A 72,089-nucleotide genomic window follows, 5' to 3' on the forward strand; every position below is an offset into this window, starting at 1 on the left:
TGTGAAGTTGAAATAATTTTGATATAGACTTAAAATAATTAAAGAGATATGCACAATACTTAGAAAATTGAAAATTGTTTGTTACGAGAGAAAGATAAAGCGCGCAAAAAAATAGAAATTTGTTGGATAAAGAGAGTAGTAACTAATAATTGTTTGTTACATATTAAATTTATTGGAAAGATAAAGTGTGTACAAAAAATATGAAATTGTTAGTGGATTAAAATGAGGATATAATAAGAGAAAAAAAAAGTGTAAAAATACACTTCGCTATTTTTGTGTTAAAATTATAAAATGACACTTAAAAAGGAACATGGAGTATTTTATTCAATTCTTCAAAATACCTCGGTCTCTAGATCTGCAACGTTGAAGACGTCAAAAGTGATCTTCATTCACCTAAAGGGTGAATTTCTAGCCTATAGATTATTTGGCGCAAAAAATAAAATAAAAATTAAAACATGTTTTTAGACGTTAGAGGAAAAAATTAACATTGTATTGAAGTGGTTAATGAATTTTATTTAAATACAAAATATTTAATAGAACATGAATTTGAATTCTTTTTTCTTTTTGAGGGGATGGATTTGAATTCTTGATAGAATAATATTGGATCAGACTTTATTTATTTCTGGATTGAACTCCAGATAATTCAAGACAATAAAGCTTTGATACAAAGATAAAATACCAGCGGTTGAAAACATGGAAAGCATTCTGCAGTAAAAACTAGTAGGTGAAAAAAAGATAAATAATCATGAGCACACAAAATAAACGGCTCGAGATATACGGGTACGGCCATTACTTGCTACTGCGTCTATGCTGTGCAGTATGGATACACTCTGTTTGTAGGGTCGCAAGGCCTTCCTTGTTTATTTACGAGCTGTTTGGAGCCAAGACATGTAGTTTGACCATTCAATCCCATTACTCCACAATCAGGCGATTGTTTATTAGCATCATTTGTTTTTGCTATGTTGTAGTTAAAAGCATTTGCAAGCATTCTACTCGGTCTTGTAGCACGCTGATCCATTAAGAAATCGGCTTCATCGTCCACGGCAATTAGGCAGTGAAGCCCAATGCATCCATTAGCTCCTTGATCAGTAATGTTCTGTGGTGCTGCTGAGATATGTTGATGTGGTTGAAAGAGTGAAGCTACTAGGAGTGTTGTTAACACCACAGAAGAAATTATGGATATTTTCATAGCGAAGCTCTTTATGACACTTGTGTTGTTGGAGCTAATACCTAAATCCGGCTATTTAACAATATAAATAGGACTTTATGGATATTTTTGTTGTATTTAGTATAAAGGAAAAGGATAATATATATGACGATAATACAAGGATATCAAAATATGCGGATGAGAATCGTTTGTGTATTTATAATTTGTGAAATTTATTTTTTTAACCAAACTTGTAAAGTTATTGTGAATGAAGAAAATGTGATTGGTAGATAACAACCTTTAAGAGTGGTTCTATCAATACTATCCTTTTCTCTAAAAAAAAATCAATATTATTGTTTGAACAATTTCTCTAATACTCACTTTATTATTTATTTAAATTAATATGGGTTTACATTTTAAACCAACATAAAGTGGTGAGGAACTTCGGTGCAGTGATCGTGTTGCGGTGAACCGATTCGGAGGAGGAGGAACTCTGGTGCGATGGAAGTTGTCATTCGATGGTGGATCGTACGACTTGCAAAACAGACATTTGTTGTAACCCGACCAATAATATTGTATTTTTAAGCGGACAACATCGAGAAAAAATAAATATTATATATAACAACACAATATCCAAGCCGGGAAAATAAGCTAGTTTATATTTATACTATATTTTTGACCCGTGATCCACTCGGGTTTATTGTAAAGAGATTGACATACGAATAATAAAATGCAATATATAATAGGTAAAGGTGAAAAAATAAGACGTGATAATCCATAGTAGACAAAATAAAACAATTCATAAAATGTATGAAATCTGAAAATATTATAAAAGAAAATTCGATAATCCTAAAAATAATTCGGGTATATATAACTAAGTTTACATGGAAATTAGGGTAGCCGAAAAAAAAGTATAAAATAGAAGGCATCAAACGTGATCCTTGATATGCTCGTAGTTTCTAGAACAAAGGTTTAGCATCAAATAAGTGTAGAAAATATTTTCTTCAAAAAAAAAGGCAAGAGGATAGAAATGAAATTGGTGCGATGCATTTTTTAGATGGAATTTGTTAGGTTAAATAATTGCAAACCTAATAAAGCAAATGAGCGGGAAAAAATTAGGTTAAATTGCTGCAGACGTAACAAAATTAATAAATAAGGATTGTTGCAGACCTAACAAAATTAATAAATAAGGATATTCTCATAGTTTCTAGAACAAAAGTGCAACATCAAATAAGTGTAGAAAATATTTCCTTCAAAAAAAATGCAAGATGATAGGAATGAAATTGGTGCGATGTATTTTTTTTAGATGGAATTTATTAGGTTAAATAATTGCAAACATAATAAAGCAAATGAGCGGGAAAAAATTAGGTTAAATTGTTGCAAATTATCAAAACTAGATTTTTTATCCGTGCTCCGCTCGGGTTTATTGTAAAGGGATTGACATACGAATAATAAAATGCAATATATAATAGGTAACGGTGAAAAATAACACGTGATAATCCATAGTAGACAAAATAAAACACTTCATAAAATGTATGAAATATGAAAATATTATAAAAGAAAAATCGGTAATCCTATCAATAATTCGGGTATATATATATAACGAAGTTTACATAGAAATTAGGATAGCCGAAAAAAAAAGTATAAAATAGAAGGCATCAAACGTCATTATTGATATGCTCATAGTTTCTAGAACAAACGTGCAACATAAAAAAAGGCAAAAAGATATGAATGAAATTGATGCGATGCATTTTTTTAGATGAAATTTGTTAAGTTAAATAATTGCAAACCTAATAAAGCAAAACGGGAAAAATTAAGTTAAATTGCTGCAGACGTAACAAAATTAATAAATAAGAATATAAGAATATAACAGTCCTTCAATTTTTTTATTTTTTTTTTATATGTAACACAACAATACACAGCATACAAACACGTGAACTTTGGGGCCCATCGGTAGCATGAGTGGTTTGATTCGTTTGAGAAATAAGACAAGTTGGAAAAAGTCACTCTAGTTTGCCGACACCACAAAAGCCGACTAGATTACATTCTGAAAGTTCCGTGAGCTTAGCTAGAGCTATTAACACGGGCTATCCCTCGTCGGGCGAGCTCATGATGGACTTGGGCTAAAAAAGCTCAGAAGATAAATGGATTTAAAATTATTTGTTCAAGTCTAACCCTTTGTAGGTTGCAGGGCTTTCAGGTCAGTCCAGTTTACGTAAAGTTTTTAATTAAAAAATTACACTAAAAAATTTCAATCGACAACTCAATATAGACAATCCTATTAAGCTATATTTGGCAACTAGTTTTATTTAGTAAACATTTTTCGTAGCAATAACATGACCTGAACCAATTCTTTACAAATCCATCATCATAATAATTAATAACATTTTTTAGCTTCCCACTATTTTGTCCACATTCAACAATTTTATCTATAAATCTTACAAACCACAGTTTACTGATTACTTATTTTATTCACCGACACTACTACACATATGTGTTTTAGTAACATTTATCTTGCAACACTTGTTTAATAGTTACTAATATAGAGATTTTTCTAACATTTTTTAGTAAGTGTTACATTAGTGTCACTCTTTTTCAATGGTGTTTATATCAAAACACATTCATATTCTACTGAAACAAAAAAAAAAAAAAAAAAACATTTCAACTCTTTTAGCGCGCGCGCGCACTCTCTCTCTCTCTCTCTTGTCTTCGAGCTAACCAGAAACGTAGTTCGAATATGGCCGCAAAGCTAAATGTGCGATTACAATCACAGGTGAATTCACAATTCTTCAATTCCGAATTCAATTTCATCTTCGATTTTGAAATTGATTTTCAACTTCGATTTCGTATTTCATTCATCTTCGATTTTATTTGATTTCGTCTTTGATTCTGTATACGAATTCATCTTTCTGTATTCAATTTCATCTTCAATTTCGTATTTGATTTCAACTTCGATTATGTATTTGTTTTCGCATCTCCTTGCTTATTTTTCTTTCACTTTGGTTTTATACGTTGAAAAGATGGTTGAGATGAAGTGTGAGTTTTGTATTGTGTTGGTTTTTGTTATGATTTTGCTTTTGTTGTGCTTCATGGTAGAATGTTTGTTTTGTGTTTGATAAAATGCTGCAACCAAACTTTATGACACAATGCCTGTTTTCTGTTTGATAAAATGCTTCAATCAACCTTTATGGTACAGTGCTTAATGTTTGTCTGATAAAATGCTTGAACCAAATTTTATTTACTTCTCTAATCTCAGAAATGTGATTCTCCTGCATCTATGCTCTTAAAAATGTTTTTCGATTCTGCAAAATGAACAGAATTGTTTCTTCGGAATGCGATTATGTGTAAATTTTAGATTCGATCTTAACTAAAATGTTGGAAACTTAGGATTGAAGAAATGGATATTAGTTCCTCGATGATACAGAAGCCGGTCAGTTTCCCGTCACGCACAACCAAACTATTGCTGCTTTAGCTCCGACAGTGGGTGGCTATCAGAGCTATTAGAAACCTGTAATAGTGCAAAAGCAGACTTAAAGGTATCCTTTCTGTTTGCCCTGATGGTATGATGTCCATGTTAGTTTATGCCCGTGGCTAGTTTCCTTGGACATGATTTTGCATAGTTTTCACATTTATGATTATCTAGTTCTATAACGCTGCAATTTGGCATGAGAAATTTAGATTGAACAAACAGGGCGTAGTATGAGAAATTTGGCATGAGGTGCTATATGTCGTGAATACACTTCCTCACTAATTTCACAAACTCTCTATTTTTCTATTTTTTATTTTTATACCTGAAAATATTTTGAAAAATAGAACTGCTAGGGCGTAGTATGTATCAATCATCATGCAACCTCATAGCTGCATATATTAAAGATCCTTAGTGTGTGTCTGCCAAAAAATATCACAGTTCATGAAAACTTGGATCCAATGTTTTGATTTCCATCATCATTAGAATTGAGGAAACTTGTGGTGTTACTCTTGGAATGGTAGATGCTGAGATATCTATGTTCAGAATTTTCAATTCACTTCATATATTGGATCCAAATTTCTTCTCAGCAATAGACATATTTTTAGTTAAATAATCCTTTTAAAAATGTCAAACTAGAGGTATGAAATGTGAAAACACACACAGCCATAAGGAGAGGGACACAGCAGTAGACATATTTGTAGTTCACCGATGTTTGAGCTATGTTGAATACATTGATTAAGAGTATATTTAGAACTAATTAAGGAAGAAGTTATATGAGCGATTGAGCCTTATTCTTACAACCCTGTAGGTTTAGTTTCCCTTAGAAAGTTATTTATTTTGGTAGGTTAGCTGAATGGAGGAGTTAATACTACATTTAACCGTGTACAAATATTTTGTGGTTTATTTTAGGTTTAGTTTTTAATAAGATATTAAGCAGCGGACGGAATAATTTCCTCATGAGTATATCTTCCCCACAGAGCAAAGCATAGCACATCAAGAGAAAAAAAGGCAGGGACAAGGTAAAATTTGCTAGGTCAATAACAAAATGGTTTAAAGGGGACCTTAATGGAGCACAAGAATCTGCAATTGGCTGCCGTTGTTAAGCTTTCATTTGGTTATTTCTACTTTGACAATGATTTCTTCACGTTTCCTTGTCTTTTTTGTGGATTTAGTTTTCTCGTTCCTTTCTGACTCCCTGTGTTCGTAACTGGGGTTTTTTGTTGTGAAATTTTCTCAGCTCTTGTTACAGCGGATATGATATACTGTGATTTTAAAGCTGCAGCTAACCTTAATATTACGAACATGCAGACCCTTGGATTTTACGGTTCATTTTCTTGCCTTGAATGTACTTGTTCTGGAAAATAGGTGTCCTTTGGCATTCTAATGTGTCATTGTTTAGAATTATTAAACTAAATATTAGGAGAGCTTCAACAATATTTATGATTCTGTCCATCTTTCTTGGATAATCAAGAGATACACTTCTGTTTTGCAGAGGGCTAAAGTTTGGATATCTACAACGTTTGGAGATACACTACTAGTCCAGATATATCAAAGTCGTTCTTTACTGGTGATGAGATAAGGAAGGGATGTCTGCAATCTTGCTGGCAGAACATTATGAAGATGATTGCGGATAAGCAACGACACAAGACAAAGGAGATTAAAGAGAAGGCTTGCATTTCTCATGTGCAGCTTGATGACCTTAAAGAGAAGGGGGGAAATTGTTTTGGATGAAAACTTAATTGTAGTCATTTTTGTATGTAATTCAAATTTTGTTGTATAGTTCAAATTGTGTTGCATAGTTTATTTTCGTCATGCAAGAATAAGAACAGAGAAGAGGGGAACTTTTATAGAGTATGTAATTCAAACTAGTTATTAAAACTTGTATCTAATATTGGTTAATTCAAATATGAATGAAGTCTAAGCAAAGACAAATTTGGTAAATTAAAAAAAATTAGTTTAGACAATTTTGCGACACTTTTTACAACTCCTCAAAAATTATAAATGTAACACTTTTTTATTGTTACAAGTGATACAAAAAGTGTTACAATAAGGTACCATTTGCGACACTTTTTGATTGTTACAGATAGTACTATAAAATGTAACTAAAACACTTTAGTAATACGGGCTTTACCTAACAATTGTTCAAGTGTTGCTAAATTTAATTACTAACATTTTTCTTGATTTAGTTACAATTTTCAAGTGTTACTAATTGCCATTATTGTAGTAGTGCGATCAATAGAATCTCACATAAGCAATTATTAAACTCATACTTGATTTGTTAAATGTCTAATTTTATTGTAACAAAGTATAAATTAGTACCACAGTCTAACATCGTAACAGTTTTAAAGTAATATATTCTTCATAACAATTAACACATTGAATATAAGGAATATACTAATTAAGTATTTTTATGGTGAACCGTGAACGCGATACTGTGAATTTGTGATCCTGATTGTGAGAAGTGAAACTATGAACAGATAGAATAGAATGTCACTTATCATGTATTTGGGCTTAGGCAGCACTGACCTTTTTTTTCTTTCTTTTCTGGACATAATGATGGTGGGCTGTAGGAAATTATAACGATAAAAAAAAAATTATAAAATAAACGGGCTACCCGTGGCCGGTTAGGCTACGACGGGCTCGGGTTTAAAAGGCCCGGTTTTAAACAGGTCCAAATTTTTATGTTCAAGCCCTACATTTTTTCGAGCTTTTACAGCTCGGCCCGTTTTAACAACTCTAAAACTAACAAAAGAAAATATTAGAAGGAGTTATAGAAAAATTGTTATTGAAAAATGGTGAAAAGTGATTAATTTAACTTTTTAAAAGTTAAAAAAGTGTTGAATTCAAGACAAACTTACTACTTATGATTTCCTTAACAAGTACCCTTAACCCTTATTCTATTACAAATCTAAAACAAGTATGTACATTTACATTCCTTTTATAAATTCTTCCCATATTATTTATCTTTCTTTTTATTAATGTGTGAATTACTTAATCCTTTCTACTTTTTTCTCAATTACTACTTTTTCTGGATTGTTACCTTGCATGATGTATTACCGATTCTCCCAATTACTTCTGAGTTTATGGTGTGCATACATGGCAATCAAGAGAGACTAAGAGAGAATGATAGGACTTGGCCGCATGAGCAAATGGACCATCAAAAAGCCCTTTTAGCTAAAAGGGTTCACAACAAAATCATCCATTGGGCCACAACCTTACTATCTTATTTCTCTTGTTTTCTACCTTAGTTTACTTTGTGTTTTTGAATAGGACAAAGATGTAATCTTTCTTATGTTGCTATCCACTATATATTGTAGGCTCTTGCCACAACCCTAGACATGAATGAAGAAAAGACTTTTATTCATTTGCCTTTTTAAATCTTTCGGTGAATGTTTTCTGCAATTTCCTTGTTTATTCTTGTAGCCTGTTCTTAGTTAGTAGTAGCTTTCTATCAATTGGTGCTTTCATTCTCACTCCCTATGCCTCCCAAACCAATAGTTCCCACAACCAAGGACCTTGAAGATGCTCTTCAAGGCACCCATGAACACATCACTGCCGCTGTCCAAAACCTCTGCAATGACACCGACGAGCGTTTCCTCACCGTCAACAAAAACATGGAAACCTAACCACACCTTCTCCACTCCAAACTCGATGAACAACAACAACATCAAGACCGTCGTGCCACTGCCCATGACACCCGTTTCGATGACCTTTCCGCTCAGATCGCCGACATGATGCAGTAGCTACTCCACCGTCAAACGGCCACCCCTCCACCAACACCATCCTCCACAATCTCTGCATCAGGTATATCATCCTCCACTACTCTTTCATCCTCCAATAGCACCACCGCTACCACAAATCTATTTTTCTCCACACCCAAACACACTCTGGGTATTCAACCCATTTCCAACATCTCTTCCATTACCACCTCCACTACACCACTAACAATCACAGGCACCATCATGATTCCCAACACTATACTAAATGTTACCACCATACCCACACCCACTCCTCAATCCACTCAACTTTTTACCCCTTTCAATTCCAACACTGCCACAAATTCCACTCATCACTATGCAACTACAACCACCAGTATCCCCCTTTTCAACCAACATTTTCGTCATATGACCCTCCCACCTCCACCCCCTTACCCCCTACCACCATTTATACAAAACAACCATCACAACCACAATCAACAATCCCCTTTCTTTAACTCCAGCTTGATTCCCACCCCCACCCAACAATATTTCCCCTACCCTCCTTAACCTACTGTTTGAACTCCTAAACTTGAACTACTAAGTTTCGATGGTTCCAACCCTATTGATTGGCATTTTCAAGCCGACCAATTCTTCCAATATTACCAAATTCCCAACGACCAAAGGTTGCACATGGTCAGTTTTTACATGAAGGTTGAAGCCCTTAGTTGGTTCAAATGGATGTACAACAATCACCAACTGTCCGATTTGTTCTCTTTCACACATCACCTTGAGCTCCGATTTGGACCCTCCACATATGAAAACCATCAAGCGGAGTTGTTCAAACTTCGCCAAATGGGCACAGTTGCGGAGTACCAAACAAACTTTGAACGATTGTGTAATCGAGTCCTTGGACTCACACCAGAAGCAATACTAAACTGCTATATTTCAGGCCTAACAGCTAACATACAAGATGAGCTTGCTGTCCACAAACCACGAATCATTTCTGAAGCTATTGGCCTCTCCAAATTATTGGAAGCCAAAATCAAAGACTCTAAACCAAAATTCCACAAAAATTTCAACCCCTCTACTTCTACCCTAAACCGCACCATAAACAGCTTACAACTCACTTCTAATCCCAAACCAACACCTACTTCAAACCACACTGAGCCACCATCCTCCAACCCTCTACCTATCAAACGCATGACTCCAGCCCAAATGCAAGAACGAAGGGCCCATGGCCTTTGGTTCAATTGCGACGAAAAGTTTATTCCGGGTCACCGTTGTGCTACACCAAAATTCCTACTCCTCCTTGAGGAAGAAACAGTCGAAGTTCTTGAGGACGAAGAAACACCAGATCCCCAATCAACCACAGAAGTCGAGGCAACCTACTTTCACCTCTCTGTCCAAGCTTTAACGGGCAGAAAATCCCCCAAAACACTACGCTTCCAAGGTCGCATCGCATTGGTGAACTTACTATGATGATACAAGTTGACTCAGTCAACACTCATAATATCCTCCAGCCGCGTATTGCAACACATTTAAAACTACCCACGACCCCTTGCCCTCCATTCTCAGTCATGGTGGGAAATGGCGCTCACATTCAGTGCAACAAACGTTGCCCCGCCGTCCCTCTAACAATCCAAGGCGCCGATGTTGTGCTTGGAATTGAATGGCTTGACACCTTGGGCCCCATTCAGGCAAATTTCGCCACACCATCCATTACTTTCACCCACCATAACGAAACCCTCACTATATATGGTGACACTACCTCCTACCCTAAAACAGCTACTTACCATCAGATATGCCACATGCTCACCACAAATTCCATAGCCTCATTACATTTACTCTCTATCGAACCTTCAAACCCCTCTCTACACGACACTACCAAAACCCAGACAACCTCTAACTCTTCGACACCACCAGAAATCCAAGATATCCTACTAGCCTACCCCAATGTTTTCCAAACACCTCACGGCCTACCACCCTCCCGCCCCCATGACCATCATATTCCCCTCCTTCCCAACACACCACCTATCAATGTGAAACCTTATCGTTATCCTCATTCCCAAAAAGAAGCTAAGACCAATTTAATCCAAGAAATGTTATACGAGGGTATCATTGTCCCCAGCACCAGCCCATATTCCTCTCCCGTTCTGTTGGTTCGCAAGAAAGATGGTTCATGGCGATTTTGCGTGGATTATCGCGCTCTTAATGCGATCACCATTAAAGATAGATTTCCTATTCCTACTATTGATGAGCTACTTGATGAACTAGGGTCTGCAAAAATATTCACAAAGATTGATTTACGCTCAAGTTACCATCAAATTCGAGTGGCAAAGGAAGATACTCGCAAAACAACTTTTCGTTCTTTTGATGGCCATTACAAATTTCTCGTAATGTCTTTTGGGCTTTCAAATGCACCCTCTACTTTTCAATCAGCAATGAATGACACTCTAAGGTCGTATCTCTGTCGTTTTGTTTTAGTTTTCTTTGATGACATTCTCATTTATAGTCAAAATATTGCTGATCACATGATTCATTTACGCATTATTTTTTATTTACTCGATTCTAATCAATTTGTTGCTAAGCTTTCAAAGTGTGTGTTCACTGTTGACATGGTGAATTATCTGGGCCATATCATATATGAAAAAGGAGTTGCACCAAATCCTAATAAAGTGCAGGCCATTTTAGACTGGCCAGAGCCACGGTCTCTAACAGCGCTACGAGGATTTTTCCGTCTAACTGGTTTTTACAGACGTTTTGTGCGGCATTACGCCACACTAGCTGCGTCTCTCACAGATTCGTTGCGTTCAAATAAATTATAGTGGAATAAAGAGTCCTCACAGTCCTTTACAGAATTAAAACAGAAAATTACACAGTTGCCGGTCCTTGTGCTACCAAACTTTTCAAAAACATTCATGGTAGAAACTGATGCGTCTTCAGTCGCTGTTGGAGCAGTCATCTCTCAATCTGGTCAACCCTTGGCTTTTTTCAGCAAGAATATGTGTCCCCGCATGCAATCAGCCTCCGTCTATGTGCGGGAAATGTTCGATGTCACTGAAGCTGTCAAGAAATGGCGTCAGTACCTTATTGGCCGGCATTTTCACATTTCTACAGATCAAAAGAGCTTAAAAACTCTATTGACACAAAACATTCAAACGCCAGAAAAACAAAAATGGGCTTCAAAATTGCAAGGGTTCAATTTCGAAATATTCTACAAACCAGGAAAGTCTAATCAAGTAGCCGATGCTCTCAGCAGAAAGTTTACCTTTGAAGCCTTACTTGTAACACCCTATTTTATTTATTTATTTATTTTATTGAGTTTAGTTATGTTATATGTTGGTATTTATTAGTATAATATATATGTTATCTGGTGTAGAAATATATTTGTTATTTTGTGTAGAGGTATATTTGTTATTTGGTGTAGAGATATATTTGTTATTTTGTGTAGAAATATTTTATATATATATATATATATATATATTAAAATAGAATATTGAGGTGTGAGGGACAGATTTGGAATAAGGGAGAATATGTTAGGTTTATAAAAGAGAGGTTAGGAATAGAGAAACATAATACGTAAAACAAGTTTTTGGGAGAAAAGGGAGAAACCAAGAGAAGAGAAGAGTCAGAGAAGAGAAAGCGATAGAACCTTGCGATCATCTAACCTAAGGTAAAGGTGGGACTAACTTTCTCTAATTCTAAGTTGTATAATTCTGAAAAAGGGTTTAACCTTGTAGTTGTTATTACTTTTGATGTTATAGAAATTAGGGTTAGATTTCATTCATAATCTTTTGTATAATCTCATTTTCTACTTCTACCCATAAGTCTATTTGTATAAAGTGATTATTATGGATTTAGTTGGTGAAATTTGTGCTTATGTTTTGATGCAATGTTTGAGTATGTGAATTTGATGTTAATTAAGTTGTTGATGATGAATTTACATGCTCAAGTTATGTATATATGTATACTTGTATTTTTGCTCAAAATTGGTGAAGTATAATGTTGTTGTTGATGAATTCACTTCTGATTGTTGTTGTTTTTGTTATGAGATGTTGTCTTTTGATGATTTTCTAAAATAATGTTTTGGGTCAAGTTTTATATGGTTTTGAGTCTCTTTTGATGTATAAAAATGTTTAGACAAACTTTGGGATCAAATTTGGGCATAGGGAAGTTAAAATTGGGATTTTGGGGTAAAAAATGAGTTTTTCCCGAGTTGCTCTCTGACAGCATGTCCTGTTTCATGTTTTTGCGTCTTTTTCATACGTTTCTGTTTTGAATTAGCCTTTGGTATAAACATGAAAGTTGTAGATAATTGTGTTAGATTTCCAGTGGAGTCGGTTTGACTTGAAAATAATTTTTGGTTTTTGATTTATGATGAAAATACTCCAAGGAGGTCTTAGTGAAATTTTATGAAAATTCCGCATAACTATTTCTAAGTCAACCCAAAACTTATGGATTGTCTCCAAACTTCAAAGTTTGTGTACTATGAGTTAAATTAAGGTGTTTAAGAGTATTTAACCAATGTTGTGATGAATCTAACTAGGTTTGACGTGAATATCTTTGATTGATGAATTATTATATGAATGTATATGTTGATGAATATGATGTTATATGATGTTGTTCATGTTTGATGAAGTATTATATGAAGGTATATGTTGATGAATTATGATATTATGATGCGAAGTCGTTGTTGTTGTCGTTGCTGTTGTTGTTGTCGATGTCGTTAAGTTGTAAGTTGCGGTCTAAGTTGTTAAATTTGTTGGTTGCTGAGTCCATGCATAATTATTAAAGTTGAGGGCTTGATGCTCTGGAATGTATAATCATTCATATAAAGTTGGGGGCTTGATGCCCTGATTGGTACCACATGCATAGTGCATTGTTAAGTTGATGTTGTTGTCGTTGCATTGTCAAGTTGATGTTGTTGTCGTTGATGTCGAGTTGTCGGTGTTGTCGTCGTGTCGTCAAGTTGTCGAAATAATTAATGAGTTGTTATTGAGAAATTATGTGAACCATTGTTGATGATGATTTGCTGTTGCATTGTGTTGATAAATTCTCTAACTTAAATTATTGTTTATTAGTTTTACTAATGATGAATAGATGTTGTTATGTGTTGTTAAATTCTTTTAAAGAATTATATGCTTATTATTATTGAATCTGAAATCTCACCCCTTCTATTTGAATGTTGTCTCTAAGTGGGTAACGTGCAGATAACCATGATTAGTTGTTGATGTGCGTTGACTCTCTCACGCGCCGTCTTAGGGTCGCTCTGATACGTAACGGGATGGGGATCAATACATTGTTTTCCATTTGTTACGTATATTTATGAATTATGTTGATGAACCATTTGAAATGAGATTTTTAAGAAGTTGTTTATGTTTATGCCGTAGTGCCATTTTGTTGAATAATGAAATGTTTTTCCGTTGCGATGTAATTTGAATTATTGATGAAAGATGTTTAAATAAATAGTAATTCTACTCTATTTATCTTTTAAAGTAGTGTGACATCCTATTTAAGTTGATTACTCTGATTATTATGTAAAAAATTTCAAGTTGGGAAAACGGGGTGTTACATTACTTCTGACGGCTTTGTCCTCCTCTGTTCCAGATTTGTGCATCCAACTTCAGCAGTATTATGAAAAGGAAGAGGAAGGGAAACAACTCATGCAAAAATTTGAAAAGACAGACTCAGAGATAGCTGGGATGAAAGTTATGAATGGCTTATTATACTATCAAGGAAAAATATACATCCCAAATATTCCAAACCTTCGTACAACACTGCTCAAGGAATTCCATTCCACCCCCATTGGAGGCCACTCTGGTGAAACCAACTTTAGCTTGGATCTCATCATCTTTCTACTGGCCAAGACTATCCACAGATCTGAAAACCTTCATCAAGCATTGCTCCACATGTCAACACAACAAATACATTCCTACAAAAAAAAAAAACAAGGGTTGTTACAACCTCTTACCATACCAAAGAAAGTTTGGAACGATTTAACCATGGACTTTATAACTCACCTTCCAAACTCCTTCGGCCACACTACCATCTGCGTCATCTGCGACCATCTAACCAAATTTGTTCACTTCCTGGCCTTACCTACAAAATACACCGCACCAGACCTTGCCCAACGTTTTTCTGTGGAGATATGTAAAATTCACGGCATTCCAAGCTCAATCATATCAAACAGGGATCCTATATTTGTCAGCACCTTCTGGAATGAATTGTTTCGTTTACAAGGAACAACACTTCGTTTCAGTACCGCTTACCATCCAGAGACAGATGGTCAATCTGAGGTTGTCAATTGTTGCTTGGAAGCCTATTTACACTATTTCACCAGTGATCATCCAAAGCTCTGGTACAAGTATCTACACTTAACTGAGTTCTAGCACAATACTGCTTTCCATTCCTCCATTCAGATGACACCCTTTCAAGCTTTATTCGGTCGTACACCACTTGGGATCCCAGACTACATACCCGGATCTACTCACATCCCTACCTTGGATAACACTCTGCAAAACAGACAACAAATACTACAATCAATGTTTCAGAATCTAAAAAGGATAAGACAGAGTATGAGGGATCATGCAAATAGGAAACGCAAACACTGTACCTTTAGGGAAGGAAGCTGGGTTCTCCTAAGGTTACGACTTTACCGCCAGCACACAGTGCAACGTCGTTCTTCTCAGAAGCTCTCAAAACGGTATTTTGGACCGTTCAAAGTCCTCCGTCGCAACGGAGAGGCCGCGTATCACCTGGATCTACCGGTATCCTCCACGATTCATCCTGTTTTTCACGTCTCTCTTCTCCGTGCTTACCATGGTACTGAACCCCTCAAACATTTTGTTCCACTAGATCTATCCAACACAGATAAGGATCTGTTACCCACACTCACCGGCGCGCCTCTCTGAAAAATCTCAGCACTGGTTTTTTCAAACCCTCGACCGACAAAGAACGCCTCTCTTTCTCCTTCTCAAACACAACTTTCTGATTCTCTCAAGTACAAGAAGGGTCAGGAGAAGCTATTTATACCAAATTTATTAACACACACTCTCTGGACCCCACACCCTCATCACCTTCGTCCGTTCTCCCACTCAAGCGACAATCTGATTTCACTCTGGGGACCCCCACAATCCCTATCTCCTTGCAATCTCCAGTAACTAATCCGAATGAGACACATGAGCACCCTCACTTATCCAATGACCCGTTTTCAATGGAGGATCCGAACCTTGAGGACAAGGTTCTTTTTGACCCGCAGAGTATTGATAAGCACTTGGGCCGCATGAGCAAACAGACCATCAAAAAGCCCTTTTGGCTAAAAGAGTTCACAACAAAATGATCCATTGGGCCGCAACCCTACTATCTTATTTCTCTTGTTTTCTACCTTAGTTTACTTTGTGTTTTTGAAGAGGACAAATATGTAATCTTTCTTATGTTGCTATCCACTATATATTGTAGGCTCTTGCCACAACCCTAGACATGAATGAAGAAAAGACTTTTATTCCTTTGCCTTTTTAAATCTTTCGGTGAATGTTTTCTGTAATTTCCTTCTTTATTCTTGTAGCTTGTTCTATCAGAGAATATATTGAGTTTACCAAGAATCATAATTCTTGATTTTAAAATTAAAAGAAATATTAAATGACATTAATACCCATCATATTATAGTGTCTTTAGAAACAAGATGAAGGGGTTTTCTGTCCAATTCGAAAAGGTGTAGTGATGAAAGTCAGTCATTTGTTATTTTTAGAGTCTTTCTATGATATTTTTGAGTTCACAAGCAAGATTAAGCAGCAAGAAAAGTAAGAAAAAACTGAAGAAGCTGAAAAAAGGCATCGTGTCACGATTACTGAAAAACGTGACACGATTTTGAGCTTTCATGAAATATGCATTCGGCATTGGTGAAAACGTGTCACGATGGCAAAAACGTGACACAATTATGGAAACCCTAATTTGGGTGGTTTCTTACACAAGGAAGAAACGTGTCACGATTTACTTAAATCGTGCCACGATTTTAGGAGCAATTCTTGCCTATTTAAGCTGAAGACTATTCTGAAAACAAGGGTTACGAATTGGAGAGAGCAAATTGCGATTTTGAGACCTAAAGACGGCTAGGAGGGCGAATTCTTCAACCTTCTATCAGTTCATGTATGTTTTGATTCCATTATTGATTATGCTATTTGTAAACTCGATTATGAGTAGCTAAATCTTTTAGAGATTAGGTCTGAGATGATTCTTTGTAACCCTAATTGAACCATGTTGCTGTGAAACTCTATTTATTGTGAATGACAATCTAGTTTTTATTCAATTCAATTGTTATTAATGCTTTTTATATCCTGATCAAATATAAACATGATTTAGTGAGAATGAATGACTACTGACCATAGCTTTCTACTTAGACACATTTGAATTGTTCTAATAAACATGGTTAGTCTAGGAATGGATAATCGTTTGTTAGTGATATTAGGTTAACGTGCTTAAACCTTCAAAGAGGGTCCTAAGTCAAGGGATTGATTAGGACTATTTTGTTAACTATCGTGGAACTAGAAAATCATTGATAAGAATAGGTGCAGTATACCAATTAGGGGAATATAGATGATTCGAAAGACCTGGTCTCATCTCTTTTCATATTTTCTAACTAAATCTATATTTTCAAACCGAATCTTTATTTTATGTTATTTAATTGTATGCAATCAAATCAAATCTAAACAAAATAATTTATACATCCTAAATATTTACTTTATTGCTAAATTTAGATTAACACAGTCCTCGTGGATACAAACTTATTTTATTACTTCGATGCATTTTTAATACACTTGCTAAAAGTCTATCATGTAGTATTCTAAAATACACCTTCTAATTTTCAAGTGGGAGTATCCTACCATTTCCTATATATATATATATATATATATATATATTAAATAAGTGTGATAAATAAATGTGTGACTCATAGTAATAGAATGGAGTGGATCATTTCTTATCAAATGTTATGTGATCCTAAATGCCTCCCAAAAGTAACCAAAAAAAAAATGCCTCCCAAAGAGATCGTTTGAACATTTCAAAGTAGTCGATTTCATGACTAGTCTCCTCTAGTGTTGTTTCGTAGGAATTTCCGTTCCTAGCTCTCAATCAATCAATAAATGCAAGTTCTGGGATCCCAAACCTCAACAAGTAAAACAAAATCTACTCTTCACTCTCTTATCAGAGAACTATGGCAAACTCCAGAAACAAAAAATTTCACACTAAAATCATCCTGCTATCTCTCATTTTGCTATTGTTCCCTCTAGTTGCTACCTCATACGACCCTATTTACAATTTAGCCATCAATTGTGGCTCCTCATCAGACACTACCTTCGACAAACGAATATGGGTTGGTGATAATAATGATAACACAAAACTCTTTTCCTTCAATGAACCAAAAACCACAAACACATCTCTTACAATACCACCTAACACCCTCTCAAATATCCAAATTCCATTCACAACCGCACGTGTCTCTCTCTCAAATTTCACATACTCTTTTCCTAGCATCACTACTTCCCCTGTTTTTCTTCGCCTTCATTTTTACCCGACTTCGTACCGAAACTTTGAACCTTCTAATTCCCTTTCAAATGCACTTTTCTCTGTTAAAGTAAACAACAACGTTACCCTTCTTAAAAACTTCAACCCTTCTCTTTGGTTCTATCATGATGACGAAAAAATCACCAAAGAATATTGCATTCAAACCAAACCAAATGAGAAGTTAAACATAACTTTCATTCCCAGCAACATAAACCAGTCAAATCCTTATTATGCTTTCATTAACGGAATAGAAGTTGTGTCAATGCCTTCTTTTCTCTATTACACAAACCTCAGTGACCCAAAATATCATTTGATATCACTTGACTTAGACAACAGGGACTACCAAGTTCTTAACGACAAAGCGTTAGAGACGGTTTATAGAGTCAATGTGGGTGGCAATCAAGTTCCACCAAACCAAGATACTGGTATGTTTCGTAACTGGGACAATGATTTTCCTCGTTACTTGGAGAAACAATATCCACAAAGCATATCAAGTGATTTTAAACATCATCTTAACTATGAAAACAACACCATTCAAAATTACACTGCACCAGAAGCTGTGTACTTAACTGCAAGAAGTCGTGGATTGGATGAGACAGAGGATTTCAATGTAACTTGGAATTTCGAAGTTGATGTTGGTTTTACTTATATGGTAAGGTTGCATTTTTGTGAGTTTGATCAGCATATCAAAAATATAGGTGATAGAGTCTTTCAAATATTCATAGCTAATACTTTGGCGGAGATAAACGCTGATGTGATTTCTTGGAGTACTACTCCTATGGTTCCTGTTCATAAAGATTATGCTGTGTCTATGCACTCTCAAGAAGGAAGCTCTCAAATTGAAAGACTTAATCTTTCAATCAAGCTACAACGAGCACCAGGACGTATCTTCACAAGATACGGTGATGTCACATTGAATGGCATCGAGATTTTGAAAATAAATGATAAAAATGATAATCTCTTTGGATCAAATCCAAAACTTAATATATCTTCCAAGGAAAATGTTTTACCAACTAAACAACAGAAGAAATCAACAACAGTTATCCTTGTTGTTGTAGTTTCATGTCTCTTGCTAGCATTTGTTGTTGTGGGAATCATAGTTTATGCTAGAAGGAGAAGAAGACTTGAATCTCATATTGAAATGGAAGAAAGTTCATGGAGGACAAGAAAAGAAGGTTCGTCAACTTTACCATCCCATTTGTGCCGCTATTTTACAATAGCGGAGATAAGAGCCGCTACAAACAACTTCGAAGATATTTTTATCATTGGAGTTGGAGGGTTTGGTAACGTGTTCAAAGGTTACATCGATGAAGGTACACCTGTAGCAATAAAACGTTTGAAACCGGGTTCTCAACAAGGTGTAAACGAGTTCATGAATGAAATCGAGTTGCTCTCTCAACTTCGTCACATTCACTTGGTTTCTCTCATTGGATATTGCAACGAAGGTGCAGAGATGATTCTCGTTTACGACTTCATGGAACGTGGCACTCTTCGTGAATATCTCTATGGTTCGGATAACGAACCTCTTACTTGGAAGAAGAGACTCGAGATTCTATTGGGGGCAGCAAGAGGCCTACATTATCTTCATGCAGGTGCGAAGCACAATATCATACACCGTGATGTGAAGAGTACCAACATATTGTTAGATGATAAATGGGTGGCTAAGGTTTCTGATTTCGGGTTATCAAAAGTGGGACCAACAGGAATGTCGATGACCCACGTCAGCACTAAGGTGAAGGGTAGTCTCGGGTATTTAGATCCCGAATACTACCTTCGTCAAAGGTTGACCCTAAAGTCCGACGTGTACTCTTTTGGTGTTGTGCTTCTTGAGGTATTGTGTGCGAGACCACCTTTGGTTCGTTCTTTGGAAAAGAAAAAAGCGAGTTTAGTCTTTTGGTTCCAAAGATGTTACAATGAAGGTGTGATCATCGAAGAGATGGTGGACCCGTTCATAAAGGATTCTATAACGGCTGAATGTCTAAAAAGTTATTGCCAAATGGTGTTGAGTTGTTTGCATGATGATGGAAATCAACGGATGTCGATGAGTGATGTTGTTGGAGCTTTAGAGTTTGCATTGCAGTTGGAGATAAGTGAGGAGGATACTAAGTTTGGTTGGAATAATGAAAAGGAAAAAAGTGAGAAAAGACAACAAGTGTCGCAGTTTATAAGTGAAGATGGAAGTGATATTCGTTTCACTAGTAGCAGTGATGATTATGAGACTCAAACAAGCAAAGTAAGCACCAATTCAGCCAGCACTGAAGATCAACCTTTGTTTTCTGCAACGGTGTTTTCTGAGATTGGGAATCCAAGAGCACGATAGATAATTCTCACTCATTCTAAAATTTCCAAATGTATATTTTATTAAAAAATATAGGGTTAATAGTGTTTTTCACCCCTGTAATATAGGCCATTTCCGCTTTTCGCCCTTATAAAATTTTCGATTTGATTTCTGTCCTTGTAAAATTTTTTTTTTCCGGAATACCCCCCTACTCCCTCCAACTCAGCAAATCAGCCTATGTGGCGCTGACATGGAATTTATTTTTCTTTTTTTTTTTCACTTGCCACGTGTATAATTCGTTTTTTTTTTAAAATTGTGAAATTTTAATTTCGTTTTTTAATTTTTAATTTTAAAAAACTCAATTTTTTTTTAATTATCTACATCAGATTTTATTTTTTAAAATATTTGAAAATTAATTTTCAAAAATAAAAAAAATATTCAGATTTTTTTCCAAAAAATTTAAAAATCGAAAAAGAAAAAATTCAAATATTAAAAAAATCAGAAAAAATATTCGATTTTTTTTCGAAATGAATTTTTTTTAAAGATTCTGAAATTTAATTTTCAAAATAAAAAAAAAGTTAAATTAGAAGAAACAAATTCGAAATTTTTTTAAAAAAGTCATATTTTTTTTTTTTTATGGAAAATATATTTTTTTTATTAATCTGGATACAATTTTTTTTAAAAATTCAGATTTTATTCTAGATTTTTATAAAATCATTTTCTAAAATTTTAAAAAATTCTAAAAAATCATATTTTTAATATTTCTAAATTTTTGGAAAAAAATCCGAATATTTTTTTTTTTTTTTTGAAAATTAATTTTCAAATATTTTAAAAAATAAAACAATTAAAACAAAAATTGAGTTTTTTAAAATTAAAATTAAAAAACGAAATTAAAATTTCACAATTTTTTTAAAAAAAAAAAACGAATTATACACGTGGCAAGTGAAAAAAAAAAAAGAAAAAAGAAAAATAAATTCCTTGTCAGCGCCACATAGGCTGATTTGCTGAGTTGGAGGGAGGAGGGGGATATTCCGGAAAAAAAAAAAAATTACAAGGACAGAAATCAAACCGAAAATTTTATAAAGGCGAAAACCGAAAATAGCCTATATTACAGGGGTGAAAAACACTATTAACCTAAAAATATATATAATAGGCAAAATAATATTGTGTGTGATCACCAAAAAAAACATATAGTATGTAATTGTATCATTTGAAATTGGTTGTTACATATGATAATGTCTAAATATATGTTATAAGAAGTGAAAATCATACTTTACAAACCAATTATGTGAGGATTACTTAAACTTAATATAAAAACTAAAGTTGTCATTCCCTAAACTACTATCGCATGCATGTCCAATTTTTCATATATATACTATTTCAATTATATCCATACTTATTCCCTAAACTACTTATTGCATATCTTTGTTTTGAGATTAGAAAGTCCTTTAGGTGGAGACAACGAAATCTAGGACAAGGTTGTAATAAGAATTTGATTATTAGTCAAAAATCTGTTGGAAGGGCAAGGGGGATGGAAGTAATCCCGGGTTGTGAGGTGAATGTGAATAAATTCTAACGCTATTTATTGTTGATTGAAAAAATATATGTATAGTAAATAGAGTTATACACGTAAAGAAATAATTAATGTAGTTGGATAAATAACAAAGAGGTGTTTAAAAAGGGACAAAAAAATTCTCAAAAAGGTTTTATAATTATGAACGGTGATAATATAGTTTGGGACGAACGGAGTAGTCCTTAACAATTATTGCACCAAGTGGGACAAGAAAAAAAAACTTCTAATTTAGCAATTTTAGGTCTATTATAGATAAAATTTATGAGCAATAATTATTTTCCCAAACATTGGATTTGGAATTTTTCTTAGAAAAATAAACATGTTAATATCTTAGTTTTTTTTTAGGGGAATGCAATATCTTAGTTGTCTTGCCCCGTATTATGTGGTCACAAATTAACAAAAATGGTTTGTTTTTTTTATTTTATTTTATTTTTTTTATTTCAAAGAAGACGTTTTGGAGCTTTCTCTGTGACTATTTTAAATATCTTAGATGGCAAAATATTCCAAAGACTTCACCAAGTCTTCGTATTCACTCGGGCATCCACTTTATATTGTTCTTTACACCGTGATATTTGGTTAACAAGGAAATATGTCAAATCCAACCACAGATAAATATTATTTTTTAAAAAACTAAATTAACTCATAAAAATTGACATTGAAAATAATTGAATTTAAAACTTTGAAAAGAGAACAATAATATAGCTAACTAGTTGTGTGGTTGTAACCAAAAAAAACTAGTTGTGTGGTAATCTTCCGTTACATGTGTTTTAGTAATTACACCAGACATAATCAACCTCAATAGCTTAAAGAACGAATGTATCAGACTCATCATGATATGTCAAAATATTATTGGTGTGTCAAAAAAGTGTTCTAGAGTATGTGAGTTGCTTGACAACATTCCTCTAGTGGTAGTCCTAATATACACGCATAATCTTAGGTGGCATACATCCTTTGACCCCTACACACAAATCTGACACGAGAAAAAAGAAAATAACAGTTAAATTCATCCAAAAAGCCGTAACAGACTTCTCTCTTCCGCCTTGCCTCCATCGCCACCAGTCCTCTTCTGGTGACGGTGACGAAATAGCTTGACCTTCACCTTCACCTTCACCTTCATCATTCTCATCTCTCACCTATCCCTGATCTCTCTTGTCCTCCCTACCAAGATCTACGACTCTCTCCGTTCTCATCTCATTGTCATGCGCTCTTTCAGTGATAGAGTGTTTAACTTATGTAATTATGTTGGTTATTATTTTGTAATTACTCTCCTAGGTTTGAATCTACCTATTGTAACTATATATACTCTTGATCATTATCAATGAAAGGCACAAAATTGATTTCCTTTATGGTATCACGAGTTTAATTCCAGTAACCTACCCCTTTCTTCCTTACAGTCTCCACCACTTTCTTCACCCAAGGCCGCCGCTTCCTACTCCCTTGAGCTGCCCACTTCCGCTCAAGCATATTCCTTAACCGCACCAACTAGCAGCTTTCTTTTGTGCCGCGCCACTCTCTTGCGTCGCCCACTGCTGTCACACCATGTCTTCCTCCCTTGCCATGTCGTCGTCCATTTCCGTGTCCTCCACCGCTGCAGCGACCTCCAATTCGGCGAAACCCAATTTTCATCCGGCCCTTGCCGTGACCAATGTAATAAATAGCATTCCCCCTTTGTGCTAGAAATGGAGAAGGATCACTACGCCATGTGGGCTGAATTGTTTGAAATTCATGCTCGTGGCCACAATGTTATCGACCACATCATTCCTCAACCTGGAAAAGATAAGCCTGGTTCCGCTGACGCTAGTTTTGAAATGTGGAAAAATCTTGATTCAACGGTTATTCAATGGATTTATTCCAACATCTCTTTTCATCTCCTTACCACCATTATGGAAAAAGGACCCACTGCCATGGCTGCTGGAAATGCTTGGCTGATATCTTTGAGGATAATCAAAACTAATGTGCAGTTTCTCTTGAGCAAGATTTCTCATCCACTCGCATGGAGGATTTTCCTAATGTTTCTGCCTATTGTTAGTGTCTCAGGCAACTTTCTGATCATTTGAAAAATGTTGGAGCACCTATCAGCAGTCACTATCTGGTCCTTCAACTGGTGTCAGGTCTTTCTGAGCCGTACCGCGGGGTTGCCACCTTAATCCACCAAAGCAATCCACTGCCATCATTCTTTCAGGCGTGATCCATGCTTACCTTGGAGGAATCCGGTTTGGCAAAATGCACAACACTAGTTCTCACATTGCCTTGCACACTGCAGCTCAAAGGGACTATGATGACTCCTCTCAGCAGCGCTCAAACCGTCGTCAGAACAATCGATCTTGATCCGGCTACAGCAGTATCCACCTTGGTCTCCTTGGGGTTGGTCCCCACCTCCTTAGAGTGTGCATCCTTGCCCTTATCCTACAACTCAGTAGACTCAACCCATCGGTCCTTCGAGGCAGCCATACATTCTAGGCCAGCGCCTTCAGGCTCACATTGTCACGGCTTCACTAGCACCCACTGACATTGCAGCTGCTATGCATACCATGTCCCTCACTCCTCTAGATAACACATGGTACATAGACACTAGAGCTTCGTCCCATACAACAACATCACAATGTAATCTACAATTTTATTCTAATTGGAGTCATTTAAATTAGAAACTAATTGTTGGTAGTGGACAAGGTATTCCAATTCAAGGGTCTGGTCACACAACTTTACTTACATCTCACAAACACAAACCCTTAAACCTTAACAATGTTTTACACACACCACAAATTATTAAAAATTTGATTTATGTGCAACAACTCACAACTGACAATAATGTTTCTATGATCTTTTGACCAATTTGGTTTCTCGATATTTGACTTTTAGAGGGTGATTTCTCTCATGAGATGTAATAGCCTCGGCGATCTCTATCCGATCACCTCTCCCTCTCACTTTGTTGGTCTTGTTTCCAATCTCTGGGACAGACGCCTTGGTCATCCTAGTTCTTCTATTTTGCAGTCTCTTCATAAAAATAAATTCATTAGTAGCGAACAATTGAGTACTAAGACTATTTCTAATTCTTGTGTATTTGGCAAACATGTTAAGTTGCCTTTTTAATTCATCCAAAAATGTTACTTTAATGTCAGTTGTGATTTATGGATATCGCCAGTTTTAAGCTCCTCTGGTCATTGGTATTATATTTTATTCTTGGATGATTATTCTGATTTTTTGTGGACATTTCCTGTAAGCAAGGAGTCTTAAGTTTTTGAAATGTTAATTTCACTTTCCAATCAAATTCATACACAATTTTCTCAAATTGTTAAATGTTTTCGATGTGATAATGGGCATGAATATAATAATTCACTATTTCATAAATATTGTGTTGATACTTGTCTTATTTTTCGTTTCTCTTGCCCTCACACATCATCTTAAAATGGCGAAGCGGAACGTAAGATACACACTATTAACAACATGATTTGCACTCTTCTCGCTCATTCAATTTCCTTTACGCAACCATCTCAACATTCATTTGATTTCTATTGGCCGATTATATTTGGAATCACATTTTGCTAAGATCAGTCAAAAGCGCGACTCACATCACATATTCATCAAAGACCTTAATATAGTTGATTTATGGGTCATCTCACTAATATTTTTCTCATCATCTATTCTTGCATGTAATATGAAACTTTAACTCACATATAGCACATTACTGTTGCATCATAATGATTATTGCATCAAGTGGGACACAAAAGAAAAAGCTTATAATTTTTCGTATATTAAAGATAAAATTTATGAGCAATAATTATTTTCCAGAACACGTGATTTGGAATTTTTCTTGGAAAAATTAAACATGCTAATATCTTCGTTGTCCTGCCCTGTATGTGGTTACAAATTAAACAAAAAATGGGCCAAATACTTTTCTATTTAAAATAAGACGTTTTGGTGCTTTCTCCGTGACTGTTTAAAATATCTTTGATACCAAAATATTCCAAAGACTTCACCAAGTCTTCGTCTTCACTCGAGCAACAACTTTATATTGTTTCTTACACCGTGATTTTTGGTTAACAGGGAAATATGTCAAATCCAACTACAAATAAATGTTTCTATTATGAAACCAAACTAATCAATGAAAATTGACACCGAAGATAATCGAACCTGAAATTTTAAGAGAAGTAATATTTCAAGGTCTCAAGCTAACATCATATAAATAAATGTTAAATGGTATGAATGGTAAATCTGACTGGTGCCATTTTGGTGTAAGATTTTTACATGTATAAAAACTATTTACACGTAAGTATAATAGAATCGTTTGCATATTTCATAAGTATTTTCACAGTATTTATCACATTAAGTGCTTGGGTATAAATTGTTTGTTTGTGTAAAACTATTTTCCTATTCGATAGAAAAGTAAAATGAGAAGAGATAGGACTATTTCGCTTGGGGTCAAAGACATCAACCAAGCGTAATAGCTGCAATCTCTCGATCAAATAACGGATTCTAACTTTTTAAACGATATTATCACAATCACTCAACAATACCATATGTGTCCAAATGATATCGTTAGTTCTAAGGGATCGTTTAAATATCGATTTTCAAAACATTTAAACGATCACAAAGATCATTTTGTAAAACAAATCATCAAACATGCCTAAACTAACACATGAATTAGATCATTTTGAGCACTTATCAATATGGTAACAAAAACAATTTGCACAAGATAGCAACAACAAATAGAAATCAAGTTTTTATTGAATATGGTAACAAAACAATTTGAGAAAGAAAAATTAAGATTGTCATCGTCAAAATAAATTTCAACCTTTTCCACAGCTGCTGAAATGCGGCTGCAATTTGAAAAGAGATAGACATAAAAGAAAAGATAATGAATGCTTTTAATAAATAAGTTCCACCATCATTAACTATTGTATACTCTTTTTAAAAAAATTGTGAAAAAAAAGAAAATGAATAAAATTGTAAATGAAGAGGATCTCAACTAAAATACTTGTCTAAATAATACTATAACATTCAAGAAATGAGATGAGAGTATTACTCCCTAACCATTATTGCACCAACTGGGACACAAAAGATAAAGCTATAATTGAGCAATTTTTGGTTTATTATAGATAAAGTTTATGAGCAATAATCATTTTCCCAAACACGTAATTTGGAATTTTTCCTAGAAAAATTAAACATGCTAATATCTTAGTTGTCTTTATTAGAAAAAAAAATATCTTAGTTGTCTTGCCTTGTATGTGGTCACAAATTAACAAAATTGGTCCAAATACTTTTCAAATTTTTATTTGTTTAAATTTTATTTATTTTTAAATATTTTTCAATTGAAAAGAAGAGGTTTTGGAGTTTTTCCCGTGATTTCTTTAAACATTACTGGATACCAAAACATTCCAAAGACTTCACCAAGTCTTCGTCTTCACTCGAGCATCCACTTTATTTTGTGCTTTATACCTTGATTTTTTTTTTCTTTTTCCTTTCACATCGGTTTTCGATCTACCAAAGGTGGACGACTAATCCAGCTCGTGCGTAGAAGCATGCGTAATGGCTAAACGTTGTTCCCCCTAAAAATCGAACCATGTATTTCCTAGATACGTCATTGGAAGGAGCTCCTTGCCACCGGAGTCCAAACAACCTTGTTTTATACCTTGATTTTTGTTAAAAGGGAAATATGTCAAATCCAACTGCAATTAAATACTTCTTTAAGGAATGAAACCGATCCACCGAAATTGTTACCTAAATATTCTAAACTGGAACTTTGAGATATAAATAAATGTTCATCAATATGAATGGGTAATCTGGCTAGTTGTGTGGTAATCTTCCTTGTACAAAAAGAAATTTGACTTTAATGACGGCTAAAAAACCGTGGGTAAATGTCATTTTGCCGTGGTATTGCATGAAATACCTATATTTTTGTGGTCAATGATCTCCCTATACCTACGGATCCTTTCCGACAGCATATCCTATAGTGATGGAAATTTGACCGTAAGACAAAACAATTTGGTTTTACCTGCGGATTTTTGCCTTAGGTATAGAGTTTATTAAAAAAAAAAAAAAAAAACTACTTGCATCTCTATTCGGTAACTAAGCGACAACCATATACTCACATCACATTCTTAATGTTTATTGGCTTAAATATGCAAACCGTCCCTGTAATTTGGGCGGATTTTGATTTTCGTCCCTGTAAAAAAAAAAAATTTAATTACATCCTGTAAAAAAAAAATTTGTTTTAAAAAGGTCTCTGGCCCCACTTCATTGGTGATTTGGCAAGGTTTTGGCCACGTGGCAGTTGCTGACTGTGCAACTTTTGCCACGTGGCGGTCCACGTCATTATTTTTTTTAAAAACTGATTTTTTTTTCTTTCAAATTTTTAAAAATTTGAAAAAAAAACTGAAAATAAATAAAAAAATCATAAAAAAAATTCCAATTTTTTTTTTTTTGAAATGTGAAGAAAAAAATTGGAAATTAGTGTTTTCAAAATCTACAAATAAATTTTTGAAAAATAAAATTAAAAATTATATAATCTCAAAATTTATAACTTTTGAAAATATAATTTAATTTTCAGAATTAAAAAAAAATGAATTTTCGTCAATTTAATTTTTAGTTTTTTTTTTATGTTTTTTAAATTTATTTTCAGATTTTTTAAATTTAAAAAAAATGAATTTCAGAATTTTGAAGAAATTTTTTATTATTTTTCAGTTTTTTTTCCGATTTTTTAATTTTTTTATGATTTTTATATTTATTTTCGGATTTTTTAATTTAAAAAATGAATTTTTAGAATTTTGAAAAAAAAAACAAAAATTAATTATGTGGCATGACACGTCAGCGCCACGTGGCAAAAGTTGCACAGTCAGCAACTGCCACGTGGCCAAAAACGTTGCCACATCACCAGCGAAGTGGGGTCAGGGACGTTTTTAAAACAAATTTTTTTTTACAGGGATGTAATTAAATTTTTTTTTTTTTACAGGGACGAAAATCAAAATCAGCTCAAATTACAGGGACGGTTTGCATATTTAAGCCATGCTTATTTAATTGAAATTACATTTTCAAAAATTAATTTAATTAAAAACTAAATACAATAAATAAGATAATTTATGAAACAATAAAATAAAACTTAAAGTATAATTCATAATGAATATGTCAAGTCTTACAAGAATGTCAAATTATAAAATAGTTAACAATAACAACATGAGTATAATAATCGAATTTATTTTCATTTGGGTTCAAAATCAAGTACAAATGCCAATAACAACAAGTAGTTGCCCTTAGAAAAGAAGAAGCAACAAACTTCAAAGGTGTGACGACTCCTTTGCAACAGACTTCCGACTAGAGACAACTTGTTACAACGGGGTGTTCTTCATATTGATGCATCGACGTGTGTAGCAGGGTGTGGTGTTTTAGAAACGACATTGCATCTATTTCTCAATTGCGACATTTATAGTGGTCTTTGGACAACATTGCGGCTTTGGTAGGTATATGTGCTCCAGGCGACCTTCGACATCATTTCCAACAGTTTATTAAAATGGCAGATAGGCCAAGGTGCTCTCATTTATTCCTAACGATCATTTGGTTTGCTGCTGTGCGGATTATCTGGAAGGAGAGAAACAACCGTGTCTTTCAACAGAAGGTTGCTACTGCTTTTATGCTTATTGAAAAAGTCAAGCTTAATTCGTTCTTATGGTTAAAATCAAGGCATGCTTCCTTCGGTTACAGTTACCATGACTGGTGGAAGCATCTGATCCCTTGTATGGGCATTATTGTATAATTTATTTTGTTTGTTTGGTTGGTGCTTTGTTTCTAGCACCTTGACTTTGTAAATATTTGCTGGTGTTTCTCCTTTTCATGCCTTGTGTGGGACGATTCACCGCTATTTAATATATATCTCATTTTGATTTGTTCAAAAAAAAAAAAAAAGGCAATAAGCCTACGATCGATCCGCCGAAGAGCCGATTCGCTGCCCTTAACCTTTGCCTCTTTTGCCAAATTCAATTCCATCTCAACTTCCACAATTCTCCTCCCTAGACCCCTAAAAAATGACATATAGATAAATCATGAAGCAGCCATATATATAGTTGGCATATAATTACCTGGGCTTCCAAACAAACTAAAGCTACTATGGAAACATAATGTCATCCTGAATGCCTGTCAAATTACACTGCCAAAATCGTGAATTTAAGATAGCCAAATCATAAAGAAACAAAACGGAGCAACAAAAAGACATGTGAGGGGAAAAGGGGTTCAATTCATTTCAAACCCAAACAACATGGAAAATAAACAGAATAGATCACCATAAAAGGAACAATAAAGATAAGAAATAGTCGTGTACATGAATCTCCAGCTAAATATTCATATTAACTCCAAAAATGACAGTCGTTGAAACAACTTCAAGTAACCAATATATTAGTTTCAATGTCTTACTTACTTGAAATTTAGATAGAGTTTTTTCGATCAGTCTTTTCACAATATCCTCATTTTCCAAGTTAATTAAGCAAATTAATCAACAACTATGATATATCACTTTCACATTTCAATAGATATAATCATCACAATAGTCATGATAAAAAATAACCAAAACCCTTCAACGAGAACACTAATATTTATCAATGTAACACAAATGGATGATAAACATGGTCAATTTTTTATACGCTGCAACCAAATGTTTAAAAAATAAGTGCACAAACTTACTAATGAGTAGTAATAACACATTGTGAAATGTTGGAAAGGTGGACATAACATATCGATGTGTTTTGGCGGTGTTAACATTTCACTGGGCGACCTTATATACTTCAAATGTATTTGATTGTTTTAATTTTTGGGTTAACTATACCTACGACTAATACTTTTCTCCATAGGTATAGCTTTTCTATACCTACTATTTAAAATCCGTCACTATAAACCTCCGTTGGCATATGCCATTTTCTTGCAGTAGTAATTGGACAAACATATATAATCAACATCAATTGCTTGAAAGACAAATGCGTTACTCATCGAAGTGGAGATGGAAAAAAAAATTAAGGGTGTGATTATAAATTCAATGCTATTGAAATATTGTATTGTCATTTATAATGTTATTTTAATTTTTTAAAATATTGACTTGTTTCTTTAAAGTTGTCCCGTCTAAAAAAAACAATCAACCTAATCTCTCCCCAAAAATAGACCATCAACTCTCCAAAGTTCTTCTGTTTCTAAAAAATACTTTTCAATGTCTGTGTCTTATGCAGGGTCACTGTAAGCCAGAATACTTCCCGTAATGCAAAATCACAAACTCCAAATTTTATCTCATTATATGCTCTTCCTGGTGTCTTGTATATTTTCTGCATCAAATTGTTTGTGGTATGTCTTTTGAATTTAGATAACTTTGATTTCATTTGCTTGAACTAAAGCATGAGCTAAGCAAGGCCTTCCATAAAGTTGATGCATGACACAAGGTATAGCACCAGTCACCGATATGCATGACACAAAGTTCAAAGAGAAATGAATGTTCAAGTATTAACATGAGAATGAATCAGAGTTATGAGTATACAATTCTTATGCATTAAAAATCTGAAAAATCATGTGCATGATTTAAATCACATTATTAGGTGGATTCGAATAATCACTTTTTATCAAGTTGATTTGAGTCACATTACGTGGTCGATTTAAATTATGACTCTCTGATTAAGAAACATGATCCAAAAATACAAAGGTGATTTGAATCGCTAACTAGGTTGATTCGAATCACAACTTTTTGGTTTATATAGGAGTGTGATGCCAGTATAGATGGGCACTCTAATTTCGTAAATGAATAATTTTGTATCCAAATGTATAAAGGCATGCGCGGATCTATGAAAAAGAGATGTTGTGCAAGTATCTACAAGACCTAGATTATTAATAGGTCCTCCAAGCATAATGAAAATTCCATCTAGGGTTGCTCCCCTGGATAGAATACTTAGAGGAGCTCCCGTGTCAATCACATGCATTCCCCTCTTAAGAGCATTTCTGGCACTCATAGTTACAGCTCTAATTCAATTATTTCCTAATAATTGTTGTACTTCACAGGTTACATTAATTTGTTGGTCATCAATATCTCGACCTTGAACTATCAGTGTTGTAATAATAAGCATCTTCCTTAGTTGAAAAACTACATCATATACCAGACCAATTATTTACGTGATACTTCCCTTTTTTTTTAAGTACAGAGACCTCAGTATCAGAAGTGGTAATAGTTCCCATATTAAACGAAAAATCTTAGGTGATTCAAATAATGAATCATGACTGGAATCAACATTTTTTACCAAATAGATTCGAATCATATTATCGGTTGAGATTAATTTCAAGATTGAATGTGGCTGCTAATCTGCAGCTTGTGTCTTAAGGCTACTGAAAACGAGTCAACACATTATGTTTGAATGTGGGTATGCTAGATCTATTTGGAATTGGTTTGCTAAATCATTATGACCATTTCAAAGTAGTCTATTTCATGACAAGTCTCTAGTGTTGTTTCACACAAATTTCCCTTCTACTTCTTAATGTAATGTATATATAACAATAAATAAATGCAACTTCAAGCATCCTAACACTCAACAAGAAAAACAAAATCTACTCTTCTTCACTCTATTTTCACATAACTATGGCAAACTCCATAAACGAAAAATTTCACACTAAAATTACCCTACTATCTCTCTATTTGCTCTTGTTCCCTCTAGTTGCTAACTCATACAACCCTGATTACAATTTAGCCATCAATTGTGGCTTCTCAACAAACACTACTGCCTTAGATAGTCGAATTTGGGTTGGTGATAATATTGATAACTCAAATCTCTTTACCTTCATTGAACCAAAAACCACAAACCCATCTCTTAAATCATCACCTAATTCCCTTTCCAATATCGATATTCCACTCACAACCGCGCGTATCTCTCTCTCAAATTTCACATACTCATTTTCTAGCATCACTAACACCCCTGTTTTTATTAGCCTTCATTTTTACCCAACTTCATACCAAAACTTTGATCCCTCCAATGCTCTTTTCTCTGTCAAAGTAAACAACAATCTTACCCTTCTTAAAAACTTCAGCCCTTATTATGAGAAGGAAAAAATCACCAAAGAATATTGCATTCAAATCAAACCAAATGAGAAGCTAAGCATAACTTTCATTCCAAACAACATAAATCATTCAAATCCTTATTATGCTTTCATTAACGGAATCGAAATTGTGTCTATGCCTTCTTTTCTCTATTACACGGACCTTAATGACCCAAAATACCTTTTGAAATCACTTGACTTTGACAACACGGAATACCAAATTCATAACGACAAAGCTTTGGAAATGGTATATAGAGTCAACGTTGGTCAAAATCAAGTTCCACCAAACCAAGATACAGGTATGTTTCGTAATTGGGACAGTGATTTTCCTCTTTACCTGGAAAAAGAATATCCACAAAGTGTATCAACTGTTTATGGAAGTGATCATCCAAACTATTTAAACAATACCATTCCCAATTACACTGCACCAGAAGCTGTATACTTTACTGCAAGAAGTTATGGAATGGATGTGACAGAGGATTATAATGTAACTTGGAATTTCAAAGTTGATTCTAGTTTTACTTATATGGTAAGGTTACATTTTTGTGAGTTTGATCTGCTTATCAAGAATAAAGGTGATAGAGTTTTTCAGATATTTATCAATGATATTTTGGCTGAACAATACGCTGATGTGATTTACTGGAGTGGTGGTAACATGATTCCTGTTCATAAGGATTATGCTGTGAAAATGTACTCTCAAAATGGAAGCTCTGAAATTGAAAGAGTTAACCTTTCAATTAAGCTTCAACGAGAACCAGAAAGTATCTACACAAATTACCGTGATGTCATAATGAATGGAATTGAGATTTTCAAAATAAGTGATAAAAATAATCTCGCTGGTTTGAATCCCATCAAACACATTATACCATCATCTCCAAATCGACGATCGAAGTCGAAGAAATCACCCATAGTCATGTTTGCTTTGGTTGGATTATCATGTCTCTTGCTAGCATTTATAATGGGAGTAATAGTTTTTCTTAGAAGAAGAAGATTTGAATCTCAATTTGAAATGAAAGAAAGTCATTGGAAGATAAATAATGAAGGTTCATCAATTTTACCATCCCATTTGTGTCGATGTTTTACTATAGTGGAAATAAGAGCCGCTACAAACAACTTCGAAGATATTTTTATCATCGGGGTTGGAGGATTCGGCAACGTGTACAAAGGTTACATTGATGGACTCATACCTGTTGCGATAAAACGTCGTAAATTGGGTTCTCGACAAGGTCTAAATGAATTCATGAATGAAATCGAGTTGCTCTCTCAGCTTCGTCATATTCACTTAGTTTCCCTCATTGGATATTGCAATGAAGATGCAGAGATGATTCTTGTTTATGACTTTATGGAACATGGCACTCTCCGTGAACATCTCTATGGTTCGGATAACGAACCTCTTAGGTGGAATCAAAGACTTAATATTCTATTATGTGCAGCAAGGGGATTGCATTATCTTCATGAAGGTGCGAAGCATAATATCATACACCGTGACGTTAAGAGTACAAATATATTGTTGGATGAAAAATGGGTGGCTAAGGTTTCTGATTTCGGTTTATCAAAAGTGGGACCAACAGGGATATCAATGACTCATGTCAGCACTATGGTGAAGGGTAGTATAGGATATTTGGATCCAGAGTGCTACCTACGAAACAAGTTGACTCTTAAGTCTGACGTGTACTCATTCGGAGTTGTGCTTCTTGAGGTGTTGTGTGCGAGACCACCTTTGGATCATTCTTTGGATAAGGAAAAAGTGAACATGGTTGCTTTGTTCAAAAAATGTTACAATGAAGGTGTGATAGTTGAAGAGATGGTGGACCCGTTCATAAAGGACTCTATAACAAGTGAGTGTTTGAAATGTTATTGTGAAATGGTGTTGAGTTGTTTGCATGGTGATGGAAATCAACGAATGTCTATGAGTGATGTGGTTGGGACTTTAGAGCTTGCGTTGAAATTGGTTATGAGTGGGGAGGATGGTAAGTTTGATGCGACGCAAAAAGGAGGAAGTAAAGCAATAGGTTGAATATTCATTTGGTGACAACTTTTATGACAACTTTCTCTCTCAAATTCACATTATTTTTTACTTTATCTCTCTATTGTGTTGGTTTCCATGCAAATACCTTATTTTTCTTTGTAAATTATGGTTGTCACATAAGTTGTCAACCAAATTGGTTATTCAAATAACACTCCTCGAAAATTCCATTGATATGAAGGAAAAAAAAAGTACAAGATAAAAAACTAAATGTAGAAATTATGCTATCATAATCAGACTTAACTTTTCAATGTACTACCTCTTTCTCAAAATAATAGTCGTTTAAGACTTGTGCACATCGATTTTTCTCCTTCCCTAAATTGTTTTTCCCTTCTCTTTTATTTAAATAAGTGATTTTCAAGTCGATTTATGTTTTTATTTCATGGTTTCGTCATCTTAATTTACTCCATTGCCACTGGTCCTCTTCCGGTGACGGCAACAAAATAGCTTGACTTTCACCCTCATTGTTATTATATCTCTCCTATTCCTCATCTCTCTCATCCTCCCCACCAAGACCTACAACTCTCACCGTTCTCATCTCACTGCCATGCGCTCTCTCAGTCATGTCAACATTCATTTGATTTCTATTGGCCGGTTATATTTGGAATCACATTATGCTAAGATCAGTCACAAAAGTGAGATTCACATCACATCTTCATCAAAAACCTCAATATAGCTGATTTATGAATCATCTCACTCATATTTTTCTCATCATCTATTCTCGCATCCAATATAAAATTTTAACTCACATATAACGCATTACTCTTACATTGTAACGATTATTGCACCAAGTGGGTCACAAAAGAAAAAGCTTATAATTCAGCAATTGTAGGTCTATTAAAGATAAAATTTATGAGTAATAATTATAATTATTTCCCAAACACGTGATTTGGAATTTTTCTTAGAAAAATTAAACATGCTAATATCTTAGTTGTCATGCCCTGTATGTGGTCACAATTTAACAAAAATGGGCCAAATACTTTTCTATTTAAAAAGAGACGTTTTGGAGCTTTCTCCGTGACTTTTATATATCTTACTTAGATGCCAAAATATTCCCAAGACTTCACTCGAGCATCCACTTTATATTGTTCTTTACACCGTGATATTTGGTTAATTAACAGAGAAATATGTCAAATCCTAGTACAAATAAATGTTTTTTTTAAGAAATCAAAATAACTCACGAAAATTAACATCAAAGAGAATCAAAATTGAGACTTTGAGAGAAGTATGTAAACTTTATAAACCAATTATGTAAGGATTAATTAAACTTACTATAAAACCTAGAGTTTTCATATTCCCTAAACTACTTCCATGCATGTCCAAATTCTTGCATATATTTAGGATTCTTTTAGTAAGCAAAACTTTATCAACTGGTGTACGCCCTATTCAATCACAATTCACATCAGAATATAGCTAAATGAGTTTTGGTTTAAAACTCAATTTATAGGATCTTAAAATTATTTTAGAGGAATGAATCATTTTTAGTTTGGTTTTGTAATTGTTAATAAATTTGAACTATAATTGAACTAAACTCTCAAGAGAATATTGTGTATAAGACCTAACTCAACTGACACTGACGACATCGCTATGTTGGACTGCTTCATCCAAATTCAAACCCGAAATATAATCATAGTTATACGAGAGAACTCACAGATTAGCAAAATGGTCTTCCTGTATTGGTCATGAATTGTGGACTCACAGATTAGCAAAATGGTCGGATTCTATTTTAGAAACAAAGACGTTTTGGAGCTTTCTGCGTGACTATGCTTTAATTATCTTAGATGCCAAAATGTTCCTAAGACTTCACCAAGTCTTCGTCTTTACTCGAGCATCCATATATTATTGTTTACACCGTAAATTTTGGTTAATTATCAAATCTATCAAATCGAACTATAAATACACTGAGGCAAAAAGATATCAAAATAGGAAAATTCTCCGGTGCAGTCACTAAAAAAATAATAAAAATCATGAATTGGAATAGAAATCCTACATAAAGAATTATTCCTTCTCCTTTTATTTTACATCCTAATTACCAACAAATTAATTTAGTAAAATCAAAAATTAAATGGTGTGAAGAATCAGATGATCACTTTTTGAAAGTGGATTTTAATTACCAACTTTTTTTAAAATACATAGAGTTAGCGAAGACTCTTAAAGAAAGACTTCAAAAACTAGCCAGATAAATTTAAAAATAAACCTATAGTCTAAAATTATAACTATGTTTTAAGCAAAAATAACTAAAGGAAGTCTAACAAATAATATACGGAAGGTTTTCGATGACTTTTCTGATCTAAAATATAGGATAGAAAAACAAACATCCTATATAGAAACTTTGCAGTCTAAAGAAGAAAGGTATAAACCTCATGAAACATGGAATTTTAGTGAAGAAAATTTTGCCTTATGAAGAAGATGAAACACATAGATAACCTCACCTTTTTTCATACAGAAAATCTTACAGGTTTCTGGAAATACAAAATTAAAGCTGACCATAGATAAGGCAGACTAATGAGATGGCAAATGAAATTACAACCATTCCAGCCATACATTCAATACATAAAATCTAAACAAAACAATTTTGCAGATACATTAACAAGAGAATGGAGCAAGCCATAAAGCTTATTCAAAACAACATCAAGTAGAAGGACGAGCAGATAGCAGCCTTAGAAGCCAGAAGAAAAAAGGTCTCTGAATAGAGGGAGGAGATGATAATCACACTAAAAAGCTTACAAAGCATGGTCACAAATTCAGAGGAAGTTCCTAAAGATGACAAAAACTGAGACTTGATTGGTCAAGATTCTAGAAAATACAACTACTATGTAAAGTACACAGCCCTAGAAGAATCAAAAATCCCCATTGAGACAATAGCACCTAGTGGTTGGAGTTCAACAACTGAAGATCATAAACCAAAATCTTTAACACCAACTTCAGAAACAACCACAGACAACAAAAAATCATGGGCTGAAGAAGTCGAAGAAGAAGATGAAGCAAGAAAAAATGGTTCAACCATCCAAATAAGCGATCTCGTAGACAATGAAATGGGAATGTTTGAAGCATATGTCATATTTGACGGTCCAATGAAGGGCATCTACAGAAAATGGGCAATTGCAAAGCAACATATCATCGACAACAAGGTACGCCATAAAGGCTACAAGACAATGAAAGAAGCTGAATAGGCACTTTACAGTTCATACAAAGAGGTTACAACAGCGAAAAATCTACATAGATCTCCAACAATGGAATCTAGAAAGAAGATGTCAATTGACAAAATTCGTCAGCTCGAACAACTATGTAGAAGAATTCACCACTGAATGTTTCTACCCAATCCGCAGACTTGGTTGTACGAAAGTAGTCATATTACCAGGAATAGATAGCACCACATGTCTATCTTTCTTTCAGAATGGTTTGATTCACACCATATATCTAGAAGAACAACCAGGAAAAACATTTGGAGAACTCAAGTTCCTTCCAAACGAGTTACAAAATTTGGCACAAAAGTTCAACAATTTGTTCGCCAAAGGTAAAGAGATCTTTCTTCAAATTGACTCTACATATCCTTGTGATGAAATTACCTCGGATCTTATCTCAAAACCAATGTATCTAATCAAGATTGGAATCTCAAACAAAGACTATCCAGTCATGAGGAGAGAAAGCATTGAATGGAAACCAGCCGTATATATCAATCAAATGAAAAATATGCATCAAAAGATTTCCAGATTGATACAGCAGATAAACTACAGAGTAGTCTATGAAGACGCCTCAATAATCGTATACATCGACTCCAGAAAACCAGAAAAAGACAAAGATGTCAAAGCGGTAAAAGATTTTGACGAGAAAATAGATCAGTTAAAAAATGATCATGAAAAATTACCACGAGCCTTACAGTAGGAATGTTGTAGGTATTTTGCTACATATTTCAAAGACACCTGTGCAAAAATAGTCCAAAGAAAACGTCGGCACAAAACAACAATGAAGAATCAATCATTAAGCCACGAGTCATGCAGTAGACCAAAGTGTACAGTGGTACCTTATCACATACGAGTCAGATGGGGACCACTTAAGAGATAATTATGTACATTATTGTGTCTTTTTCTTTGCGTGTTTGTCTTTATTAGATGTCAAGAAAGGGACATGTGACCAATTTGTGAGCCCTTTTTCACTATAAATAAGAGCCTTGATGCTCATTTGTAAGCAACGAATATTGAAGTTCAATACTGTTAAGTATTTCGTTCCTATAAAAACTTATTTTTATAGAAGTAGCTCTTGAGATAAGACTCTGGAGGAGCTAGATCCTTGAGGTAATACTCTAGAGGGATCACCCAAATCAAAATATAATCATTCAGAAGATTATATCTAACAACAAAACCAAAAATATCAACAAAATCTCAAGAAGATCAAATCAAGAATGAATATATCTTTATTAAATTTAAAGTTTACTTTTCAATATCATAATATTGGCATGATAAAAATTATAGAATATGACTGAGGTTTCATACTTTGAAGAAACATCTAGCTATTATGCTGATAGCATAATAGATAATAAGATGGAAGAAGCAGATTTATCTTTAACTGCTGAAGAAAACTTCAAAAAAAAGTTTAATATATTCAAAAAAAAATTCCCAAGAAAAAATATTTTGAAATTTCGAATAATGATCGGAGAAGAAGCAATTCCAATTGAAACTACTCAAGAAAATATAGTCATATCTACCATAAATAAGACTCAAATTTAAAAAAGAATTGAAACATTTTCTGAAAAAGAAAAAAGTAAAATTGGTTATATTCATATATCAACCATTCAAATTTTAATCAAAAGTACTTTTACGAAAGGTATTGATTCACCTCTAGAAATGGCCCTAGAAGACTCTAAGATTTTAGACAAAAGACAAGCAACAATTGCACAAGGAAAGTGTAATTTAAAATATGGAAAAATAAAATTTGATATAAATTTACAAATGGGATTATCCCTAAAAGAAAAAGATCTAGATAGATCTATAGTTTTTCATTATAAGTTGGAAAACTTGAATTTTATGAAAAAGGGTAATCATCCTTTTACAATCTGCTATAGAATTAATTATGGTTTGAGTAACTCACATCAAAATATAGAATTTATAGGAAAAAAATACAATTCATATTGATGAATTATTTACACCTTTAGTCACCTATATTTAAAAATTTAGCATGAAATAGCTTTTCTTTGATAGAAGCTGAGAAAGATTTGTTTGAAGATACATAAAAACCATTGATCAGGAGTCAAAGTCTTAGAGTAACACCACTCAACAGAGATTTTGAAATCTCATAACAAAAAGAGTTAAGTAAATTACAAAGCTCAGTAGCAGGATTGTCTCTACAACTCGAAAACTAGACAAAAAATTTAAATTTGTCTATCAAAAAAGTCTTCCGTACTCTGCTCAAACTCTGATATCAGAGCAAGCATCGATCTTGGAAAAGTCTCCTAAAAAAATAAAAAATAAAAAATAAAAAATAAAAAAATAATAATAAAATAAATAAATAAATAATGATTCCACATGACACTCTCCTATTAGGCCACATAAATAACTTCACCAAAAAAGTCATATGGCTGAATTCACCATAGAAGCCCCCATCAAAATATCCCCATTTTTATTTGGAGGCAGTCTTATCAATGTTAAATAGGTGACACATTGTAGAAAGTCTAAGTTGTGTTGGTTCATTGAAGGGAGCCAGCGGCCGCCCACAACGAGGCTAGAGCAACCGCACAAACAAGAGAAATACCACACTCTTACCCAGTAGATGGTTCACCGACAGCAGCTCCTTTTGAAGACTTGGATGATGATATCACGGAAGATGGGTCTGTATGAATACCTTTAGAAAGAAGCAACTCCTCTGCCTTTTTCCCAGCTTCAAGAACACCGTCGAGAAAAATTTGAGATGCCTCTGGATCTGCACAAAAACGTGTAGAAAGCTGAACGGTAACAGCACAAATTTGTTGATATCGTTGTGCTTGAGTGGTGTCTTCAGTGCCAACATTGATGGTAGATTTCAGCTTATCAACAGACGGACGCACATCTCTAGTCCAACGCTTTAAAACATATTGTCCAGGTATTGTCTTCAAAAAATGATACTGCACATAACCACCTAAGAACTCAAAGATCTTCAAAACATGTCGACATAAAAAGCCCCTGTTCTCAAACATACGGCATGAACAACTAAAACTTTTGCTTCTAATGTCAACTGTGACAACCCTTTCATCAAGTCGATCATGATCTTCAAAACTTTGGAAAAGGTTTTCTTGAAGTTCTGCATCCAAAACATCAACATTGGAAGGCCCTTCATTATCATTATCAACATCATCATAATTATCATCAACCTTTTCAATTGTGAAAACTTTGAAAAACTTGTTAAAGGCAGACCCTTTTTTTGTGTCCTCCTCATGATAGTATTTGAAGGAAAGGTCATACTGCCTGTGAATAAATGCAAAGCAAGCTGGTGTGTACTTGTTGACAACGGACCGCATCAGCTGACTATTGGGATAATTATTTTTTGTTCTAGTGTTTGCAGCCTTGAAGTCCAACTCAGCATGATTATCTCTCATTCTCTGAACCATAATGTTGAAATGACTAAAGAATCGAACAAGTGAATGGTCTGGCTGCAGAAATCCACGAAGAAAAGCATTGAAAGACTCACTTAACTGAGTTGTTTTCAGACCAGCTGTAAAATGTGACTTGACCCAAGCTGAAGACCAATGCATACGATTTCCGTAAGTTTGGACAAGCCACCTAAAGTCTGAAGTAGGCCTTCCATTAAAACAATTTTTCATCATCTGATCCCAATTATAGTCGAAATCTGATTCATCGTCTACATTTGAAACCAAATTAGTTAACTCATCGAAAAATGCACTGTTTGCACGAGAGCCAAGATTTTTCTTTGCATTCTCTGCCATGTGCCATGAACAAAGCCCGTGAAAAACACCTGGAAAAGTATTCGGAATTGAACACAATAACGCACTAGCCTGGTCTGTATATATAGTCTGTGGTTTCTTATTGGACATACACTTCAAGAATGTTGTAAACAACCAATCAAAAGTAGCTGCTGTCTCATCGTACAATAGCGCAGCACCAAATAAAACACTCCTGCGATGATTGTCAAAACCAATAAAGGCAGCTGAAATAATGACCAATAAATGACCTATCAGAACAAAATACAACATACATATAACTAACTTACAATAAATAATGAAACCAACCCTAAATTATAATGCATTTATGCTAGTATGTAATCACAAATTATAAGAAATCACGGCTCAGCAGTGAATAAACTCAATGATAAAACACATAGACACTAAGTATTCTAATAAGTATGTACTAAAGATCGATCACACAAGACAATTTCATTAGTGTTCTATGTAAAAATTTAATTAAAATTTGATCAAAATTAGGGGTATGGAATACTGAAACCATAAGTATGGTTTAATGGTTTTGATAGTGTCATATGTAAAACCATACTTATGGTGTAATGGTTTTAGATGAATTTATTATCGGTATATGGTTAGTATATGATGAATTTAAATTCTGGCTAAGTAAAAATGCCTGCAACTTTGTCAATCTCGGACACATATGACAGCCACACCTAGACACTAGGTGGTTCAAAATGTACTCCTACCTACACTAACCATGCCAGAACAAAAATACAACATAATGAAAGTAAACACTAATTAAAAACCTGAGAGAAGTAAAAGATACTAACCTAATGGGCGATATTGATTGTTTGTTCGGTAAGTTGTATCAAAACTGATGACATCACCAAATAGAGAATAATCTAGTTGCATAATTCCATCTGCCCAAAAAATGCTAGCTATGTCTTCTGCAGCATCAACTTGGATATCATAGTAAAAAGATGGTTTCAAGAGAGCTTCATTTCTAAAGAATTCTTGAATTACAGTTGCTTCACCAACCACCATCTCCTTTTGACGAATTGTCATTAGATAGTTTTTTAAGTCTGAAAACCGAAAAGGAAGATTCTCCGTACCTCCAACTCCTTGACCAAGAACTTCATAAGACGTTCTCATCGACATTCCAGCTTTAGAATTTATTAGAGCTAGTTGTCCTTGAACTTCATTTACTTCTCTAAATGATCTCAGATAACACAAATGCTCTGGTTTATGTAATGGATGACAGTGAGCCACATCCCATCTATAAATCTTATACACATTCAAAACTTCATCCAGCTTCAAATATATTCCAGCTGTACAACCGACCCTTTCCTCAGGTTTTTCTTTCACTTTCACAAACTCAATAACCAGTGGACTGTCTGATGTTGGCCTGTTGTTAGGATTAAGCAAACTTCCCTTCTTGTAACCTTGTTTGTTACAAACATAACGCAAATAATGTATCTTTTCTGATTTCTTATTTTGTGAATTTTTCTTCGACTTCAACATAGTCCTAATAGAAAATCCAGTGTTATATGCATAATTACCATAAAAATCTTCAACCTCTTTGATAGATTGAAAGACTAAAGACTTCCATGATTCTTCATTGCTAGGGGAGTAACATTCAGTACTATCAGCATGAATCATTGAAGAAGTTTCAACACTCAGTTGTCCACTCTCAGCATGAATCAGTGATGAAGCTTCAACACTCAGTTGTCCACTCTCAGATGAAGTTGATATCAAATCCATTGAAAACAGCAACAAACACTATTAAGAACAAACAACCATTAGCACATTAAGCATTTTTCATTCAATATACAACACGATTAACACATCAATGCATGTAAATTTGCAAATTAAGCATTCAAGATCAGAAAAGTAGACAAGGACTGAAAAAACTACAAACAATAACACATCAATGCTCTTATTTTTCAATCTAATATTCCTAAAAGTTTCGCATAAATCTTTGCCTGACTTGAATAATGAGTTATTCACTCTTGTTTATCATCGGCTTAAATTCGATTGTATAGCTATTTTTCATGGTTACAAACCAGGAATAAAAGGACTGCTCTTTTCAATGCATATCATATTAGGTTCTAGAAGTGACAGTTTTATGTGATTGACAGTTTTATGTGATACATTGATTTTCATCAGTTGTAAATTTTAGGTATCATACAACTTTCAATAAGTGTCCTGGAGTTTGTGACACAAGAGTTTTATGTCTGAAACTATATAGAAAAATAAACTTGTTTGGTTCTGACTAGGTTTGGATATTGTTTTTACAGAAATCAATTGTAGCAAATATAAGTTATTACATGATACAATAGTCCTCAAATATAGCAAATAAACTTGTTTGGTTCTGATTCTTAATGCATCTAATTTTAGTCTCTTAATGACACTTCACATCAAAATTGTAAGACTCTGAACAATAATTTTGTAAATCATGTTCAATGACACTTCACATGAAAAACTTTATCTGCTGTTTCATATCCTTTAGTGATGGTTTCAGGTTGAATAATGACAAAGATGTAGCAGATGAAATTGATGCCAAAACACTTGATGAATCAGTGAGGAAAGCATGCAATTAGTGTTTCATAAATCACCAAAAAATGCAGGAACATGGAATGGTTCATAAATCACCAAAAGAATTTTATGTTGAGGAATTAGTGTTTCATAAATCACCAAACAGACTAATAGAGCATAGTTCTATAAACAGAAACCATAAAAGAATGCAAAATTGTCTTGCATACCAGTGTCTCCCCCTGTTTGACCTTGTTCCCTACACAAAGCGTATCATTTTAGATAGTAAACAAAATAAAATCAAAAAGAGCATCAAAATTCAAACTTCACTACTTATTTAGTCACAAGGCAAATGCAAATCAAATACTCAAAAAGTTTAGGATGATAGAAGGATTACCCCAATGTAAATCACATACTCAAAAAGGATTTATAGCAGGATTTGAATGAAGGAACCCTAGGTTCAAATACAACTCATGCAAATGTCATCAGAAAAAGGTCATTATGGTGAGCCATGCCCATATAGGCTGTGCTTGCACATTTAAGTAGGTGCTTATAGTGTAATAATAAATGTAGACTCAGACCCAAATTGTAAATTTTTTCTTAGACAGATAATAAAACACACACTTTCAAGGATTTTATTGCACAAAAACCAAAAAATTGTTTTTTATGCATATCATCTGACAATCATGATCAGCAAAAGGAAACAAGCTACAACAACAAATATTTCCAAAAAAGGCTATAACCAAAAAAGGCTACACCTAGATCAACCTATATGATTTATCATCCACCTAATAAAAGACTTAGCTAAGATCTTAGGGAAAACCTCATAGTAGACAAATTTCAACATAAAGATGCAGAGAGCATGTAGAAGAGGATACACAAACACATCATTAAATGTTCCATTGATCCAAAATATTATAATTCACAATAATTCAAATTTAGATTGGTCAAGGAATTTGAAGTGAAGTGCTGAAATATTCCAAACATACTAACAGAGCATAGTTCTATAAACAGAAACCATAAAAGAGTGCTGAAATTTGAATCAAAACCTAAATACAATTTACTGATTACCTGAAAATGCAAGGGTGAAATTCGTGGAAGCTAACCGGAGCAGCGAGAAAGGGTAAATGCCGGTGAAATTAGGCCGCGGCGAGAAAGGATAAATGCCGGTGAAATCAGGCCGTGACCTAATTGAGTCGGAGCAATTGAGTCGGAGAAGTTGAGTCACGCCATCACCTAGCCGGAAAACCACGTCGAAGCAAGTTCGAACGCGAGCAAGAGAGCAACGCCGGAGGAATTGAGTCGGAGCAGTTGTGGTAAGAATCAAAAGCTACAAATTTTCATATAAATTTTGAGTGAGTCAGTTGAACTATAAATTTGTGCATAAAAATCAAAAGCTACAAATTTGTGGTAAGAATCAATTCTGTAAGCAACCAAAACATCTAAGAATTAATTGAAAACCACCAGAATCAAGTTCATAATAGAAGATGAACGAAATAAATATATAATTGAAAGCTAACCGGAGCAGCGAGCAAGGGTGAATGCCGGTGAAATCAGGCCGTGACCTAGCCGGAAAACCACGTCGGAGCTAGCGTAAGCGCGAGCAAGAGAGAAATGTCGGAGCAATTGAGTCGGAGGAACGTCGGAGCAGTTGAGTAACGCCGTGATCTAGCCGGAAAACCACGTCGAAGCAAGTTCCAGCGCGAGCAAGAGAGCAACGTCGAAGGAATCAAGTCGGAGCAGTTGAGTCGCCGTGACCTTGCCGGAAAACGACGTCGGAGCAAGGGTCAGGGCAAGCAAAGTCACGTCGGAGCAGTTGATTGCGAAAACGCGTGCGAGCAAGAATGATTTTCTGCAATCAAAGTGTGGGTGTGAGATGTGAGCTGTGAAACGTTAGATTAAGCATGATCTGATGGTTGACAAGTACTTATGCATGGTGCATAAGTTATGGCTTATGCACCATAACTTTTGCGTCACTACTCATAATATAACTGTTACATATTTATTTGTTTTCTATAAAAAAAAATAAACAAACAGATGTGTGTATCGTTTTTATATAAAATAAACAGATATATATCGAATGGATGTTTTAGACAAAATTTGTTAGATTTTAGTTCAAAATAATTCTTTACCATTGGAGAAAGATAATGATAAATACTGAAAATTTCTTATCACTGTATCAAATGATATATATATATATATATATATATATATATATATATATATATATATATATATATATATATTGTTGTATATTCGCTTCAAATTGAGATTCTTAGGAACAAAGAAATCGTGACACGATTTCATCAACGTGTCACGATTTTGGTAATGTCGAGAGTTATTTTGCAGGGTGCTCAATCGTGACACGATTTTGGAAAAACGTGACACGATTTTCAACTTGATGGGCACGTTTTCAGGATAAGGTTGGTCGTACCTTGGATCGTACGCACCAAATGTATCACAATTTAGACAAACGTGACACGATTTTGATAGCTGAAGATTGCTATATAAGTGTTCCTGTGTAGATTTTGAAGAAGAGCTTGGAGTGAGAGAAACTTGGATTACAAAGGAGGTAACTTTAGGTTGAGTGTCTTTGTAGTGAGGATCTCATGGGTTGGAAAACATTGTAAACACCTTGGGTAGTGAGATTTCACCATTGGAAGGATCAAAAAGCTTCCTTTTGTGTTTTCTCTTAGGATTCATTGAGAATGTAGGTGACACAAAATGGGTATAAATGAGGTCTTGTTCTTGTGTAAGCTTATAAGCTAATTTCTTGTAACTCTTTTGTAACAATTTCATCATAGTGGATTTGAGGGCTGCTTTCTCCCCCAGATTAGGTCATATTGGACCGAACTGGGTTAACAATCTTGGTGTGTTTGTTCCTTTCTCTCATTGCTTATCTTTATTGCTTTGATTATGCTTGTGGTGTTGCTCTACACTTAGATTTAGGTCTGTTTTTTTTGTTGTTGTTGCTTGGAGAAACTTTATCTATTGATTACCACTTCCTTTGCTCCACACATCTTTGTTATTCATTGGTGTGATTTTGTCCGAATTCACAGCATATGTGTATGTGTATATATATATATATATATATATATATATATATATATATATATATATATATATATACGCACACACGGGGGAGTACATATAAGAAGATGTTGGATAGTCTGAGGTTGATGCTCGATGATTTTAGTGTCTATACGACGCGGATTTTTCAGAGAGCTTGGCATGAGCAGGAGGTCTAACTTCTTGCAATATTTTGGAAAAGTTGCGCCCCCTTCCAAATTAATTATCTTCTCTTGACAAATGCTGCAGGATAGTGTTTCAGCCTACCAGAATCTGTTATGTAGTAGAGTTATCATTGATCTTAATGGTATCCCTCAAATTAAAAGAAATGGTATTCTTAATATAAAAATAAATGGTATCCCTCATATTAAAAGAAATGGTTGAGATTAAAACATGACTTAAGGGAGTAAAGGAGTAAATGGTATCCCCAATTTGATATACATAAAAATCACCCCAGTTTGATATGATTATAATTTATATTAGAGAATTGCGCCAAAAGCTATTACGTCCAATTTCTATACATTTCTATAGGTTAAAGAGATTGACTACACCAAACAAAGTAAAGGAAGGAAAGCACACCTTGATAGGTAAGCATTAAGAGTCTGGGGAATCTATTGTTTCAAAGTTCTATAAATAAAGTTATAGGTCATTTGTAATAGGTAATCACTTGAAAATTGAGAAAATTATAGAGAGAGATAGAGAGAGAGAGAGAGAGAGAGAGAGAGAGAGAGAGAGAGAGAGAGAACGAGGGAGAGAGTAGTTAAAGCCATTGGAGGGCTAAGGAAGTATGGAGACAAGCTTGTTAATGCTTCACCAACATTCATCAACACTTCTTTGTTGGTTGTGCATCTCATGGATAACTAAACTCTCTTTCATGTTGGGATTGGATGTAAATGACCATGTATATATGTAGTACTCTTAGCTTGGGTGGTTGTATATGATTTATGTTTTCAAGATTATTTTAGTTTAAATTTGTTCTTAATGCTTTGCCGATGATGTAGTGTTCAACAATTGATCTATTGATTTAGTTAATTAGACCCTACTAAGGCTGGTTATCTAGGAGACATGGTTTAAACTATGTAAAGGTGATATCACCCGAGATATCGCGAGTAGGTATATGTTCATGCAAACCTTTTCGGATTATGACATAGTTATAGTCGGCTTTTTGTATTTGAGGCATAAGATGTATACAATCAATTAAGAGGAAACCTATGAGGAATAGTTATTGAAATGCAATCTCAACACAAATCTATCTATATTGGTTCAGTTTTACTTTGATTCAAACTACCAAAATACTTTTATAAATACCTTGTTCAGAAAATGACTCTTTGGATATGATATTTTTATTTGTTTGATCAAAACTGACATACTTACCGCTGTGATGAGGAAACCCTAAATACTCTTTTATCAATTACACTTCGGCTTAAAACTAATGATAATTACTACTTACTTTAACGTTTTTAAACCGTTAATGGTTCTATTCATTCAATAAATTAGGGAGCATAACCATTAAATAAAGTTAGTGACCAAGATATTGGCCTAACTATTTTTCTTGAAGGTTTTAAAATCAAGTAATCAATAGCACTATTTTCATATTTTGTAGTTACTCTACTAATTCATATAAGGAAATTTGACATGACATAGTCACTTTCTCAATATCTCTTACGGTATTAAAACCAACCACTTTTCAATGTGCAACCACCCCACGCCCCCCCCCCCCCCCCCCCCCCCCCCCCACTTTTCATGGGGGATCGTAACACTTATTATTTTAGCTAATTGGCAAAAATGAGGACACTATTCTGACAGATCTTGATGCTATAAAGAGCCAAATGCGTGATTACTTTGAACGTATTTTCGGCAGCCCCAATAAGTGATAACTGATAAGGGGACACAATTCACAGACAAAAGAATGAGGGAACTCATTAAAGAACTAAACATCAAGCAACACTTCACCTCAGTGGAACACCCTCAAAAGAATGGACAAGTTGAACAAGAACGCTCGAGAAGGAAAGATGACAGCTAATTGGGAATAGCCATAGAGAGTCACCGCCAGCATGGGGGCGGGCGCCTATATCCTCGAATCATTGGGCGGCCTTCCAATCCCAAGAACATGGAACACCGACAAACTCAAACTCTATTACAGCTAAATACCGCTCGTCCTATTGTAGCTTGTGCTTTTGTTTGAAACTCTATTTTTCTTCTACTTTCAAAGCTATATACAAAACATTTTCTTTCTATTTTGATAATGGCAATGCTTGAAACAAACATTTTGAAAATTGAAAACTATTTGTCTATTTTGAAAGCAAACCTGAGCAACAGGGTACATTCAAACGAAACATGCATGAGCGAGAGTATGTTGATGTCTATTTCAATATGTGTTACAAGCAGGCTCTTCCCCAAGATAGTCTGTGGTCAATGGCAAGAATAAAAAAAAACAGAATGAAAATGCATGAAAATAAATGAGCTCGCTAAGTTGAAAACCCGAAAGGGCGACTTAGGCAAAAATGAGCACCCCGCTGGATTGACAACCCGAAAGGGCAGTTCAGGCAAAAATGGGGCAATGAAAAATTTATTTCCCCGGTGGATCGAAAACCCGAAAGGGCGGTTCAGGCAAAAATGGGATGTGAAAAATGAGAATATAACATGCAAAAAGCATTGACCACAGATGCGATGTCTACAACATACCCAGCACTGAAATGCCCAGCATAACGGCGTTATCCCCAGTCGGGTCTTCCAAGATTCTATCCCCAGCAAGTTGATTAGCTATCTGCCCTCAGCCATGGTTCCGATACGTCTCCCAATGACATTATCTCCAAAGAGGATTTCCAGGAATGTGTAATCTAGCACGAGCCACTACGTGCCCAATACTCCAATGTCTTGTCTGTCTCTGCGAAACTGTGTCTACAAACTGCCAACCATCATGCATTTCAAGCATCCATGCACGCATAATCATGCATATTATGTGCCCATGCATTTAATGAAACTGTTATATCATCCATACATGTTGCATTTCCAATGTCAATTTCAATCTCAAATCAATGCTTATGTCAAAATTCTCTGTCAAAATCTTGTGAGCCAATGTTATTGGTCAATTTCTACCTTTCAAATCAAATCGACGTCAAGTCAGTTTCAATCTATATTTTGTCAAACAAACCAATCCCCAGTGAATTTGTTTCCGTTCGGTCCTGTCTATCTGTTTATGTCTCCGGTGAAGTAACCAGTTCGCATCCAAGAACAAGCTTGCACCTGTCTATTTGTCTTTGTCTCTGGTGGAGTAACCAGTTCGTATCCAAGAACAAGCTCACACCTGTCTATTTGCCTTTGCTTTCGGTCGAGTGACCAGTTCGAATCCAAGAACAACTCGTACCTATCTACTTTTCCATGTCCCCAGTCGAGTAACCAGTTCGCATCCAAGAACAACTCGTACCTGTCTATTTGTCTTTATCCCCGGTTAAGTGGCCAGCTCACTCCAAGAGCAGCTTGTACCTGTCAGTATGTTTCTGTTTGGTCAAGTGCCAAGCTCAATCCAAGAGCAGCTTGTACCTGTCATTTTGCTTATGTTATCGGTCGAGTTACTAGTTCGCATCCAAGAACGACTCGCACCTGTCTGTCTGCCTTTTTCCCGGTCAAGTGCCCAGCTCACTCCAAGAGCAGCTTGTACCTGTCAATTTGCCTATGTTCCCGGTCAAGTGCCCAGCTCAATCCAAGAGCAGCTTGTACCCGTCAATTTGCTTCTAGTTTCCTGTCTACCCTGTTATCTGTTATCTTGCAGATGTCTACCAGTCCCGCAATGGATATGACATCTTTTTGTTAGTTCCAACTCTCGTTTGTCTTGCATTCATAATCCAAATGTTGCATGGCATTCATGATATTTGAAAACGTGCAAGCGTATTTTTACGTCCAAACACAGTGCAAATGTTAATATTTAAGTATCTTCGTCCCGTCAAGCCAAAGACTCCGTCTCTTGACCCTCCGGACAAAGAAACTTAAATAGGGGCAGCTGTTATACCCTGATTTTGGACCTAAAAATACTCATTCAAATTTCTTTTTCAACACTGATAATTGTCAATTTACGGTTATGTTTCCATGAACCTTTACTTTGTTGCATCTGCATATTTTTTTACTATCTCTGTCTCGAAGTGTGTTCAATCGTGATTTTCTTGCGTAAGACTATCCAAAGCGTCTTTCTTGCATTACAAGTCATTTGAAAATTCTCTGAATCATTGCATTACTTTTCTTGCATTTTATTTCAAAAATCATACAAAAGGGTATTTTGGTCATTTCCTGCAGTGGAACCCATTTTAGCCCTTGTGATTGTCTCTGAGTCTTTTCAACTTGCTTTACAAATCATTGTGGAGTCTTTGTTAAAAAGTCATTTCAAAATTGCATCTAAGTCAGTTTGAGTCAGTTTAGTCCCTAGGGGCATTTTTGTCTTTTCCTGTCAAAATTTCGGTTTCTCTTTACGTTTTGTCCAATTTTAGTCCAATTTTATTTTAATTGCACTTTAGTCCTGAAACAGTTTCTAAAATTGCATTTTAGTCCAATACTTTTTAAAATTGCATTTTTTAGGTCTTTTTTGTATTTTGCAGTCCAGTCCTTCAATTTTCTTATTTTGCAGATAAGTCCTTAAGGTCAAAAGTCCAAGGCAGAGCCAAGCAAGGTCCAATTCCAGGTGGCATTATCCCTTTGGTCCAGGAATACACATGTCAGCTATAAATACAACACAGTGTCAGATTTTCAGGGAGATCCATTCATTCCACGCCAACTCAACACAAACAGATCCAGATTTTCTCTCTCTTTTCTGTTAGATCAAAACAGAAAAAATCACCAAGAACAAAAACCCTAGAAAATTTTCCAGAACTCAAATTCATCACAGTTCTCAGTGATTCATCGAAGAATCATCATCATCGAACCGAATCCTTCACAATTCCAGTGCGGATCCGTCACCATTAGCAACGAATCCAAGCACGATCACGAAGGATCCGAAAGTTTGAGAAGAAAAGGGAAAGAAGCGGTTCGGACCAGCAAAGAAGAAGAAGAGAAGAACCGATTTATTTTCGGATCCAAGCCAGAAAATCAAAACCGCACCAATATTCAAGTTTTCCGAAGATCTCGTTCGAAATCTCCAACCAAAAATCACAGGTAAAACTCAAACTTCATCTTTTTTTCTCAAGAACATCAACAAAGGCGAATCAAGTGTAGATCTGTAGAGTTTTAAAAGTTTCCAACCGAAAAAATCAAAAAAAAAACTTGAAAAAGCTTCATTCAAAACCGCAAAAAGAATCTCAGATCTACGTTGATTCGAGCTTTGCACGCAAAATCCAGTGCCATATTCGTGTTTAGGACAAAAAAGGATATCTAAAAATGTAAAAATTTTCAAAATCGGAGAAGTTTGCTCAACTCCGGCGGCGGCGCCGCCACCCTTGGGTGGCCGGCCACCACGCCGGAGGAACAAACTCCACCGGAGAAGATGAAGATCATCCTCTTTTTTCCAGAATCCGGTGAGATGAGAGAAGAGAGAGGTGAGAGCTTCTCTCACTAGGTTTAGATTAGAGAGAGAGAGGGAAGAGAAGAATAAAAAAAAACCGGTACAAACTTGTATTTGTAAGCCAGTGAACCGGACCGGTCCAAGACCGGTCCAATCCCCTCCATTCCTGGCCGTTGGATCTAGGGTTTTCCCCCCCTGGATCAATCCAACGCCTCCTGTGTAATCTGGTTTTTTGTGTGCTTGGGCTTAATTTTCTGCACGTTTCTTGCTTTTTCTTGCTACCTACACCCTGTTTTTCTGCTGATTGAACCTCTGTGTGCTTAATTTTCCCTCTAAAAAATCCAAAAAAATGTTATGTGTTTCTTAATACATTTTAACACTTTTGTGATATTTTTCAATGGTTTAAAAATGATAAAAAATGTAGGTGTTATTTTTCTTGGTTAATTTGTTTCTTTTTAGGCTAATATTGTGATTTCTTGCTATATTTTTCTTCATAATTTTTGGCACATGTTATGAACAATTAGTATGCAATTATATGATAGATGTGATGTTGATTTTATGATTGTGCTGCTGTTTTGGTATGATTTGTGTGTTTCTTGCATTTTAAGCAACTTTTCTTCTCCTTATGTCTTGGTTATTCTCATCATTTCTTTACCATTTCACTTCATGTTCAATTAATGGTTTTTTTATCACCCATGGTATATTTTTCACCTTATTTTGCTAACATTTGTTGACTTATGCTTCACTCATCTCATAGTATCTTACTACATCATCCTCATTCCTATTAGATTAGACTTTATTCCTTGTAATCTTTCCCTTTTGTATTTCCAATTGGTTTGTAATAAATTTAGTTAGTGTAGCTTAGTTTACATTCTTGCAAGACCATAGAATGTATCTAGGACAATGTAAAGGGACTATGGACACTATAAGTGATGTACACCGACACAAGCACCGACACACGCACACACCCCACATGGATATTCTAGATGCATGATTAGGGAATGTATGTTTAGATGTATGCTTAGGTTTTATAATGCTTAGACAAAAAATCATTTTCCCAAAGAAATGTGAATAACCTCACTTGGAAACCTTTTTCCAAAAAAAAGGAGTCAAAACTCCTCATTTTCCTTTTATTTTCTTAAGTAAAAATCTTAATGAATTTTAATCATACTTAGACTTTATTTTGCAAAATAACTAATTCCACCTCACATTTTCCAAATCTCATGCCCTTGAGGCCTCTCATCTCTATTCTTCAAAATTCCTTTTTCAAACTTAAAATCAACCAACAAACACAAAAAACATTTTTGAGAACGAACTACGATTGGTTTTGATCCCTTAAAAGGGTACGTAGGCAATGAGTCAAAACTCCTCCAAGCCAAGTAAAATAAAATCTCAATCATCTTCTCTCCCCCATTCTTCACTCAAATAAAACTTCTTTTTCAATAAGTAGGCAATAAAAATAAAGCGTAGAAATAAACTTAGGAGAACGGTTCTTATGGAATACCATAATCGTTCCGGGTGCCTAACACCTTCCCGTAGCGAAATCGACCCCCGAACTTAGAATCTTTCAAGGGTTTTTTCTCAATTTTGCCCTTCCTAAGAAAAAATAGAGAATATCAAAGATTGAAAGGTTCAAGCCAAATTAATGACTTGACACCCAAAAATCGCGATAACAGAAATGGCGACTTCACTGGGGATCTTTTTTAAGCGGGTCACGCCTAGTTTTCCGTAGTTTATGTTTACGCTTTGTTTTATTGCTTACATATGTGAATATTTGTCTATTTTCATTTAACGTGAGTGGTGAGATAAGTCCATCACCCAGACTTGAGAGAAAGCTAGGATAGGGCGGTGGTATAATCATAGTGCTACGCCAAGAGTGAATTTTGGTTTTGGCACATGTGATAACCCCACTCAACTCAGGAATCTTGGGAACATACTATGTTGGCATGAGTATTCGTGTTTGGCATGTTATTTTCAAGTGACCGCTTAAAGTTGAGAACCTTTAGTAACCCTTAACCCATCTTGGCCTTTCAGGGCGTAGTGCGGTGGCTAGCCTTGAGTAATCTTGGTTTAGTTGATACGCGATACTACACTCAGACGAGACTTCCTTACGAACATCATTGGAACGGAAGTATTTCCGTAATCCGACAGTGTTCGTCAGTGGTTGATGACTCTGGGAACTTGGTAGAACCCGTGATGCAGGTACATTTTAAACCATAGTCCTTACCAAATGGCGTTGTTACCCTTGACTCCAACATTGTGGAACTTACCCTCACCATGTATTCTATAACCATGCATTCATGCATAAATTTTTTCTCATGCATTCATCGAAGGACTAGACAAATTAAAAACTTTGTAAACATTAAAGGTGTGAAGAAGACTAAATCCTACAAGTTCAAAAAGATTGATTTGGTTGGTTTGAGAGAATTGGCACTTAAGGTCAAGAATCAGACAGGTTTCCGATTCCGATACGGTGGTTTGCTTCCTATTCTCCGGACTAATGTTGAAGAGAAGCTAGTGCACACTCTCGTGCAATTCTATGATCCAAGCTTCCGTTGCTTCACTTTCCCGGATTTTCAGTTGGTCCCTACTCTTGAAGCTTACTCCCACTTGCTAGATTTGCCTATAGTTGAGAAGACACCTTTCATTGGTCCCGGGACTTCTCTTACTCATCTGATCATTGCTAAGGACCTCTATCTCAAGACTTCCGATGTCTCCAATCATCTTACTACCAAGTCTCACATCTGAGGGTTCACTTCAAAGTATCTACTTGAGAAGGCTAATCTCGAAACCACTTGTCAGGACACACTCGAGGCTATTCTTGCATTGCTTATCTATGGGCTCATTCTCTTTCCAAATCTCGACAACTTCGTGGATATGAACGCTATTGAGATCTCGTTAAAAAATGTTTACAAAGTTTCTAATTTGTCTAAAAAACCCTTCGATGACAAAAAGAGTCATTTTTGCATTTACATTTGTACATATCATGCATCATATGCATCACCTCATCAAGTCACAAAAGGTTTCCAAGTGCTCATTGCCTCCTGGTTCTTCTGCCACAGTTTGAAAGGTGGCTCGTGCTCGAAAAGTCTACGAACCTGACAGAATCCATCGGACTAGATTGTACAGAAAGAAGAATCTGGTAGCTATGGAGGAAGAGAACACTCAGCTTCGCACCGAGTTAGCCACTCTAAGGGAAGAGTTGGCTAAGGCTCATGATACTATGACTGCTCTGCTAGCCGATCAAGAACAATCAGCTACAGCTATCCCTATAGCCACAGCTATACCTGTAACTACAAGTGTGATTCCAACTGCATCTACTGATGCCCGCTTCATTATGCCAACTGGGTTTCCTTATGGGCTTCCACCGTTTTTTACTCCTAGTACTGCAGCAGGCACTTCTGGCACAGCTAACAATGGCCCAATTCCTGGGATTAATATGACTTCTATCAACACTACATCAACTCAAGCAACTTCGACTATGGCTGAGCCCATCATGGCCACAACTTCCCAAGGTGCACACGCTGAGGTACTTCGTAGGAATACTCCAGTGACCGGAACTATGGAAGAGATGATGGAACAACTTGCTAGAGAGCTCAGACAGGAAATTAAGGCTAATCAAAGGAGCGGTGACTCTGTCAAAACTCATGATCTTTGTTTGGTATCCAAAGTGGACATTCCGAAGAAGTTCAAGCTCCCGGAGTTCGACAAGTACAACGGGCTGACTTGTCCTCAAAATCATATCGTCAAATATGTCCGCAAGATGGGAAATTACAAAGACAATGATTCGCTTATGATACACTGTTTCCAAGATAGCTTGATGGAAGATGCTGCAGAGTGGTATACTGGTTTGAGCAAGGACGACATCCACACTTTTGACGAATTATCTGCTGCCTTCAAGAGTCATTACGGGTTCAATACCAGATTAAAGCCAAATAGGGAATCTCTCAGGTCCCTCTCTCAGAAGAAGGACGAAAGTTTCCGTGAATATGCCCAAAGATGGAGAGGAGCTGCTGCCCGTATTACTCCCGCTCTAGAGGAAGAGGAGATGACTCAAACTTTCTTGAAAACCTTGAAGAAAGACTATATTGAAAGGATGATTATTGCTGCTCCTAGCAACTTCTCTGAAATGGTAACTATGGGGACTCGTCTAGAGGAGGCCGTCAGAGAGGGTATCATTGTATTTGAGAAGGGTGAGTCTTCTACGAGTGGGCCGAAGAGGTATGGCAATGGCCACCACAAGAAGAAGGAAACAGAGGTTGGAATGGTATCCTCTAGAGCAGGTCAGTCTATGGCTACTGTCGCCCCTGTTAATGCTGCTCAGCTACCTCCACCATACTCCTATGCACCGTACCCTCAACATCCGTTCTTCCCGCTATTTTACCATCAATATCCTTTGCCATCAGGACCACCTCAGGTACCTGTGAATGCTATTGTGCAGCAGAAGCCACAGCAACCACCAGTTCAGCAACAACAACAACAACAAAATCAGCAAGCTAGACCTACTTTCCCTCCGATACCGATGTTGTATGCTGAGTTGCTCCCGACTCTACTCCATAGAGGGCATTGTACAACCAGACAGGGTAAGCCCCCACCTGATCCGTTGCCTCCTAGGTTCAGGTCCGACCTCAAGTGTGACTTCCACCAAGGCGCCCTGGGTCATGATGTCGAGGGGTGCTATGCTTTGAAGTACATCGTGAAAAAGCTCATTGATCAAGGAAAGCTGACTTTTGAGAATAATGTTCCGCATGTCCTCGATAATCCACTTCCAGATCATGCCGCTGTAAATATGATCGAAGTATGTGAGGCAGCTCCTAGACTCGATGTACGTAACGTCGCAACTCCTCTGGTGCCTCTACACATCAAGCTGTGCAAAGCTTCTCTGTTCAGCCATGATCATGCCAAGTGCCAAGGATGCCTCCGTAATCCTTTGGGTTGCTTTACTGTGCAAGATGACATCCAAAGCTTGATGGATGATAATTTTTTGACTGTCAGTGATGTCTGCGTGATTGTGCCAGTTTTTCACGATCCGCCTGTCAAGAGTTTGCCTTTGAAGGAGAGTGTTGAGCCTCTAGTGATAAGGTTGCCCGGACCGGTACCTTATACTTCAGATAGGGCTATCCCGTACAAGTATAATGCTACCATGATCGAAAATGGAGTGGAAGTGCCTTTGGCGTCCTCAGTTGTGGTGAATAACAGTGCTGAGGGGACCGCTTTTCAAGGATTAATTGTCGAAGGTACAGAGCCTAAAAGGGATGGAGCTGCCATGGCTTCTTTGAAAGATGCGCAGAGAGCCGTCCAAGAAGGTCAGACTGCCGGTTGGGGCAAGGTGATACAGCTCTATGAGAACAAGCGTAAAAGAGGTCTCGGGTTCTCCCCGTCATCAAGGGTTTCCTCGGGAGTCTTCCACAGTGCTGGGTTTGTCAACACAATTACTGGAGAAGCAACTGGATTTGGCCCAAGGCCTGTATTTGTTACACCAGGAGGCATTGCGAGAGATTGGGATGCCATTGACATTCCTTCAATCATGCATGTTTCCGAGTAATGTGTTTTGTTGCTTTAGTGTTTTGTTTTTCAAAATAACAAATCCTCTCGCTCTGCCCAAAGCGAGAGTGATATTTTCTGTAAGGGCATGTTTGTTTCGGCATTGCCGTTGATGAATAAAAAATTGTCGTTTCTTTCACGACTTTCATTTTTTTAGTGCTTTTTTTCCTTGGAAATAATGGTAATGCCAGAAAAAACCAAAACATCTGTATTTTCTTATTAATTTCAAAAATCTGCATGAAAAAAAAAAAAAAACTCTTTCTAAAAATCATCCAATCATTATATGCAGATTGAACCATAATAAACCCATTGAACACAGTAATCCTATGCTTCTTCCAAACTTTGAATTCCCGGTATATGAAGCTGAAGATGAAGAAGGTGACATATCATATGAGATCACTCGGTTACTTGAGCAAGAAAAGAAAGCCATTCAGCCTCATCAGGAAGGGATTGAGCTCATTAACATAGATACCGAGGAGAACAAGCGAGAAATCAAGGTCGGTGCTGCTCTAGAGGAAGGGGTTAAAAAGAAGATCATCCAGCTCCTCCGGGAATATCCGGACATTTTTGCATGGTCGTATGAAGATATGCCCGGTCTAGATCCTAGAATCGTGGAGCATCGGATCCCAACGAAGCCCGAATGCCCTCCGGTCAGACAGAAATTGAGAAGGACTCATCCAGATATGGCTCTCAAGATTAAGAGCGAGGTTCAAAAACAGATTGATGCAGGTTTCCTCATGACAGTTGAATACCCTGAATGGGTTGCCAATATTGTACCTGTGCCAAAGAAGGATGGTAAAGTCCGGATGTGTGTTGACTTCAGAGACCTGAACAAAGCCAGTCCAAAAGACAACTTTCCATTACCTCATATTGATGTGCTTGTTGATAATACTGCTCAGTCTAAGGTGTTCTCCTTCATGGATGGTTTCTCCGGTTACAATCAGATCAAAATGTCTCCTGAAGATAGAGAAAAGACGTCTTTTATCACCCCATGGGGGACTTTCTGCTACAAAGTGATGCCATTCGGTCTAATTAATGCTGGTGCTACCTACCAAAGAGGAATGACTACTCTGTTTCATGACATGATTCACAAAGAAGTCGAAGTATATGTGGACGACATGATTGTAAAGTCAACAGATGAGGAGCAACATGTTGAATATTTGACAAAGATGTTCGAAAGGTTGAGAAAGTACAAGCTTCGATTGAATCCTAACAAATGTACGTTCGGCGTCAGATCCGGAAAGTTATTAGGCTTCATTGTCAGCCAAAAGGGCATTGAAGTCGATCCTGATAAAGTCCGGGCCATCCGAGAAATGCCAGCTCCGCAGACCGAGAAGCAAGTCAGAGGTTTCCTCGGACGTTTGAATTACATCTCCCGATTCATATCTCATATGACCGCAACCTGCGGGCCGATCTTCAAGCTACTCAGGAAGAATCAGCCTATTGTGTGGAATGATGAATGCCAAGAAGCTTTTGATAGCATCAAGAATTACCTGCTGAAACCACCTATCCTTGTCCCTCCCGTGGAAGGAAGGCCTTTGATTATGTATTTGTCAGTGTTTGATGAATCCATGGGATGCGTGCTTGGTCAACAAGATGAGACTGGAAAGAAAGAGCATGCTATCAACTATCTGAGCAAGAAGTTCACCGACTGTGAAACTCGGTATACAATGCTTGAGAAGACTTGTTGTGCTCTGGCCTGGGCTGCCAAACGCCTGCGTCATTATTTGGTGAATCATACAACTTGGTTGATATCCAGAATGGATCCGATAAAGTACATCTTTGAGAAAGCTGCTGTTACTGGAAAGATTGCACGCTGGCAGATGCTCTTGTCTGAATATGACATTGTGTTCAAAACTCAAAAGGCAATCAAAAGTAGCATCCTTGCCGATCATCTTGCTTACCAACCTCTCGATGATTACCAACCAATTGAGTTCGATTTCCCCGATGAAGAGATCATGTATTTGAAATCAAAAGACTGCGAAGAACCGTTGATTGGTGAAGGTCCAGATCCCAATAGCAAGTGGGGATTAGTCTTTGATGGTGCTGTCAATGCTTATGGTAAAGGAATTGGGGCAGTTATTGTATCCCCGCAGGGGCATCATATTCCTTTTACCGCTCGGATCCTATTCGAATGTACAAACAATATGGCTGAATATGAAGCATGCATCTTTGGGATCGAGGAAGCGATTGACATGAGAATCAAACACCTCGACATTTATGGAGATTCGGTACTCGTCATCAATCAGATAAAGGGTGAATGGGAGACCCACCATGCCAATCTGATTCCTTACCGTGATTACGCAAGGCGTTTGCTGACATATTTTACAAAGGTTGAGCTGCACCATATCCCTCGTGATGAGAACCAAATGGCTGATGCTCTTGCTACTCTATCCTCCATGTTTCGAGTAAACCATTGGAATGATGTGCCAATGATCAAAGTGCAACGCCTTGAAAGACCTTCGCATGTGTTTGCTATTGGGGATGTGATCGATCAGACTGGTGAAAATGTGGTTGACTATAAACCCTGGTACTACGACATCAAACAGTTCTTGCTGAGCCGTAAGTATCCACCAGGTGCTTCCAACCAAGACAAGAAGACCCTGAGAAGATTGGCCAGTAGATTCCTGTTAGATGGAGATATTCTGTACAAAAGAAACTATGACATGGTATTGTTAAGATGTGTTGATGAACACGAAGCAGAGCAGTTAATGCATGACGTACATGACGGTACCTTCGGAACCCATGCTACAGGGCATACTATGTCAAGGAAGTTGTTACGAGCAGGTTACTACTGGATGACCATGGAGCATGATTGCTACCAGCACGCCAGAAAGTGCCACAAATGTCAAATCTATGCTGATAAGATTCATGTGCCTCCGCACGCTCTCAATGTTATGTCATCCCCATGGCCGTTTTCAATGTGGGGTATCGATATGATTGGAAGAATTGAACCGAAGGCTTCAAATGGTCATCGTTTCATCTTAGTGGCAATTGACTACTTCACGAAGTGGGTTGAAGCAGCATCTTATACCAATGTAACTAAGCAAGTGGTAGCCAAGTTCATCAAGAATAGCATCATCTGTCGATATGGTGTTCCCAGTAAGATCATTACCGACAATGGTACTAATTTGAACAACAATGTGGTGCAAGCTCTTTGCGAAGAATTCAAAATTGAGCATCATAACTCTTCTCCTTATAGACCTCAGATGAATGGTGCAGTTGAGGCCGCCAACAAGAATATCAAGAAGATTGTTCAGAAGATGGTTACTACTTACAAGGACTGGCATGAGATGTTACCATATGCTCTGCATGGCTACCGTACTACAGTGCGCAGTTCAACCGGGGCAACCCCTTTCTCTCTTGTATATGGTATGGAAGCAGTTCTTCCTTTGGAAGTGGAGATCCCATCTCTCCGCGTGATCATGGAAGCAAAGTTATCCGAGGCTGAATGGTGCCAAAGCCGGTATGATCAGTTGAATTTGATTGAGGAAAAACGTATGGATGCCATGGCTCGTGGACAGTCATATCAAGCAAGAATGAAGACTGCCTTTGACAAGAAAGTCCATCCTCGAGAATTCAAGGTAGGAGAACTTGTTTTGAAAAGGAGGATAAGCCAGCAACCCGACCCAAGGGGCAAGTGGACGCCTAACTATGAAGGTCCTTATGTTGTCAAGAAGGCCTTCTCCGGTGGTGCTTTAATCCTTACACACATGGATGGTGTAGAACTTCCAAATCCTGTGAATGCTGATATAGTCAAGAAATACTTCGCCTAGATATATGAAAGGAACAGCGTGGTAGGTCGAAAACCCGAAAGGGCGGCCTAGGCAAAAATGCGCTTCCCGGTGGATCGAAAACCCGAAAGGGCGGTCCAGGCAAAAATAAGGGACAAAAAAAAATTTATGAAAAGCTCGCTGAGATTGTACGCAACTCAGGCAAGAATGAGCGTCTCGATGAACTGAAAACCCGAAAGGGCGGTTCATGCAAAAATGAGATTGAAACAAAAGGCAAGTAACTATATCTGGCCAAGCACCATCCCCTTGGGGCATCTGCAACTGTTAATGACCGTCTTCATCAGAAGTTTCTGTGCTTGTGAATTCAAAATTTCCAGGAAATGTAGTGATTACTGTGTTCAATGTACCACCAACCAATAAAATTACCATTTTCCAAGCTTTGTAAATCCGTGGAGTCACGCCTTCGGCTGACCACCACTCTTATACATCAATTTGAGCTTGTGCTTTTGTTTGAAACTCTATTTTTCTTCTACTTTCAAAGCTATATACAAAACATTTTCTTTCTATTTTGATAATGGCAATGCTTGAAACAAACATTTTGAAAATTGAAAACTTTTTGTCTATTTTGAAAGCAAACCTGAGCAACAGGGTACATTCAAACGAAACATGCATGAGCGAGAGTATGTTGATGTCTATTTCAATATGTGTTACAAGCAGGCTCTTCCCCAAGATAGTCTGTGGTCAATGGCAAGAATAAAAAAAAAACAGAATGAAAATGCATGAAAATAAATGAGCTCGCTAAGTTGAAAACCCGAAAGGGCGACTTAGGCAAAAATGAGCACCCCGCTGGATTGACAACCCGAAAGGGCAGTTCAGGCAAAAATGGGGCAATGAAAAATTTATTTCCCCGGTGGATCGAAAACCCGAAAGGGCGGTTCAGGCAAAAATGGGATGTGAAAAATGAGAATATAACATGCAAAAAGCATTGACCACAGATGCGATGTCTACAACATACCCAGCACTGAAATGCCCAGCATAACGGCGTTATCCCCAGTCGGGTCTTCCAAGATTCTATCCCCAGCAAGTTGATTAGCTATCTGCCCTCAGCCATGGTTCCGATACGTCTCCCAACGACGTTATCTCCAAAGAGGATTTCCAGGAATGTGTAATCTAGCACGAGCCACTACGTGCCCAATACTCCAATGTCTTGTCTGTCTCTGCGAAACTGTGTCTACAAACTGCCAACCATCATGCATTTCAAGCATCCATGCACGCATAATCATGCATATTATGTGCCCATGCATTTAATGAAACTGTTATATCATCCATACATGTTGCATTTCCAATGTCAATTTCAATCTCAAATCAATGCTTATGTCAAAATTCTCTGTCAAAATCTTGTGAGCCAATGTTATTGGTCAATTTCTACCTTTCAAATCAAATCGACGTCAAGTCAGTTTCAATCTATATTTTGTCAAACAAACCAATCCCCAGTGAATTTGTTTCCGTTCGGTCCTGTCTATCTGTTTATGTCTCCGGTGAAGTAACCAGTTCGCATCCAAGAACAAGCTTGCACCTGTCTATTTGTCTTTGTCTCTGGTGGAGTAACCAGTTCGTATCCAAGAACAAGCTCACACCTGTCTATTTGCCTTTGCTTTCGGTCGAGTGACCAGTTCGAATCCAAGAACAACTCGTACCTATCTACTTTTCCATGTCCCCAGTCGAGTAACCAGTTCGCATCCAAGAACAACTCGTACCTGTCTATTTGTCTTTATCCCCGGTTAAGTGGCCAGCTCACTCCAAGAGCAGCTTGTACCTGTCAGTATGTTTCTGTTTGGTCAAGTGCCAAGCTCAATCCAAGAGCAGCTTGTACCTGTCATTTTGCTTATGTTATCGGTCGAGTTACTAGTTCGCATCCAAGAACGACTCGCACCTGTCTGTCTGCCTTTTTCCCGGTCAAGTGCCCAGCTCACTCCAAGAGCAGCTTGTACCTGTCAATTTGCCTATGTTCCCGGTCAAGTGCCCAGCTCAATCCAAGAGCAGCTTGTACCCGTCAATTTGCTTCTAGTTTCCTGTCTACCCTGTTATCTGTTATCTTGCAGATGTCTACCAGTCCCGCAATGGATATGACATCTTTTTGTTAGTTCCAACTCTCGTTTGTCTTGCATTCATAATCCAAATGTTGCATGGCATTCATGATATTTGAAAACGTGCAAGCGTATTTTTACGTCCAAACACAGTGCAAATGTTAATATTTAAGTATCTTCGTCCCGTCAAGCCAAAGACTCCGTCTCTTGACCCTCCGGACAAAGAAACTTAAATAGGGGCAGCTGTTATACCCTGATTTTGGACCTAAAAATACTCATTCAAATTTCTTTTTCAACACTGATAATTGTCAATTTACGGTTATGTTTCCATGAACCTTTACTTTGTTGCATCTGCATATTTTTTTACTATCTCTGTCTCGAAGTGTGTTCAATCGTGATTTTCTTGCGTAAGACTATCCAAAGCGTCTTTCTTGCATTACAAGTCATTTGAAAATTCTCTGAATCATTGCATTACTTTTCTTGCATTTTATTTCAAAAATCATACAAAAGGGTATTTTGGTCATTTCCTGCAGTGGAACCCATTTTAGCCCTTGTGATTGTCTCTGAGTCTTTTCAACTTGCTTTACAAATCATTGTGGAGTCTTTGTTAAAAAGTCATTTCAAAATTGCATCTAAGTCAGTTTGAGTCAGTTTAGTCCCTAGGGGCATTTTTGTCTTTTCCTGTCAAAATTTCGGTTTCTCTTTACGTTTTGTCCAATTTTAGTCCAATTTTATTTTAATTGCACTTTAGTCCTGAAACAGTTTCTAAAATTGCATTTTAGTCCAATACTTTTTAAAATTGCATTTTTTAGGTCTTTTTTGTATTTTGCAGTCCAGTCCTTCAATTTTCTTATTTTGCAGATAAGTCCTTAAGGTCAAAAGTCCAAGGCAGAGCCAAGCAAGGTCCAATTCCAGGTGGCATTATCCCTTTGGTCCAGGAATACACATGTCAGCTATAAATACAACACAGTGTCAGATTTTCAGGGAGATCCATTCATTCCACGCCAACTCAACACAAACAGATCCAGATTTTCTCTCTCTTTTCTGTTAGATCAAAACAGAAAAAATCACCAAGAACAAAAACCCTAGAAAATTTTCCAGAACTCAAATTCATCACAGTTCTCAGTGATTCATCGAAGAATCATCATCATCGAACCGAATCCTTCACAATTCCAGTGCGGATCCGTCACCATTAGCAACGAATCCAAGCACGATCACGAAGGATCCGAAAGTTTGAGAAGAAAAGGGAAAGAAGCGGTTCGGACCAGCAAAGAAGAAGAAGAGAAGAACCGATTTATTTTCGGATCCAAGCCAGAAAATCAAAACCGCACCAATATTCAAGTTTTCCGAAGATCTCGTTCGAAATCTCCAACCAAAAATCACAGGTAAAACTCAAACTTCATCTTTTTTTCTCAAGAACATCAACAAAGGCGAATCAAGTGTAGATCTGTAGAGTTTTAAAAGTTTCCAACCGAAAAAATCAAAAAAAAAACTTGAAAAAGCTTCATTCAAAACCGCAAAAAGAATCTCAGATCTACGTTGATTCGAGCTTTGCACGCAAAATCCAGTGCCATATTCGTGTTTAGGACAAAAAAGGATATCTAAAAATGTAAAAATTTTCAAAATCGGAGAAGTTTGCTCAACTCCGGCGGCGGCGCCGCCACCCTTGGGTGGCCGGCCACCACGCCGGAGGAACAAACTCCACCGGAGAAGATGAAGATCATCCTCTTTTTTCCAGAATCCGGTGAGATGAGAGAAGAGAGAGGTGAGAGCTTCTCTCACTAGGTTTAGATTAGAGAGAGAGAGGGAAGAGAAGAATAAAAAAAAACCGGTACAAACTTGTATTTGTAAGCCAGTGAACCGGACCGGTCCAAGACCGGTCCAATCCCCTCCATTCCTGGCCGTTGGATCTAGGGTTTTCCCCCCCTGGATCAATCCAACGCCTCCTGTGTAATCTGGTTTTTTGTGTGCTTGGGCTTAATTTTCTGCACGTTTCTTGCTTTTTCTTGCTACCTACACCCTGTTTTTCTGCTGATTGAACCTCTGTGTGCTTAATTTTCCCTCTAAAAAATCCAAAAAAATGTTATGTGTTTCTTAATACATTTTAACACTTTTGTGATATTTTTCAATGGTTTAAAAATGATAAAAATGTAGGTGTTATTTTTCTTGGTTAATTTGTTTCTTTTTAGGCTAATATTGTGATTTCTTGCTATATTTTTCTTCATAATTTTTGGCACATGTTATGAACAATTAGTATGCAATTATATGATAGATGTGATGTTGATTTTATGATTGTGCTGCTGTTTTGGTATGATTTGTGTGTTTCTTGCATTTTAAGCAACTTTTCTTCTCCTTATGTCTTGGTTATTCTCATCATTTCTTTACCATTTCACTTCATGTTCAATTAATGGTTTTTTTATCACCCATGGTATATTTTTCACCTTATTTTGCTAACATTTGTTGACTTATGCTTCACTCATCTCATAGTATCTTACTACATCATCCTCATTCCTATTAGATTAGACTTTATTCCTTGTAATCTTTCCCTTTTGTATTTCCAATTGGTTTGTAATAAATTTAGTTAGTGTAGCTTAGTTTACATTCTTGCAAGACCATAGAATGTATCTAGGACAATGTAAAGGGACTATGGACACTATAAGTGATGTACACCGACACAAGCACCGACACACGCACACACCCCACATGGATATTCTAGATGCATGATTAGGGAATGTATGTTTAGATGTATGCTTAGGTTTTATAATGCTTAGACAAAAAATCATTTTCCCAAAGAAATGTGAATAACCTCACTTGGAAACCTTTTTCCAAAAAAAAGGAGTCAAAACTCCTCATTTTCCTTTTATTTTCTTAAGTAAAAATCTTAATGAATTTTAATCATACTTAGACTTTATTTTGCAAAATAACTAATTCCACCTCACATTTTCCAAATCTCATGCCCTTGAGGCCTCTCATCTCTATTCTTCAAAATTCCTTTTTCAAACTTAAAATCAACCAACAAACACAAAAAACATTTTTGAGAACGAACTACGATTGGTTTTGATCCCTTAAAAGGGTACGTAGGCAATGAGTCAAAACTCCTCCAAGCCAAGTAAAATAAAATCTCAATCATCTTCTCTCCCCCATTCTTCACTCAAATAAAACTTCTTTTTCAATAAGTAGGCAATAAAAATAAAGCGTAGAAATAAACTTAGGAGAACGGTTCTTATGGAATACCATAATCGTTCCGGGTGCCTAACACCTTCCCGTAGCGAAATCGACCCCCGAACTTAGAATCTTTCAAGGGTTTTTTCTCAATTTTGCCCTTCCTAAGAAAAAATAGAGAATATCAAAGATTGAAAGGTTCAAGCCAAATTAATGACTTGACACCCAAAAATCGCGATAACAGAAATGGCGACTTCACTGGGGATCTTTTTTAAGCGGGTCACGCCTAGTTTTCCGTAGTTTATGTTTACGCTTTGTTTTATTGCTTACATATGTGAATATTTGTCTATTTTCATTTAACGTGAGTGGTGAGATAAGTCCATCACCCAGACTTGAGAGAAAGCTAGGATAGGGCGGTGGTATAATCATAGTGCTACGCCAAGAGTGAATTTTGGTTTTGGCACATGTGATAACCCCACTCAACTCAGGAATCTTGGGAACATACTATGTTGGCATGAGTATTCGTGTTTGGCATGTTATTTTCAAGTGACCGCTTAAAGTTGAGAACCTTTAGTAACCCTTAACCCATCTTGGCCTTTCAGGGCGTAGTGCGGTGGCTAGCCTTGAGTAATCTTGGTTTAGTTGATACGCGATACTACACTCAGACGAGACTTCCTTACGAACATCATTGGAACGGAAGTATTTCCGTAATCCGACAGTGTTCGTCAGTGGTTGATGACTCTGGGAACTTGGTAGAACCCGTGATGCAGGTACATTTTAAACCATAGTCCTTACCAAATGGCGTTGTTACCCTTGACTCCAACATTGTGGAACTTACCCTCACCATGTATTCTATAACCATGCATTCATGCATAAATTTTTTCTCATGCATTCATCGAAGGACTAGACAAATTAAAAACTTTGTAAACATTAAAGGTGTGAAGAAGACTAAATCCTACAAGTTCAAAAAGATTGATTTGGTTGGTTTGAGAGAATTGGCACTTAAGGTCAAGAATCAGACAGGTTTCCGATTCCGATACGGTGGTTTGCTTCCTATTCTCCGGACTAATGTTGAAGAGAAGCTAGTGCACACTCTCGTGCAATTCTATGATCCAAGCTTCCGTTGCTTCACTTTCCCGGATTTTCAGTTGGTCCCTACTCTTGAAGCTTACTCCCACTTGCTAGATTTGCCTATAGTTGAGAAGACACCTTTCATTGGTCCCGGGACTTCTCTTACTCATCTGATCATTGCTAAGGACCTCTATCTCAAGACTTCCGATGTCTCCAATCATCTTACTACCAAGTCTCACATCTGAGGGTTCACTTCAAAGTATCTACTTGAGAAGGCTAATCTCGAAACCACTTGTCAGGACACACTCGAGGCTATTCTTGCATTGCTTATCTATGGGCTCATTCTCTTTCCAAATCTCGACAACTTCGTGGATATGAACGCTATTGAGATCTCGTTAAAAAATGTTTACAAAGTTTCTAATTTGTCTAAAAAACCCTTCGATGACAAAAAGAGTCATTTTTGCATTTACATTTGTACATATCATGCATCATATGCATCACCTCATCAAGTCACAAAAGGTTTCCAAGTGCTCATTGCCTCCTGGTTCTTCTGCCACAGTTTGAAAGGTGGCTCGTGCTCGAAAAGTCTACGAACCTGACAGAATCCATCGGACTAGATTGTACAGAAAGAAGAATCTGGTAGCTATGGAGGAAGAGAACACTCAGCTTCGCACCGAGTTAGCCACTCTAAGGGAAGAGTTGGCTAAGGCTCATGATACTATGACTGCTCTGCTAGCCGATCAAGAACAATCAGCTACAGCTATCCCTATAGCCACAGCTATACCTGTAACTACAAGTGTGATTCCAACTGCATCTACTGATGCCCGCTTCATTATGCCAACTGGGTTTCCTTATGGGCTTCCACCGTTTTTTACTCCTAGTACTGCAGCAGGCACTTCTGGCACAGCTAACAATGGCCCAATTCCTGGGATTAATATGACTTCTATCAACACTACATCAACTCAAGCAACTTCGACTATGGCTGAGCCCATCATGGCCACAACTTCCCAAGGTGCACACGCTGAGGTACTTCGTAGGAATACTCCAGTGACCGGAACTATGGAAGAGATGATGGAACAACTTGCTAGAGAGCTCAGACAGGAAATTAAGGCTAATCAAAGGAGCGGTGACTCTGTCAAAACTCATGATCTTTGTTTGGTATCCAAAGTGGACATTCCGAAGAAGTTCAAGCTCCCGGAGTTCGACAAGTACAACGGGCTGACTTGTCCTCAAAATCATATCGTCAAATATGTCCGCAAGATGGGAAATTACAAAGACAATGATTCGCTTATGATACACTGTTTCCAAGATAGCTTGATGGAAGATGCTGCAGAGTGGTATACTGGTTTGAGCAAGGACGACATCCACACTTTTGACGAATTATCTGCTGCCTTCAAGAGTCATTACGGGTTCAATACCAGATTAAAGCCAAATAGGGAATCTCTCAGGTCCCTCTCTCAGAAGAAGGACGAAAGTTTCCGTGAATATGCCCAAAGATGGAGAGGAGCTGCTGCCCGTATTACTCCCGCTCTAGAGGAAGAGGAGATGACTCAAACTTTCTTGAAAACCTTGAAGAAAGACTATATTGAAAGGATGATTATTGCTGCTCCTAGCAACTTCTCTGAAATGGTAACTATGGGGACTCATCTAGAGGAGGCCGTCAGAGAGGGTATCATTGTATTTGAGAAGGGTGAGTCTTCTACGAGTGGGCCGAAGAGGTATGGCAATGGCCACCACAAGAAGAAGGAAACAGAGGTTGGAATGGTATCCTCTAGAGCAGGTCAGTCTATGGCTACTGTCGCCCCTGTTAATGCTGCTCAGCTACCTCCACCATACTCCTATGCACCGTACCCTCAACATCCGTTCTTCCCGCCATTTTACCATCAATATCCTTTGCCATCAGGACCACCTCAGGTACCTGTGAATGCTATTGTGCAGCAGAAGCCACAGCAACCACCAGTTCAGCAACAACAACAACAACAAAATCAGCAAGCTAGACCTACTTTCCCTCCGATACCGATGTTGTATGCTGAGTTGCTCCCGACTCTACTCCATAGAGGGCATTGTACAACCAGACAGGGTAAGCCCCCACCTGATCCGTTGCCTCCTAGGTTCAGGTCCGACCTCAAGTGTGACTTCCACCAAGGCGCCCTGGGTCATGATGTCGAGGGGTGCTATGCTTTGAAGTACATCGTGAAAAAGCTCATTGATCAAGGAAAGCTGACTTTTGAGAATAATGTTCCGCATGTCCTCGATAATCCACTTCCAGATCATGCCGCTGTAAATATGATCGAAGTATGTGAGGCAGCTCCTAGACTCGATGTACGTAACGTCGCAACTCCTCTGGTGCCTCTACACATCAAGCTGTGCAAAGCTTCTCTGTTCAGCCATGATCATGCCAAGTGCCAAGGATGCCTCCGTAATCCTTTGGGTTGCTTTACTGTGCAAGATGACATCCAAAGCTTGATGGATGATAATTTTTTGACTGTCAGTGATGTCTGCGTGATTGTGCCAGTTTTTCACGATCCGCCTGTCAAGAGTTTGCCTTTGAAGGAGAGTGTTGAGCCTCTAGTGATAAGGTTGCCCGGACCGGTACCTTATACTTCAGATAGGGCTATCCCGTACAAGTATAATGCTACCATGATCGAAAATGGAGTGGAAGTGCCTTTGGCGTCCTCAGTTGTGGTGAATAACAGTGCTGAGGGGACCGCTTTTCAAGGATTAATTGTCGAAGGTACAGAGCCTAAAAGGGATGGAGCTGCCATGGCTTCTTTGAAAGATGCGCAGAGAGCCGTCCAAGAAGGTCAGACTGCCGGTTGGGGCAAGGTGATACAGCTCTATGAGAACAAGCGTAAAAGAGGTCTCGGGTTCTCCCCGTCATCAAGGGTTTCCTCGGGAGTCTTCCACAGTGCTGGGTTTGTCAACACAATTACTGGAGAAGCAACTGGATTTGGCCCAAGGCCTGTATTTGTTACACCAGGAGGCATTGCGAGAGATTGGGATGCCATTGACATTCCTTCAATCATGCATGTTTCCGAGTAATGTGTTTTGTTGCTTTAGTGTTTTGTTTTTCAAAATAACAAATCCTCTCGCTCTGCCCAAAGCGAGAGTGATATTTTCTGTAAGGGCATGTTTGTTTCGGCATTGCCGTTGATGAATAAAAAATTGTCGTTTCTTTCACGACTTTCATTTTTTTAGTGCTTTTTTTCCTTGGAAATAATGGTAATGCCAGAAAAAACCAAAACATCTGTATTTTCTTATTAATTTCAAAAATCTGCATGAAAAAAAAAAAAAAACTCTTTCTAAAAATCATCCAATCATTATATGCAGATTGAACCATAATAAACCCATTGAACACAGTAATCCTATGCTTCTTCCAAACTTTGAATTCCCGGTATATGAAGCTGAAGATGAAGAAGGTGACATATCATATGAGATCACTCGGTTACTTGAGCAAGAAAAGAAAGCCATTCAGCCTCACCAGGAAGGGATTGAGCTCATTAACATAGATACCGAGGAGAACAAGCGAGAAATCAAGGTCGGTGCTGCTCTAGAGGAAGGGGTTAAAAAGAAGATCATCCAGCTCCTCCGGGAATATCCGGACATTTTTGCATGGTCGTATGAAGATATGCCCGGTCTAGATCCTAGAATCGTGGAGCATCGGATCCCAACGAAGCCCGAATGCCCTCCGGTCAGACAGAAATTGAGAAGGACTCAT

General features: G+C 36.6%; 3 protein-coding genes and 1 long non-coding RNA gene across 6 annotated transcripts; 3 read left to right on the forward strand and 1 right to left on the reverse strand.

The window, feature by feature from the left end:
* Positions 1-3,779: 3,779 nt before the first annotated feature.
* Positions 3,780-6,542, forward strand: LOC112416460 (uncharacterized). Of its 3 annotated transcripts, XR_005643255.1 has the most exons (3): positions 3,780-3,920; positions 4,535-4,683; positions 5,526-6,542. It is a non-coding gene; the product is annotated as an uncharacterized lncRNA (long non-coding RNA). The 3 variants fall into 3 exon arrangements; XR_005643254.1 differs by lacking the exon at positions 3,780-3,920 and having other exon boundaries at positions 3,933-4,683; XR_005643256.1 differs by lacking the exon at positions 3,780-3,920 and having other exon boundaries at positions 3,933-4,683; positions 6,109-6,542.
* Positions 6,543-17,478: 10,936 nt separating this feature from the next.
* Positions 17,479-21,434, forward strand: LOC25497566 (receptor-like protein kinase FERONIA). The gene is made up of 2 exons (XM_013592180.3): positions 17,479-20,240; positions 21,291-21,434. The coding sequence occupies exon 1, from the start codon at positions 17,523-17,525 to the stop codon at positions 20,190-20,192; it is 2,670 nt and encodes an 889-aa protein (XP_013447634.1). The 5' UTR covers positions 17,479-17,522; the 3' UTR covers positions 20,193-20,240; positions 21,291-21,434.
* Positions 21,435-32,287: 10,853 nt separating this feature from the next.
* On the forward strand, positions 32,288-35,091 carry LOC25497568 (receptor-like protein kinase FERONIA). Its single transcript, XM_024770174.2, has one exon. The coding sequence runs from the start codon at positions 32,315-32,317 to the stop codon at positions 34,784-34,786; it is 2,472 nt and encodes an 823-aa protein (XP_024625942.1). The 5' UTR covers positions 32,288-32,314; the 3' UTR covers positions 34,787-35,091.
* Positions 35,092-40,550: 5,459 nt separating this feature from the next.
* On the reverse strand, positions 40,551-43,445 carry LOC112416541 (protein FAR1-RELATED SEQUENCE 5-like). Its single transcript, XM_039827803.1, has 2 exons — positions 42,515-43,445; positions 40,551-41,932 (listed from the first exon to the last, which is right to left on the reverse strand). The coding sequence occupies exons 1-2, from the start codon at positions 43,443-43,445 to the stop codon at positions 40,551-40,553; spliced, it is 2,313 nt and encodes a 770-aa protein (XP_039683737.1).
* Between the last annotated feature and the right edge of the window lie 28,644 nt (positions 43,446-72,089).

This window comes from Medicago truncatula, chromosome 7 (genome assembly GCF_003473485.1).
Source record: "Medicago truncatula cultivar Jemalong A17 chromosome 7, MtrunA17r5.0-ANR, whole genome shotgun sequence".
Lineage (NCBI taxonomy): Eukaryota > Viridiplantae > Streptophyta > Magnoliopsida > Fabales > Fabaceae > Medicago > Medicago truncatula.

Bases quoted from the DNA above. Each gene is read 5' to 3' on its own strand.
- LOC112416541 (XM_039827803.1), bottom strand. From the start codon at position 43,445: ATGGATTTGATATCAACTTCATCTGAGAGTGGACAACTGAGTGTTGAA. The intron at 41,933-42,514 runs GTTAGTATCTTT...TCATTATTTCAG, and splicing joins CAATCAATATCGCCCATTAG to CTGCCTTTATTGGTTTTGAC.
- LOC25497568 (XM_024770174.2), top strand. From the start codon at position 32,315: ATGGCAAACTCCATAAACGAAAAATTTCACACTAAAATTACCCTACTA.
- LOC25497566 (XM_013592180.3), top strand. From the start codon at position 17,523: ATGGCAAACTCCAGAAACAAAAAATTTCACACTAAAATCATCCTGCTA.